This window comes from Solanum verrucosum, unplaced genomic scaffold, assembly GCF_900185275.1.
Source record: "Solanum verrucosum unplaced genomic scaffold, falcon-dt-bn FXZP01000040.1, whole genome shotgun sequence".
Taxonomy (NCBI): Eukaryota; Viridiplantae; Streptophyta; class Magnoliopsida; order Solanales; family Solanaceae; genus Solanum; species Solanum verrucosum.
This window is the reverse complement of record NW_026020323.1, coordinates 2,577,817-2,649,905: the sequence shown is the minus strand read 5'-3', so window position 1 is coordinate 2,649,905 and position 72,089 is coordinate 2,577,817. Positions and strand designations below refer to the sequence as shown.

At 34.7% G+C, this 72,089-nt stretch overlaps 2 protein-coding genes across 2 annotated transcripts; both read right to left on the bottom strand.

Annotated features, from left to right (window-relative positions):
* Positions 1–43,408: 43,408 nt before the first annotated feature.
* Positions 43,409–47,045, bottom strand: LOC125835416 (sucrose synthase-like). Its single transcript, XM_049514543.1, has 11 exons — positions 46,886–47,045; positions 46,491–46,772; positions 46,212–46,395; positions 45,803–46,138; positions 45,591–45,689; positions 45,317–45,490; positions 44,952–45,235; positions 44,632–44,856; positions 43,987–44,550; positions 43,752–43,896; positions 43,409–43,657 (listed from the first exon to the last, which is right to left on the bottom strand). The coding sequence occupies exons 1-11, from the start codon at positions 46,969–46,971 to the stop codon at positions 43,625–43,627; spliced, it is 2,412 nt and encodes an 803-aa protein (XP_049370500.1). The 5' UTR covers positions 46,972–47,045; the 3' UTR covers positions 43,409–43,624.
* A 19,276-nt stretch (positions 47,046–66,321) lies between these two features.
* On the bottom strand, positions 66,322–70,216 carry LOC125835415 (sucrose synthase). The gene is made up of 13 exons (XM_049514542.1): positions 69,988–70,216; positions 69,744–69,870; positions 69,482–69,633; positions 69,211–69,403; positions 68,762–69,097; positions 68,580–68,675; positions 68,313–68,486; positions 68,101–68,217; positions 67,828–67,994; positions 67,515–67,739; positions 66,871–67,434; positions 66,648–66,786; positions 66,322–66,567 (listed from the first exon to the last, which is right to left on the bottom strand). Exons 1-13 carry the CDS (start codon positions 70,083–70,085, stop codon positions 66,538–66,540), a joined length of 2,418 nt encoding a protein of 805 aa, XP_049370499.1. The 5' UTR covers positions 70,086–70,216; the 3' UTR covers positions 66,322–66,537.
* Positions 70,217–72,089: the final 1,873 nt, after the last annotated feature.

Genomic DNA, 72,089 nt, shown 5'->3' with positions numbered 1-72,089 from the left:
AACACTACAAATATCTTTTACAAGTTGGGATCATTCAAGTGTTTCAAACATCTTAATATCTAGACTAAATTCAAAATTAAGCTCAAAGAACTCTTAATTTATTTCAAGATACACCACCTACACAGATTTTGGTTTGAATTTTGTTTCCTTAATTGCTGAGACTAACATATTTAGAAATTACATTAAAGATTTTTGTATGATAATGAACATATTTTAGAAAAGTTCAATTACTTATAGTTAGACATTAGTTAAACTATGTATGTAGTACTAGGATCTTAGTTGAAATAAAAATTCTAATTAAGCTATTGATAAATGATTGCAAGTAACTCATTTATACTAAAAAAGTAATGAATTTGTCCAAAAGAAAAAAGTAAAGTTTATGAAATCTAAAAAATCCAACACTAAAGATTTTGTACAAAATTAATAGTCTTGCTTTTTACAAATTTTTGGACTCTTTTATTTTTATTTTTATTTTGTTTTTAGTTAGGTTAATACAAAAATAATTTACTCTTATTTGGTATTAATGTCGTTAATTATGTCTTGAATTTTCCCCTTATTTATTTTAGGAAACTCATAATTTCTATTGGTTAAGGAGACCCTTTGTCCTAATAGATTTGGAAATGGAAAATATTGTCCTTATAGGATTGGAAAAATATTTTTCTTATAGGTTTGGGACAACTTGAGATCTATATATAGGGTATGTAGTTGGGGATTCGAAAGCATTGTAAATTTTGTTCCCTTTCTTTTATAGTGAAAAACTCTCTGTTTTTAGTAGGAGGAGTAGGCCTAGTCAAACCTCATTAAATCCTTATGTTATTCTTCTTCTCTATTTTCTTTGTTTGGATTATATGACAATTAATCCATGATATTTCTGCAACAATTGGTATCAGAGCTTGGTTAGGGTTTCTAGACATAATCAAGGGTTAAGATGTCTCCATCATCCTCAACAAGTTTGAAATAGAGAAATTTGATGGGGTCTAATTCCAGTCTATGGAAGATTAGAATGAGATCATCTTTGGTGTTATAAGGGTTGTGTAAATCTATTAAGGAGGATTTTTCAAAAGAGTTGAAAGAATCAGAACAAGCAGACCTGAAGGAGAGGCCTTTGAGTGCTATATTCATGATGTTACAGATAGCTTTCTCTGGGAAATTATTGAACACAAATCTGCAACAACGGCATGGAAGAAATTAGAAGATCCATACTCTAAGAAATTGCTGACAAATCACCTCTACTTGAAAATGAGGTATACAATCTTCGTACGAATGAAGGTACACCGATCAAAACTCACCATGATGAGACTAATTCAATTATAATGGACTTGAAGAATGTAAATATCAAAATTGAAAGTGAAGATCAAGCCTTAATCATGTTATGTTCTTTATCAGCGTCTTATGATACTTTTGTTGATACATTGCCATATGGAAAAGACAATATCTCACTTGATGATGTTAGGAATGCACTAAAATCTAAAGAGTTGAAGAAGAGATTTTCGAATAGTAGAACTGAGGGTGAAGGTGTTGTGAGTAGGGGAAGAACACAACATACAAACTTTAATATTAAAAAAAGGTTTAACATCAGATCAACATCTAGAGCAAGGAAACATAATTGCTATGAGTGCGGGGAATAGGGTCATTACAAAAGAGAATGTCCTAAACAAAGGAGAAAAAGGGGAAGTAGAAAGTTGATTACTAAGAAAATATTATTGACATGGGAAATAATTCTGATAACGATTACTATGTAAGGGAAGTTTGTGCTGTGAGTTCTCATCATAGGCAAAATTCTTGGGTTCTTGATTCTGGTGTAACTTTTCACATGTGTTCACACAAGAATTGGTTTGCAACTTACAAACAGATGAAAGAGAGTGTCTACCTAGGTGATGAAAATTTATTAGAGGTAGAGAAGATTGGTAACATCAAATTAAGAATGTTCGATGACATTGTAAAAAATATTGAGTGTTGGTATGTTCCTCTAATGGAGAGAAATTTTATCTATCTATTGATTTTGGATTATCAAGGGTATAAGTTTCACTCAGAGAATGGAACACTTAAAGTATGTAAAGGCTCTATGGTACTCATGAAGGGTAAGCTTCATTCTAGATTGTATTATCTACAAGCCATTGTAGTTGAAGGGTAAGCTTCATTCTAGATTGTATTATCTACATGCCAATGTAGTTGAAGGGGAAGTAATAGTAGCATCTGGGAAAAGTGATCTGAATCAGTCTCAATTGTGACTCTTACGATTTGATCATATGAGTGACAAAGGAATGTCTTTGTTGAACAAGCAGAATTTGTTGGATGGTTACAAAAATCAAGTTTTTTATTTTTGTGATCAGTGTATTTTTGGTACGCAAATAAGGGTAAAGTTCAGCAAAAAGGCTATTCAGAAGACCAAAGAAAGTTAGATTTCAGACTTGTAGGGTCCAAACAAAACTTCCTCCAAAAGTAGTACAAGGTTCTTTATGAATTTGATTAATGATTACTCAAGAATGGCATGAGTGTATTTTTTGAAAACAAAAAAATGAGGCATTTTCAACATTTGTTAACTTAAAGACGATGATTGAAAGGTAAATAGAAAGAAAAGTTAAAAGTCTTTGAACTGACAATGGGTTGGAATTTTACAACTTGGATTTCAATAAATTATGCAACGGAGATTACATAGTAAGATACCACATTTGTATTAGAACGCCATAACAAAATGATGTTGCAGAATGTATGAAAAGAACACTTTGTGATAGGGCACGAAGTATGCTTTCACACTCATGTTTTTGCAATGTGTTTTTGGCTGAAGTAATCAATACAACTTGTTATTTGGTCATTAGATCTCTACTACAACTATTGATTTCAAAACTTCTTTTGAGGTTTGGTCCAGTTCGCCTGATGATTATTCAAATTTAAGAATATTTGATTTTCCTTCTTATGCTAATGTGAGGGATGAAAAACTTGAACGAAGGGTAAAGAAGTGCATATTTCTAGGGTATGCAACTGGAGTGAAATGTTACAGATTATGGTGCATAGACCAAAAGACTCCAAAATTAATTATTAGTAGGGATGTGACATTCAATGAATAGGTCTCACAAGACCCTCAGAAGGATTAAAGGCAATAGTAAAAATAGATCACAGTGTTAGTGACCGCATAGAGCTAGATGTTGAATTTCCACTAGCTCATCCCAATAATTTAGAAGTGGAGGAGGTGCAAGACATTAACCAAGAGGATAATGATGATTCACATATCCAACCAGAATCATATAGCATTGCAACATGTTGGAAAAAAGAGTGATCAACCAACCAAAAAGATTTGCAAACGTGGTTGATGAAAATCTGGATATGCAAATTTTATAGAATTTATCTTATCAGTTGCAAAAGCCATAGATGTGTTTGAGCCTAATAGCTATAAAATAAGTAATTTCTAGTTCAACAACAAATTAATGGGTTGGTGCTATGGGTGAAGATATTGAGTCTCTTCAAAAGAATCAAACATGGAAGCTTGGTTCATTACCAAGGGGACAAAATGTAGTCAAACATCATTTTATCCGGGATGTTGTGTCTAAAGGGGTTGTTGATGTGAAGAAAATGTCTACACATGATAATTAAGGAAATATGATGACAATATAGTCTCGACCAATAAGTTTAGGCATGTATAGACTTGATTGGTGTGAGTTGTATTCAGTAAGCCCTTTGGAGGGCTGAAGCAAGGCAGGGAGACATTATTTCAATTGATTAAAGGAATTCAAGACAAGAGGAATTTTTTTCAATTATGTCTTGAATTTTCCCCTTGTTTATATTAGGAAACTCAATTCCTATTGATTTAGGAGACCCCTTTTCCTAATAGACTCGGGAAAGGAAAATGTTGTCCTTATAATATTGGGAAAACCTTTTTCTTATTAGTTTGAGACTACTTAAGATCTATCTATAAGGTATGTAGTTTGTGATTCTAAAGAATTGTAAAACTTGTTCTCTTAGATTCATAGTGAAAAACGCTCTTTGCTTTTGCTGGGAAGAGTAGGACTAGTTGAACCTCATTAAATCCTTGTGTTATTCTTTTGCTCTATTTTCTTTATTTGTGATTATGTGTTAGTTAATCCACGATATTTCTGCAACAAATGTTAATATAAAAATACATATATTTTTATTACTAAGCTACAATAAGTAATCCAGCTAACAAATAACTAAAGTCCTAAAAGATTATCCAAAACCATAACAACCAATCACATTGTTATCACAATCTAAAAACTAAATATACTAGTCTAATTTTTTACAAGCCTTTGTGCTAAAACATCATATATTGTTGATGTTCCGAGGATTTTGACTTATTTAGAGCTTAATTTTCAAAGATTTAGTGTCCTCAATGCTCATTCTATGCTCATAACTGATGTTGAAATGTTAATTTGCAGCAATGAAGGCAAAAGAGCAAGACAAAGACATTACAAGGCAAATAAGAGCGAAAAACTGAAAAAGTTGAAGGAAAGCAAAGCTGGTACACGCCAAAGCCACTAGGCCATCCCATGGACATGTAACATTCAGAATATTCATAGACTTAACTAGAGCCTAACGTAAGGGTTCTAGAGCTGTACATGAAGGTTGGAGTTGTAGAATTTACTTTCAGTACTTATAATGAACGGTTTAGAGGTTAAACGTCAAGGTACGAATCCGAAGGACCAACCAAAGGGGTCCTTGAGGAGGACCCCAAAATAGTCCCTAAAACTGCCCAAAAAGGGCCACTTACGGATGGGACTCACGCCCCGTAGGTGGACCCACGCCCTATGGGAAGTGGTCGTGGGTCAAGGTCCCTTTTGAATAGTTCCAAGCCACCACCCACGAAGGACCAGTACGGTCCGTAGACCCACCCACGGTCCGTGGGTCGGGGTCTCGTGGGTGAGGCAGTTTGGAGGTTAATTAGTTTAAGTTGGGGGATTAGGGGGTTAGTCCATAATTATTTAGGGGTTAAGTGGTGTCGTTTATTTTGTAATTAGACCACCTATATAATCCTAATAGACCCCTAAACTAAATCAATTAAGTCATTCTTCCAAGACCCCAAATCAAACCCAATTCCCTCCAAGAAATCCTATCTCTAGAAAAGTGAAGAAGAAGAAAAGAAAAAAGCTAAGTCAAATTTCTCCATTGTTGCAAAATTAGTAGGGAATTATATCCAAGGTATTTTACCTTATTCATCCATGGATTCTTCTATCCATAGAGCCCCATAGATTCCCCCCAATTATGAAGAAACACCCCAATTCTAGCTAGGGTTTCTTCCTATGTTGTGGGTAGTGTTGAGTATGATTCCAATTGAGTGGATAGTACTTGTTTATGATTGAATTAGGATTGAATTATGTTATGAAGATATTATATGTTTTTCATGGTTAACCCTAATCTAAATTTATGAAATTGAATTATGTGGGTTTATGCCACGAAAGGTGAAATTGAAGACTTAGAGTTGATCTTCTAAAATTGATGATGTCTATAGTAATTTTTCATGAATGAAAGCTTGTGGCCATGAATTGAATTAGATTATAGCATATATGATGGATCATGACTTGTAAAGTTGAAGTTGAACCTTTATGATGAATTATGACTAGAATTACCTAGTAATGAAGAATGTGATTATATGCCTTGTAATATAGGTTCATAAGAAGCTTTTATGGTTTAGAGATATTAAGAATGAAGACTCATAGTTATGAATTTTGATCACTAGAGTTTTGAGAGTAAATCTAATATGATGAATTATGTATGTTAAGGCTCCAAGAGTGAAGCTTATACGATAATGGTAGACTATTACATATAATGGTTATGAGAAGACTTTACCATCTAATCTACCTCATGAATGTTTGGATGCACAAAGTGATAGAATCACATGGGTTAGGAGGATATCCATGTCTAGTGTTTGAACCCTAGGTGGGATGATTGAAAGTAAGGATTGAACCTCAAGGAGGTGAAGTATGAGATTAGGCTTGTAATAGTTGAACTGCTTGAATTATGAGTATATCCATGTATAATGTAGTCATTCTAGATGTGTTGATTTAATGTGAGCTTTTACCCTAGAAAGAGGAAAGATATGATAGTATGCATGATTTATGAAGTTTAGTACATGCTATAGAAACACTTTGAGAATAAAGTGAATATGCTTATGATCTAGTTGTTGTATTGTAGAAAAAGTTTTCCTAATATATACACTTAGGCATGATTATGATAAAATGTGAAAGGTTTGTCACATATAGTGATTCTAAGGTTGGAAGACTAGTCTCACCTAATGAATTTATGAGGTTTAGTATGAGTTATGTTGGATTGAGTGTCAAGACATTCTTCCATAATTATGAACAAAAGTAAAGATTTAATATGAACTCAAATGGGAATTATGATTAGAACCGAGAGAATATTGATATGAGATAGAAGCCCTCGCGTTAGTAGAGGCCGGGTTTCTAGTAGTCATCTCTTGAGATGGGAACTCTCACGTTAGTAAAGGTCGAATTCCTAGGAGGAATCTCGTGGGTTGGAAGCCGTCACGATAGTAGAGGTCGGGTTTCTAGAAGCAATCCCTTTATCCTATAAACTACGTTCCCCCGTAGGTTACTTAGCTATTGGATCCACCTAAGCTAAGAGTTTGGTTCTACCTTAGGCAAGTAGGACAACCCTTTTTAGGTGTGGGGTAGACATCAGATTCCATGTTAAGCTCACATGGTCTATATCGATTAAGGCTAATTCCCACTATAAGAATATGAATTATGAACTATGGTTACTTGAGAAGCTTTACTTAGTATGGATGAGAGTATGGGATCTTATTTATGCATTGCACAAGTATGCTTTGAAGGTATCTATGGTGTGTTCCTTTTATGTTATGATGACCTATAAAATGAATATGGTTATGGTTTATGGTTATGATGTATGTTTGATGGATTGTTTCCCTAGTTGCCTTCCATGATATAATTGTCTAAAAGTGATAGGATCCCTTGTCTATGAGAGGTAAGTTAAAGGATAAGATCAAATAAGATGAAGAGGTATGAGGGCCTAAGAGTGATATTTAGCCTAGATGGGATTATGGGGTCTCATTTATGCATTACACAAGTATAACTTGAAGGTTACTTATGAAGTTTCTTCTATGTTAAGAGGAATTGAGTATGGACTAAGTTAATAAATAGGTGGTATGTCTCATGTTGTTGGAGTATGTCGTATGTTACCTATGCTCATATTATGCCTATGTTGGAGATTATGCTTATGATTATGTTATTATCTCTTATGCTTATGACTTATGTTGACTAACCCTTATGTTATGCTAGCTCACATATTTAGTACATTTTTTACTAACGCATACTTTGCGTACATTCTTATCAAATGTAGGGTTCAAGATTTGAGTTCTATTCTTGAGGATAGGATTTTAAGGAGCAAGGAGTTGAAGACTTGGTGAGTCATCATAGCTTCGAGGACAAAGCCACTATTTTCCTTTATGTCTTTTATTTTCATGTTTTGAGACTATTGTATGGGCTTCTCCCCAAGAGTTATTCAAGTATTGTATTAGACTGTTGGAGACAAAAGTGTAGTGCGACTTCTGCTTTGCTTTTTATAAAGACTTTGATTGTATAAAAAATGTTTTAAAATTTCCACACTTTTCTAGTATCTTATGTGATGATATGCTAAGGGCTTGTATGAGACCCCTACGGGGTCAAGTACGACATGTTACGTCTAGGGTGTACCACTGGGTGTAGCAAACTTGATAATCAGAGCACAAGGTTTAGAATGCTTCTAGGATTGTCTCAAACCACGTCTAGTAGAGTCTTGTTCATAAAGGTGAAGTGCGCCACATTTATGAATAAGAGTCTATTGGATGCTTAGGAAACTTCACTTCTTCATTCTCTAAGTCGTACCATAGAGTTTAACTATATTAAGTCTTTCTCTTAATCTGTGCCCTATGGTTTTCAGGTTATGGCTTGTACAAAGGAAAATGCTAGAAAGAATGAGGGAGACAGTGTGGAGTAAGAGGTTCTTTAAGCTCCTCCTCAAGCTCAAATTGATCCTTCGGATATGGCGAATGCGAAGTTTAGGTCTGCTATCCAATTGTTGGATCAAGCCTTGAAGGCACAAGCCAATAGAAAGGTTGTAACTCCGGAAAACCCAATAATGGGGATGGCTGCTTCCAGAGTGAGGGAGGTTTTGAGGAGGTACCCTCCTGAGTTTTATGGCTCCAAGGTGGAAGAGAATCCTCAATAGTTTGTAGAAGAGGTCTCTAAGGTGTTAGACTTTATGAGAACGACTCCGGTAGAGAAGGCGAAGTTAGCTTCTTACCAACTAAAAGGGGTTGCACAAATTTGGTATGATCAATGGAAAGAGACCAGACCGGTAGGATTGGGCCCTATAGAGTGGGAATGATTCAAGAGTGCTTTTCCAGATAGGTTCTTCCCTTTAGAGATGAGAGAAGCTTTGGTGCTCGAGTTCATCAACCTTAGACAAGGTGATTTAAGTGTTAAGGAATATGCATGGAGGTTCACTCAACTGTCTAAGTATGTTCCAATTCTAGTGTCCGATCCCAAATTGGGAATGAGTAAGTTTGTGTTGGGATTGCCCGATTTAGTGATAAAAGAATGTCGTATGGCCATGTTTGAGCATGATATGAATATCTCTCATCTTATAATTTATGCCCATCAAATTGAGAAAGAAACTTGAAGAAAGGTCTAGGGAGAAAAAGAGGCTTAGGATTAATAATGATAGCTCTTCTCTTGTAAGGTTCTCCGGACAAGGTCCTTCTAGGTTTCCCCCAAGATTTAGTGAAGAGAGGGTGTATAACCCTAAGCCTCGAAGAGAGAGAGATAGTAAATCTTTGTTGCCAAAACCAACTTGTGCTAGGTGTGGAAAGACACATGAGGGTAGATGTTTAGACGGTACGGAGGCTTGTTATGGTTGTGGTGAGAGTGGCCATAAGATGAAAGATTACCCGATGCTTAAGGCTAGGGGAAGAGAGATGAAGCAAATTAGGTCATATGTCCTCCAAGCTAAATATGACCAAGTGTGACCTCTTAATGTTGCTACCGGTATGTGTTTTAAGCTTTATCTAGATTCCGGTGTTGCTTGTCTTTTATGACTTGATAGATTTGATATGATAGACTTTGATGTTGTCCTTAGTATAAATGAGCTTCATTGTTGCTTGCATGTCATAGATGATGTTTAGAAGAGTTTGTATAGGCTTACTCCCAAAGGGGAGATGGTGTGCCTAGATAGTAAGGTTATTGTGTGTTTAAATGTTACCATGATTTCCTTATATGATTCATGTTCATGAAAGCTTATGGTTCAAAAGAAATAAAATGAGTTTGCAAGATTATTTTCTCATGTTTTGGTGCATTGGGAATGAGTTGCCTATTTTGACTTCATGAGATGAATGAGCATGCATTAGTTTGGAGTTGAAAGATTCCTCCTTGAATAAATGCTTTTTGAGAGTAAATTGCATTTAGGCTCCATGAGTGTATGTTAAGCATGTTTTAGTTAGGAGATGGTAGTTCCTCCTTGCAAAATGAGAAGACATAGATTTCATGCATTTTGGGTTGATAAATGTAGTTCCTACTCCCTTGTGTTGCATTGGATATGTTTAGTCTGGAATTGAAGTTTTCCTACTTTGTTCATGTGCATTTAGTCGAGTCGTATCCATGATGGGCTGCTAGTCTAGAGTCGTTCCCTTTAAGAAGTTTTTAGAATCATCATTCGAGGACGAATGATCCCAAGGGGGAGACATTGTAACATTCCAGAAATTCATAGGCTTAACTAGGGCCTAACGTAAGGGTTTTAGAGCTTTAAGTATGTGTTGGAGTTGTAGAATTTACTTTCTGTACTTAGAATGAAGGGTTTAGAGGTTAAACGTCAAGGTACGATTCCCCAAGGAACAACCAAAGGGGTCCTTGGGGAGGAGCCCAAAATAGTCCCTAAAACTGCCCAAAAAGGGCCACTTATATATGGGACTCACACCTTGTAGGTGGACCCACGCCCCGTGGGAAGTGGTCGTGGGTCAAGGCCCTTTTTGTATAGTTGCAGGCCACCACCCACGAAGGACCAGTACGGTTTGTAGACCCACCCACGGTCCGTGGGTCGGGGTCTCGTGGGTGAGGCAGTTTGAAGGTTAATTAGTTTAAGTTGGGGGCTTAGGGGGTAAGTCCATAATTAGTTAGGGGTTAAGTGGTGTTGTTTATTTTGTAATTAGACCACCTCTATAAACCTAATAGACCCCTAAACTAAATCAATTAAATCATTCTTCCAAGACCCCAAATAAAACCTAATTCCCTCCAAGAAATCCTCTCTCTAGAAAAGTGAAGAAGAAGAAGAAGAAAGCTAGGTCAAATTCCTCCATTGTTGCAAGCTTAGTAGGGCATTATATCCAAGGTATGTTAGATTATTCATCTATGGATTCTTCCATCTAAAAAGCCCCTAAATTTCCCCCAATTGTGAAGAAACACCCTAATTCTAACTAGGGTTTCTTCCTATGTTGTGGGTAGTGTTGAGTATGATTTCAATTGAGTGGATAGTACTTGTTTATGATTGAATTAGTATTGAATTATGTTATTATGAAGATATTATATGTTTTACATGGTTAACCCTAATCTAAATTGATGAAATTAAATTATGTGGGTTTATGCCACGAAAGGTGAAATTGAAGACTTAGAGTTGATCTTCTAAAATGATGATGTCTACAGTAATTGTTCATGAATGAAAGCTTGTGGCTATGATTTGAATTAGATTATAGTATATATGATGGATCATGACCAGTAAAGTTGAAGTTGAACCTTTATGATGAATTACGACTAGAATTACCTAGTAATGAGGAATGTTATTAGAATGCCTTGTAATCTAGGTTCATAAGATGCTTTTATGGTGTAGAGCTATTAAGAATGAAGACTCATAGTTATGCATGTATGATGATCACTAGGATTTTGAGAGTAAATCCAATATGATGAATTATGTATGTTAAGGCTCCAAGAGTGAAGCTTATACGATAATGGTAGACTATTACATATAATGGTTATGAGAAGACTTTACCACCTAATCTACCTCACGAATGTTTGGATGCACAAAGTGATAGAATCACATGGGTTAGGAGGATATCTATGTCTACTGTTTGAACCCTAGGTGGGATGATTGAAAGTAAGGATTGTACCTCAAGGAGGTGAAGTATGAGATTAGGTTTGTAGTAGTTGAATTATGAGTATATCCATGTATAATGTAGTCATTCTAGACGTGTTGATTTAATGTGAGCTTTGACCCTTGAAAGGGGCAAGATATGATAGTATGCTTGATTTATGAAGTTCATTACATGCTTTAGAAACACTTTGAGAGTAAAGTGAATATGGTCATGATCTAGTATTGTAGAAAAGTTGTCCTTATATACACACTTAGGCATGATTATGATATGATGTGAAAGGTTTGTCACATATAGTAATTCTAAGGTTGGAAGACTAGTCTCACCTAATGAATCTATGAGCTTTAGTATGAGTTATGTTGTATTGAGTGTCAGGACATTCTTCCATAATTATGAACTTAAGTCAAGACTTAATATGAACTCAAATGGAAATTATGCTTAGTACCGAGAGGATATTGATATGAGATGGAAGCCCTCACGTTAGTAGAGGCTGGGTTTCTAGTAGTCATCTCTTGAGATGAGAACTCTCACGTTAGTAGGCCGGGTTCCTAGGAGCAATCTCGTGGGTTGGAAGCCCTCACGATAGTAGAGGCCAGGTTTCTAGAAGCAATCCCCATATCTCATAAACTACGTGCCTTCGTATGTTACTTAGCTATTGGATCCACCTAAGCTAAGAGTTTGGTTCTACCTTAGGCAAGTAAGACAACCCCTTTTCGGTGTGGGGTAGACACTAAATTCCATGTTAAGCTCACATGGTCTATGTCGGTTAAGGCTAATTCCTAAAATAAGAATATGAATTATGAACTATGGTTACTTAAGAAGATTTACTTAGTATGGATAAAAGTATGGGATCTTATTCATGCATTGCACAAGTATGTTTTGAAGGTATTTATGGTGTGTTCCTTTTATGTTATGATGACATGTAAAATGAATATGGTTTTGGTTTATGCTTACGATGTATGTTTGATGGATTGTTTACATAGTTGCATTCCATGATATGATTATCTAAAGGTGTTAGGATCCCTTATCTATGAGAGGTAAGTTAAAGGATAAGATCAAATAGGATGAAGAGGTATGAGGGCCTAAGAGTGATGTTTAGCCTAGATTGAATTATGGGGTCTCATGTATGCATTGCATAGGTACAACTTGAAGGTTACTTATGAAGTTTCTCCTATGTTAAGAGGAATTGAGTATGGACTAAGTTTATGAATAGGTAGTATGTCCCATGTTGTTGAAGTATGCCTTATGTTGACTTATGCCCATATTATGCATATGTTGGAGATTATGTTTATGATTATGTTATTGTCTCTTATGCTTATGACTTATGTTGACTAACCCTTGTGTTATGCTCTTATGATGTTATTCTAGCTCACATATTTAGTACATTTTTTACTAACGCATACTTTGCCTACATTCTTATCAAATGTAGGGTTCAAGATTTGAGTTTCATTCTTGAGGATAGGATTTTAAGGAGCAAGGAGTTGAAGACTTGGTGAGTCCTCATAGCTTCGAGGACAAAGACATCATTTTCCTTTATGTCTTTTATTTTCATGTTGTGAGACTATTGTATGGGCTTCTCCCCAAGAGTTATTCAATTATTGTATTAGATGGTTTGAGACAACAGTGTAGTACGACTTCCGCTTTGCTTTTATAAAGACTTTGATTGTATGAAAATTGATTTAAAATTTCTGCAATTTTCTAGTATCTTATGTGATGATATGCTAAGGGCTTGTATGAGACCCCTTCGGGGTCAAGTACGCCATATTACATCTCGGGTGTACCCTTGGGTCATAACATGACAAGACCAACTCGACGAGCAGATTAATGGTTTGGCGACGCGCCGAATGGATCGGCGATGTCAATCTCGATCGCCTAAAGTTACAGAAAATAGATGCTGAAATGCCAAGCTAAGAAGGCGATAAAAAGGAGCACTCAGCATATCACCGATCAGGTCGGAGGATTCCGACTTCCTTCGCCGAGTGACTCCAAGGCCAAAATTATGGGAACGTATAAATGTAACTTTTAAAAGAAGAAAAGGAGTTCCCACATTGTCCAGTTCTGGGTTTTTTATCTTGAACATTCTAAACATTGTTCTTATATTTTTTGAGTAAATATTTAACGTTTGTTTTATTTTTAGCTTAAATTTGAGCATTTGGCTAAAACCCCCATTTTTTTTGGGGGTGTAATTATGTAGTTGGATGCATTAATTAGCTAATGGTTGTTGTTAATTACTAATTTTATTGTTGAATTGAAGTGGGTTTAATTATTAGTTTGTGGTTTAATTGAGGAATTATAGTTGCAAATGCAGTTCTAGCCTAGTACTATATACTTGCTTGAGAAAGAAGTGTTAGAGTTAAATTATTAACTGATGACTATAGTGATTATGTTGTTACGAATCAAGTTTGAGAAAGTAGGTTTGAATGCAATCTTACAAATCTAGCTTGAAAAAGTATATTGTTTACGATTATGGGTTGTTAATATGTTTTGTGCTTGTTTAGGTTCAAAAGAACTCACTTGATTCGTGATAGTTTATTGAGAAATGGCTATTGCACCCAAGACCTAGCCTACCCACCGATATTCAACGACTTTGAGTAATTAGTAATCACCCATTACGCGAAATTAGCATTCAATTTATCACACTCCCAAGAAACCCTCTCTACTTGTTTACTTCCGGTTATTTGTAGTTGTTAATTGGTTACCCAAATCCCCCCCCCCCCCCCCTCCCCCATTTGACATTAATTGTCAAAACCTTGTTATTTACTTTATTGTTGCGAAAATGTCTACATCTACAAATGCTTAGAACACTATTTTACTTCTTAATCAAATTTTTTACTGTATCACTCTGTGTGGGTTCGACCCCAATTCTTAGTTGGATTTATACTTGTTAGCGACCACCTATACTTAGAATCGGATGAAGTGTAGTTGAGAGTTATCAATTGTATTTTAGCTTTAATGACTATTGGGGATCCCACATTACTTATGTAATCTTTTTTTATTACCATCCATTACTTATGTTTTCTACAAAAGTTCTCTAATTTCTCTCCATCCACATTATATAAGCATATTTAGTGTTATCCATATGAGCATCTGAGTATGATGTGTCTTGCCTTTTTATTTTCTAGATAATATACTCTAGATGTTGTTCCTATGTAGTAGCTCGATATGTTGTAATGTTCATTCAATTGAGTAGTCTATGGAACATGCAAGATGAAAACAAATGGTTTCTCGACTCTAACTCTCTCTGAAAGAGTTTACACCTGTGGTCAACCTCTACTATCCATATAGTTAATCTATCAATTGTCAGTAGTCTATTTTGTAGTTGCATCTAAAGTGTGAATCTATCACGATCTAAAACGACCGTAATGACACTTGTCTCATTCCACCAAGACAATTCTGCCAAATTTCAAACATAACACTTCATATAACACATGAAACGAATAATAGCACTCCAACATTACAGGTCACCAATACAAGGTATCATATTCATCAATAACAAGTTTCACAATAGACACCCACAAGTTCACAAATGATAATAATGTGCAATGCAATGAAATGAAATGTCAAATATAGTGATGTATGTCTGTTCTACGATGCACATCCATTGAATATCAAGTTGGAACCCATGGGATATGCACAAGGTCCATGCAACCCTTGTAATCATTTTCCATTGGCATCACCAAGGCCATTTCCCATCGGCAACGCCAAAACTATTTCCCATCGACATAATCATCACAATGTTTCAAAACTAATGCAAATAGGAATGTTCACACAAATAATGAGAAAATGAAAATTCCATATCAATACACAATCCATGTCCATACAACCATGATACAATACCAATAATTAGTCTATATAATCCCTCAAATCATTCAAAACACATCACACATCAATTTACTATCAAGTTTTTTTATTACTTTTTTATCAATAGAATCATTCTCTAAGACATGTAACTACAGATATCAAACCTTTCACCAAATCACAGTACTCCTCAACACACATAACAAGGAAATACAGATTCTATATACTTAACAAAGGTTAAGAAATCTATTTACCTCAAACAAACAATCAATCACTCCGGCACTTGAGCTTTCTCTTTCCATTGGGCCTCAAAGTCAACACAATCTATTTAAATAAGTAATCACAATAAGAATTCGAAACAAATAACACCTATATTAAGAATTTTAGAATACAAGGTCACATCGACCCAAAACCCATTTCCAAAAATAAAGTGTAAATCTACAGATTTGTACAAAAATATGTTTTACAAAGAACTCGAAAGTCACCCGTGAAAAGCAATTTAGAAATGGAGTTGGATTTTGAATCTTAAATCACCATTTTTCAACAAGGATTGAGTTCTTGAAAAATCCCTGAATTCGCAATTCAAAAACAAGATTTGGATGTTTAAATTCATAAACAATCATTGGGAAAAAAGGTTTATCTCAAAATTCACTTTGAAATCACCTTAACAGAGCTTCTAGGGTTCAACAATGGAGGAAATAGGAAGAAATCATGATTTTGGAAAAATAAGACACAGTGTCAGTCATTTACTCACTACAGATATGGACCTTGTCCTTAAATGCGAAGGTCGGCATTCACTAATTCTCTGTGAATGCGGCCCTTCCCTGCTAACGTAGAGGTCTTCCTTCTGACCCTCCTTAAATGTGGCCCAAACCCTACGAACACAGAGGTCACTAGACACCAGCAGCAACAAACACATCAAGACATAAAAATTCACTGAAAGGACCCACGAGATTCATTCAAAAACCCATACACACAAACCAAATATGTTACTCAACTAAATTCGATGTTTTAGACTCAATAGAACCATCAAAAGACGAATTCAGGGTCTCTTTAGCCTGAAACTCTTAAAAGTCCCAACAAACTAACGTAACACTCAAAATACCAAATTGCCCTAAGAACCTTTGAAAAATCAACCAAGACCTTACAAAGGCCCAAAAATCATCCCCTGAATCCAATGGAACCATTGGAAATCAACTCTAAATATTTGAACACTGAAAGTTGACCTCAGTCATCTCTTGACCTAAATTCACATGATCTTCCAACTCAAGGACTCAAATCTACAAAACAACTCCAAATTAGAAAATACAGCATTGTGAGACCAAATTCAGTATTTCGGAGCTGATGTAACTAATGAAATTCCATTCCAAGACTCAAAACTCTGATTGTTAAAAAAACCAATCTTAACAACTTTAAACCTTTTAAAACTCAAAACTTCCAAAAATAAAAACTTTTCAATCAAATTATAAAACAACTTCACAAACGGATCAAAGATGACTCAAGACAACTATCAGAAGGGATAAAATAGTAATTTTATGAAAAAGATTCTAAAAAAGACATTTCGTGTCATTACATTATACACCACTAAAAATCATGTTCATCCTAGAACATAAAGTAAAAGAAAGTACTTGAAACTTCAAAAAATTGAGGATATCTAGCACACAGGTCAAACTCCGTCTACCAAGTCACCTCACAAACTGAACGGTGCTTCCATTGCACCTTCACTAAATAAATCTGGAATGGCAAGTCTGGACCCATCATGCACATACTTCTGAAGCAAACAGACATGGAAAATAGGATGCACAATTGAAAAGCTAGGTGACAATGCTAACTTTGTCACAACCCAAAGTACACCTTAGGCGTGACATGGTGTATAAGACCCCTAGAGGCCCTACACAAGCCACTTATCATACATCATACAAGATATTAGAAACAAAGGATTTTAAAAGTAGCATTTTCATATAAAAGAGTTTCATGACACGTAGCGGAAGTCTAATAATTGTGTCAGCCATCTTATACATCATAAGAAAAGTGATTAGGACGTAACCCATACATCACATAAAAAGTCTAAAAAATGAAAATGACATGAAGTTATAAAAGTGACATCGTCTTCAAATGTATGAGGACATGCCAAGTCTTTAAATCTCTAATACAATCAACTAGCCACGATCAGTAGGAGAAGAGTTCCCAAGGCCTACATTAGTGAAACAATGTAGGCACAAGTATGCATTAGTATATGAAATGTACTAAGTATAAGGGGAATGCAATAAAACACGAAAAGTGATCATAAGGGGACATAATCCAAAACATGAAATGCATGACCAAGTTAAAACATAGTAAGATCATTTAAGAAGATTCATAAATCATGAACATGGTCAATACATCTTTAAATCATAAAGGAAGCTTCATAAAACATTATTAATTAATTTAGTTCATTTTGTGGGAAGTTTACCATTAACCAACATATAGACCATGCGAGAATATAACATGGAATCCAGTGTATACCCCACACCGTAAAGGGGTGTCCTCACTTGACAAGGTAAGGATCTGATGCTAAAGTAGAGCCACTAGCTATTGTCTATCTAAGACAACCATCCTATACTGACACATAATTATGGGACATAGGTATTCGCCGCTAGTCCACTCGGTGCTAAGCATAAATTCCACGGAATAGTCATTAATCTTATTCATTTTACAATCTATGGTAAAGTACAATTAAGCTACTAATACAAGCTAGAAATATCATATGATATCTCCTTAGACCATGCGTGAGAAAATTTTTCACCAGCTGTGATCTTTTCATAATAGCTTTTTAAGGCTCATAGTCATTAACTTCATGCTAGAAATGTCCTACTACTAATGGAAATAGTTTTGAAAGCGTGATCTATAGTCATTGATGGCATATCCGGATACCATAATAATCAAGACCTAATTTAGAAAAAAATAACCCGAAAAGCATTGAGGGCAAATCTAGATGTCATTCATGTCATGTGGCCAAGCTTCATAGAACATATAGATACCTTCATCTACAAGGCTACATACGTAATACACATTGATTTCATGAAAATATGCATGATTTCATAAAAATATATTCATAGATTCTAGATTTGGCCAATAATCAACGAACCCAATATATTTCTACGGACTGTACATGATAACCGTAGAAACCAACTTTAAGATTAAAATTTCACTAAGTTTGGGGGTCACCTACGAGACCTACCTACGACTCGTCAAAGGAACGACAGACCGTCCTGTTGAACCATCAAAAGGGTACTAAGACTTGTTTTTGAAAAATTGATTTCCCCTACCTACGATTTCCACCTTCGGCCCGTAGAAGCTTTTACAGTTTGTAGATGGGATCCGTAGATACAAATTTCAGCCTAAAAGTTTACTTTCTTCCTTTCCAAATCTGAGGTGTTACAATATCTCCCCCTTGGGAACATTAATCTTCGAATAGGACTCAAACTAGCATGGATAGAGTGGGAGAGAAACGGACAACCCAAGATGAATGTAAGTTCATCAAAATGCACAAATCGAAGGAAGAATATCAACTTCAAGCTAAAATATACTTCTAAAACATATTTTATCAAACATATTTGCAAATCATATACAAATGAACATCATCATGAAGCAAGCAGTCAAAGCTAAATCATATCTTTGAAAAATCAAGTTTTTCATGAGCATGCATGCATGAGGAAACATAAGAATGACTAAAACACAAGAACCCTAAAAAGGGAACCATGAGGGGCTAATCCCTCAAGCTAGACCAGAAGATACAAGGAAAAAGATAAGGATACTAAGACGTCATATTGGCTCCAGCCTTTCACATACCAAACCATAGGAAAGAACCTTTCCAACAACTTAAATAGTTCTACACACACCCAACATGAAGCACACTATCTCCTCGTTAGGAACAAACCTCTCTAGTCTTTTCGAATCCATCTCCCTCAACCCAAGCATAGCGCCGAAGTCTTAACAACTACGGAACCATTGTTACATATAAGTAAATGCTTAAGGAATTTCCACCAACATTTCAAGGTCAACTTCAAACACAATTTCCACACATGGAGTCTTACCATAGTCAATAAAACATCCAATATCAAGCAATACATAACCACAAGCTAAAAGACCATAACTTATAAATTACCACATCCGGGAACCCTCGTGATGTTGTCGAGTTTGAAGAGCATAAACCTATTCTATTTCTGACCACCACTAGGACCTAAAGAAGGGTAGGGTTAAGCCATCGATGATTATCTCCCTTATTTTTAGCAACTGTAGGACAATCCCTTATCTCATGATCCATTTTCGATAACCAAAACATGCATTAGAATTGGCTAGACACTCACACCTATGTATTTTTCCTCACTCTTGACACTCGGATCCCATTTTCTCACTAAATCCATTACCGTAAGAACAATTAACTCCATCAGACCTTGAATGTGAGAAATCACTATTATCCCTTCTTTGCCTTCTTTGAATATATATTGTTATCCTTAAGCTTCTCATCTTATATTTGTTGTGCATGAACTATCAAACAGGAGACATCCATCTCCTTGACAAGCATAGCGGTTAGGCATTCTTTGACCACCAAGTCGGAAGCACTCGACACTAACTTACTCATCCTTGCCCTTGGATTAGCATCTTTAGTTGGAGCGTATTTGGATAATTGCGTGAATTTCAAAGCATACTCTTTCACACTCTTATTCCCTTGATGGAGGTTAATGAACTCAACTAACTTTGTCTCCCTCATCTCAAAGGGAAAGAACATATCAAGAAAAGCAACCTTAAATTTCTCCCAATCAAAAGAACCCGCATCTATTGCCCTTTATTCCTTTCATTAGTTAAACCAAACTTGAGCAACACCCTTGAGTTGATAAGCGGTCAATTTTTCCTTTTCTACCGAATCGACACCCATGATTCCCACTATCTTATAAACCTCATCAATGAACTCTTAAGGATTTTCCTCAAGTTTAGCATTGAAATTTTGGATGATTTAATCTAGTAAAGTCCCTTACCTTGTTGGCGTCGTACCCACCCTTGTGTTCACAGGAGCCACAACCTCTCTATTTGCTTGAGTCGACAGAGCTTCGGCCAATGTATGAAATGTGGCTCGAAATTCATCGTTACTCACTTTCTCGGTCAAAGGGTCAACCGAAACTTGGGGAACCTCAGGCTCCACATTTTTACGAACATTCCTTCTCATGAGATTCCTTCGCGGAGGCATATTCTGAAATGCATAAGCAGGGGTTAGGAGAGGAGGACATTTATAGAGGTCAACTCTATGGCACAACTTTATAGTAATGAAAGAAGTGAAGTTTCTTATCTTATAGCTTCTTATTCATAAATATGGAGCGCTTCACACTCATTAACAATACTCTACTCGACGTGGCTTATGAGATATCCTAGGACCTTTCTAAACCTTGTACTCTGAATATTAAGTTTGTCACGACCCAAAGTACATCCTAGACATGACATGGCGTATAAGACCCCGAGAGGCCCTACACAAGCCCTACATCATACAAAATAATATAAACAAAAGAATTTAAAAGTAGCATTTCATGTAAAAGAGTTTGACGAAAAGTAGTGGAAGTCTAACAATTGTCTCAACAAGCCATCTAATAGATCACAAGGAAAGTGATTGGGATGTAACCCATACATCACATACAAAGTCTAAAAAATAGAAACAACATAAAGCTATAAAAGTGACATTTTCCTCGAATGTATGAGGACTCACCAAGTCTTTAAATCTCTAATGCAATTAACTAGCCACGGACAGAAAGAGAAGAGTCGACAAGCCCTACATCAGTGAAACAATGTAGGCACAAGTATGCATTCGTATATGGAATGTACTAAGTATGAGGGGAATGCAATAAAATATGAGGCATTATCATAATGGGATATAATTCAAAACATGAAATGCATGACCAAGTTAAAATATAGTAAAATCATTTAAGAAGATTCATAAATCATGAACATGGTCAAAGTATGTTTAAATCATAAAGGGAGATTCATAAAACATTAGTAATTAATTTAGGTTGTTTTGTAGGAAGTTTACCATTAACCGACATATTGACCATGCAAGCTATAATATGGAATCCAGTGTCAGCCCGAAATATGCTAAGGAACAGTAATAATCCCAATAAGCACCAAAGTCAATCACTCATATTCAAAGCAAGTCTTCTAGCACTTAAATCGTCCACTCAGAGGGCAAAAAGTTGTACTCATTTTCAGCCAAGTACCCAAACCATGTTGTAAGGACAGTGAGAAGTGAACAATGAACCTCGATCAGAGACAATAGAAATAGACACTCCATGTAGCCAAACTATCTAACTAATGTAGAGTCGAGCTAACTTCTCTGTCGTTTACTAAACTGGAATAAAATGGGCAGACTTGGACAACCTATCAAAAACCACCCAAATAGAATCATAAACACCAACGTTGGTAGGCAATCCCACAACATCATGGTGATACGTTCCCACTTCCAAGTAGGAATAGGTAATCCTTTGAGAGACACCTCTAGGCCGTTGATGCTCTCAATTGACTTGTTGGCAAGTCAAACACCTAGACACAAACTCATAAATGTCCTTCTTCATAATGCATCGCCAGTAATGCTGACTCATTGTTTTCATCTAGGCATCTCCCAGATGAATAGAATAACTAGAATAGTATGTCTCATTCAAGATCAATATGACCAACTCACCCACTCAATACTCTATCCGAATCAAGTATTTCCTCATTTGCTTCACCTTCAACACCTTGTCTCGAATAATACATAGCTTCTAATTATCAAACAGTCGCTTTCAAATCTTCTCAACCAAAAAAGAATAAGCTCAAGGAAGTCAATAACAGTACTCCCCTCTAAAATTTACAACTGTCTAGTATCTGAACATGTTTATCCAATAGTCTATCCTCAACACAAATCGTGGCAAGATTCCCATGCTAGAAGTCTTCTTACTCAAAGCATCGACAACCATATTGGCTTCTTTGGATGATATAGAATAGTTATGTCATAGTCCTTCAGAAACTCGATTCATATACATTGCCTCAAGTTCAGATCCCTCTGACTGAAGCTATAGTGAAAACTCTGATAATCGATGCAGATCTCATAATGCACCCCATACAAACAGTGATATTATAAATTAAGTGCAAAAACCACACATCTGCCAACTCCAAATCATTAATAAAGTAGTTTTTTCTCAAGGGTATTCAAATTTCTATAAGCATAAGTGATCATGTTATCCTTCTACATCAGATTGCCACCCAAACCGACCCCTGAAACATCGTAATATACACAAAAATCCACACCCTTCTCGAATAGAGTCAACACAGGCACCAAAGTCAACAAGTCTTGAGCTTTTAGAAGCTCTCCTCACACTCATTAGACCACTAAAACCCTCACTCTACTAAGTCAATCTAGTCAATGAGGCCACAATGGTAGAGAAACTCTACACAAACCGTCTATAATAACTTGTCAATCCTAAAAGAATCTAAATCTCGATAGGAGAACTAGGTCTCGTCCGGCCTCTAACTGTCTTAACCTTGGACAGATCCATCCTAATACCCTCCTGGGACACCATATGTTCCAAGAATGCCACGAAATCAAGCCAGAACTGACACTTTGAGAGTTTTACGTTTAATTTTTCCTGTTTCTACCTCTGAAAAACTATCCTCAAGTGTCGAACATGACCTCATCGGCCTTGTAGTATACCAAAACGTCATCAATGAAGACAATCACAAAATAATTCAACTATTGCCGAAACACCCCATTCATCAACTCAATAAATGTTACAGGGGTATTAGTCAACCCAAAGGACATCACCGAGAACTCATAATGGATATATCGAGTCCAAAAAACTGTTTAAAGATATCTGATACCCTAATCCACAACTAATGATAACCGGACCTCAAATCTATCTTAGAGAACAACGATGCCCTCGAAGATGATCAAACAAATCATTAATACGTAGGAAAGGATATTTTTCTTTATCATCATCTTTTTCAACTATCTATAGTCAATATACACCCGCATAGTCACATCATTCTTCTTAATAAATAAGAAGGGTGCACCCCAAGTGACACATTAGGGCAAATAAACACCTTACTCAACAAATTCTACTACTGATCATAAACTCATTTAACTCTAATGGGCCATATGATAGCGAGAAGTAGAAATGGGCTTCATACCTGACTCATATTTAATAGAAAAATCAATACTCCTATCGGGAAGAACACCAGAAAAATCAGTAGGGAGTACATCTGGAAAATCATGAGCCACACGAATGGTCTCAATAGGAGGTGACTCAACACAAGTGTCCCGAATGAAGGTTAGGTAAGAGAAAAACCCTCTACCTACCAATCTCTGAGCCATAGGAACAAAATGACCTTATTAGGGTAAGAACCACTAGCACCCTTCCACTCAACCTTTAGAACACAAATCATCGCTAAGGTCACAATCTTAGAATTACAGTCAATAATAGCCTGATAAGAAGAGAGTCAATCCATACCCAATATAACATTGAAGTCTATCATACCTAGAATAATCAGGTCTACGCAAGTGTCATACCTCTCCAAAGAAATAAGACAAGAACGATACACTTGATCCACCATTAAGGGATCATACATAGATGTAGTAACACAAATAGGTAAAACACATGCACACATTAAATCAGACCATATAGAAAAGTAGGTAAACATATCAAATGCATATTGATGATAAATTAGGATGATACTTGTGTTAACTGCATCAAAAGCCTTAAGCTCGGGTCTCCCAAGAAATGCATAACAATGACCCTCTCTGCCACCTCCAACCTAGGCGGTACCTCTACCCCCACTCTATTATGATATAATACCACTACTAGAAGTCCGACAATCTTTGCCTGACTGAATTCTGCCCCGACCCCTAGTCGGAGGTGTTGGTCCTCAAGCGAGAGTAGAATAAGTAGATTAGGACCTATTTAAGTCTACACAAGGCCTGCCATAACAAATTATCAGAGTCCCCACAACCATAACAGGATCTCGGAATGGAGGACTACTGTGAGGGACCAAGTGAACAACTATAACTGCCTCATCTCGCAAATCTCTGACATGAACTATATAAACTCTGAATTGCACTATAAGACCCATGAGGTGTCTGACCACTCTTGAAGGTAGCATAGCAGCATGAATTGGTCCTCAATGTTGAAAAGAACCACTTCCTCTATATGACCCCCATACTTTCCTATGAGGCACCAGAAAATTGATTGGATGTATAGGCCCTCTTAGAGTCACGAAACACATACACTTTCTCTCTTTATAAACTCCACATCCTTAGCAACACTCATACTAGATTGAAGGAAGCCCCCTCATGGGCTGATCTAAACACGTCTAGGAGGATGGAATAAGTTAACCCTCTCACTAATCAGTGGATCCTCTCAACCTCATTAGGAATAATGGCTAGAACATGTCTAGAAAACTAACAGAGTCGAGTCTCATACTCGGTAACCATAAGGCTATCCGGCCTCAGACTCTTAAATCTCAATCGACCCTCATTTCATATGCTCTAAAGTACAAATCGATCATAAAAGGCACTGACAAATATCTCCAAGGTCCAACTGGCAAAGACCCCGAATATACCCTATATCACTGTCTTATTGGCCCACGTAACTGGAGTGTAGCATACCAGACTCCATGCGACTCATCTAACCCCATAGTCTTTAAAATTTATCTGCAAGTGGTCAAAAGCTCATGAGTGTCCTCGCTCTTACCACCCTGAAACTGGGGTGGATCTATCTTCTTTAACCTCTAGTTACTATATTGCTCATCTTTTATCAAAACCACTAAGGGAGCACCGTGGACCCCAAATACTGATAAAGGAACAACCTACACAACAGGACCTATTCTTGGCCGCTTCACCGAATCCCAAACCACTAGAATTTGCACTACTCTTGGGTCTTAGTTTGTACTCTAGTATGTGAGTCTTGTGGTGTGCTTGTCGCACCACCACTTTGAATAAAACTCTCAAGTACACCCAATATTCTCAATAGCATCTTTTCGCACCAGCACTTTAAGTAAAACTCTCAAGTACACCCAATATTCTCAATAGCATCTTTTCGCACCAACACTTTAAGTAAAACTCTCAAGTACACCCAATATTCACAATAATGTATCATGAATCAATGGTGCACCTGTATACTCTAGAATAACTTGGTCATGTCCCACATCAATCTCTAGCTCGGGAGAGACATCCCTACCACGGTCTCTTACCGGTGCCACTCCACGGGCATGACCTTTAGCTGGTGCTACTCCACATGCACGAAACTTGAGCTCTACCCCTACCCCTACTCCTAGCTAAGATCTCAACTCATGGATTCCCTCCAATCCACTACTACTAATAGAAGACCTAGTTCTCACCATCTTCCAAAAGAACACGCTACAACTCACTACAAGAAAAAGGAAGTTTCCAAACAACCTTCATAGCTTCTTGAATATAAGTACAGACGTATTTGTACCGATCATTGAGACTCTACTAAAATTGTCTTGTAAACACATGAGACCTACAAACCTAGGGCTTTGATACCATTTGTCACGACCCAAAAATGGCCCTAATGACACTTGTCTCATCCCACCAAGATAGGTTAGTGTAAACCCAAACTTAACAAATCAATGCAGAAGTAAAATAAAAAGAAAGTCTAATAATAATGCGGATAACATAATCAAACTTAATTAAACCCCCACAAGCCTCTAATATATAACAACATATTTGGAAGAAAATACAAGTCTCAATGTCATTGTTTCTAGAATAGAACAACATCATAATAAAGGAGTAAGAGGTGTTCGCCAAATAGATGTGTAGCTACCTCACTAAACCTCCACAATAAGCCTTTAATGTAGAAGAGAAGAAGGAAAATCACAATAATCTAGGCTCGTAAGCTACACAAGTGTAGAAGAAAAGGAATTAGTACCAAGAAGCGCGGTACTTAGCAAGCAAGCCACTAACTCAAGGTAAAATAATATAGAATACATGAACCACTCCAATCAAACCTCCAACACTACAAACTTCACATAATCAACTCAACCTAACAGTTGACACTTCATATAGCACAAAGCACGAATAACAAACACTCCAACATTACAAGTCATCAATACAAGGTATCATATTAACTAATCACAAGTTTCACAACATGAACCCATAAGTCACAAATGTTAATAATGTGTAATGCAATAAAATGAAATGTCAAATATATTGATGCATGTTGTCCTACGAAACACATCCACAGAATATCACGATGGAATCCATGGGGGACGTACAAGGTCCATGTACTTATTGAAACCATTTCTCATCGACAAAATCATCAATCATCGGAACCATTTTCCATCGACACACTGGAACTATTTCTCATCGACATAATCATCAATCATCGGAACCATTTTCCATCGGCATCACTGGAACCATTTCTCATCGGTTTAATCATCACAATAAATCTTCTCACAATATTTTAGAACCAATACAAATAGGTATTTTCACACAAATAATGATAAAATGGTAATTCCATATCAATACACAGTCCATGTCAATACATCAATGATACAACACCAATAATAAGTCAATATTATCCCTAAAATCATCCACAACACATTCATTACGATAAAAAGAGCTTGTAGCGGCAATAAATATATACATTAACAAAGAGTGATAAAACATTTACTAACATTAGTTAATTGACATAGGATTTAGTGTCGTTATAGGCTTTAGGGACACTTACAAAGAGTGTTAAATGCCACTAAAAGTATATATTTTTAGCTACAATTAAGCTAATGCCATTAATTAATTGTTGATAAAGATCATTTTTGATGTAGTTATCACACATCAATATACTATCAAGTTGCTTTTTTATTACCCTTTTTTTATCATTAGAATCATTCCCTAAGTCATGTAACCACAAATATCAAACCTTCTATCGAATCTCATTACTCCCCAACATACACAAGAAGAAAATACGAGATTTTATAAACTTAACAAAGTTTAAGAAATCCACTTGCCTCACACAAACAATCAATCATTTATTGCCTGTCAACATGGACCTTATGCGCAAACGCAGAAGTCGACATTCATTAACTCTTCACAAATGCGGCCCTTCCCTATAAATGTAGAGGTCTACCTCCTGACCCTCCATGAACGCGGCCCAAACCCCATGAACACAAAGGTCACCAAACACCAGGAACAACACAAACACATCAAGGCACAAAAATTCACTGAATGGACCCGAATGAATCCCGTACACATAAACCAAATACGTTACCCAACTAAATTTTATATACCAGGCTCAATGGATCAAAGAAACATGAATCCAAGGTCTCCTTGATCCAAAATTCGTTAAAATTAAAATAAATTAACTTAATGCTTAAAAATACCAAACTACCCTTGGAACCTTTTGAGAAATTAACTTAGACCTCACCTAGGTTTAAAATCCTCCCCCAAATTCAATGAAACTGTCATAATTCTAATCCGAGCATCTGAACTCTAAATATTGACCAAATTCAATTATTGGCCTTAATTCACATAATCTTCCAACTCAAGGGCTCAAATCCACGAAACAACTTAAAATCATAAAATAATAACACTCCTAGACCAAATTCCACATTCTTGAATTGATGAAACTCACGGGATTCAATTATTAAACTCTAAACTCCGATTGTTAACAAAACCCACTTTTCAAAAATTTAAATCTATTAAAACTCAAAACTTCCAAAAATAAAACTTTTCAATCAGATTATAAATCCAACTTCACAAACTAATCAAAAATGTTTCGAGGAAATTATCAAGAGGGTTAAATGGTAATTTTATAAAAAAAATCCAAAAACTTCGAAACATTACAAAGTCTAGATTTACATATTGCTACAGTTGGAAACGGCATACCTTTCCAAGGAACTCTATCTCTATCCCCAATAAAGTGTAAGTAAATTATCTTGATGGCAAGTTTACTTTGTCCAATAAGTTGAGTTTTTTCTAGTAAGCTTCTGGCTGATATAATCTTCTTAACTATCTAAGATGTTTGTTGTGGTAGTCTAGATGATATGATTTGATGGTTCTTGATGTATATGTGAATCCATCATATCCAATACTTATCATCTTTATGAGTTGAGTCCCAACAAGTCTTTGTCATTGTTCCTTGTTTAGATTAGTTCTTGACCAAATATAGCTTTTGCAATAAGTTTACCGACCTAATCTGTCGTTATTCAAAAGGCACCTCGTGAAGAGTCTAAGAATTGTTTAGAATACATTGCCAATTTAAATTCGGGGTGACATATCAAAATTTTGAAATTTAAAATTTTACCCGAGTTGATGCCATCCCACCATAGAGGGAATATTCCTGCTATGGCGGCATGTCAGATGCTATAACACGGTAAAAGCTCAAAAAATTAAATTATTTTTTTCCTCCTCCTCTTCAGGATTAAAACAAACTAGGGTTACTCCTAAAAACCTCCAAAACTTTCTCCGAGTTTGGGGACAATGGAGAGGAGGGATCCCAACGCAAGGTAGGTCAAACCCGTGAATTTCTTATCTACGTCCATAAAGATTCACCCCCATAGAGCTAGAAGCTCGTGTTCAGAGTTAATCAATAATTGTTTGGCATCCAAGTAGGCTAGGGTTTAAAGAAGAGCAATTAGATATATATATTATTTACATCAAATCTTGTAGATTATTGAAGATTGCATGTATAGGCCTACGGCACAGAGTTTGGATGGTTGCATAAGGGGTTAGTTTGGCATAGGCTAATAATGAGCGAGACTAGCTAATATTTAACTTGTGAATGATTGTTGGGTGCTATCCTTAAGGAAAGTGAATTATGGGTAATCGGGTTCCAAGCTGGATATTCTCCAAAAAGAGTTGCCTAGGAGTTGGTGATGGTTGTTGTTTTCCAAGTTTATGTATGTATGCATGTTTAGGGGTGTGATAAAACTAAACTGACCAATAAATTGAACCAAAAAAATATTATTATGTTAATGGATTTTTAATGGTTTTATAAAAATAAACTTATTGGGTTATCAATTTTTAGTATTGGGTTATTGGGTAAATCGATAATCCATTAAGATGATAGTAATTTACTAATATACCCTTCATAAATATTAAATATTAATAATTTAATAGAACTAGACGATATATCAATACTCTACACTACAGTCTACACACTTCACAAGTCACAATACTTCTACTTCACATATGAAATTCCATATTTTGGTTGTAACATGTAATTGTAGCCTTCGTACTACACCTACTCTTATTGATGCAATTTCTTAGTATATTTCTTGTTTCACTATATCAAACCATTTATAGCTGATTTGCTTATCTCACTGTATTGCGCCAAATTGTTGGAGAAGTGAGAAATCATATATTTATTTTATGAGCATTTTCTTATTGGGTAAACCGAAAACCGAATCGTTAATAACTGAAAATCAAACTGTTAATAACCAAAACACTGAAAACTGATAAAGAATATCTTGTTAGTTTGTTATTGGTTTAGCATATTCAAAACCTAAAACCGACAAACCTAATCGATAATACATAAAACAAAACCGAACCGACCGATGCACACCCCTATGTATGTTAATTCTCTCTACAGTGAAACCTATACAATGCATGTTGGGAAAAACAAAAGGGTTGAATGTGCAATGATAAACTATTGGCAATCTCATGCAATGAAGGTGTTTGTTTATTTGTATTTATAAGTGTGTTTGTATTTCATTGTGATTTTGATTATACTTATGTGACTAACAATGGCTCAGGTACCATGTCTGGTATGGGATATCTTTTAGTTGGTGTGGGTACCACGTCTGGTATATACTATTGGTTGAATCGGATAATACACATGGTACAAGATATCATATGGTTGTCTTGGGTACCACACGAATACAAATTACCACGCCTGGTCTGCTAAATTGATTATTTATGTGTGGGTTCCATGAATGAACCAGACATACTTCTGTGCAATATGATTCTAACATGTTGGTCCATGAGTGGTTGGAATTTGTGTTTAAATGCTGAAATGGTTCTTATGTAGACCGGGATTGCATGTTAAATATTCTAGATGATGTCTTAGGTATCCTTCGTGGTCTGAGTTACTTGAAAGGTGTAATTAATCAGGTATGGCTTGTTGTAATGTCGTTAATAACATATTTGTGAATGTCAAGTTTGAATGTTGATTGGGAGTTTCACTTATTCACTAGCTTACACTATATTGTCAGTCTGGATGGTATGGGACATATCTTATCAGGGGATTTGAGTCAAAATGATTTTGTAAGAGTCTTGCAGGTGGTTTACTAAATTGGTCAATGGTCAGGGTGTTGGCAAGAGAGCTTGAGGAAGAGTAGTAGACTAGTTAATAGAGTTAGTAGTGGTCTTGTATTCGAGAAATCTATATGTGGTAATGGACTAGATGGCGGAGTTGCAGTAGAAGGAGGTGAGGTGACTTGAGATAGAGTGTATGATTTCCAAGGTAATACTGCTTGTAGTAAGAGTGGTGACTGAGTGGATCGGGGTCCTAATATAATCTATGAGTTCATGTTTCTTTGATTATTTACATGATATTATGTGGTGGATTCGAGTCAACTGATAATGCCTACCGGTACGTGTTCTTTGTACTAATACTACTATTGTTATGCCACTTGGCATAGTCTGGTTGTAGGATCTGTGATGTTTCTTAGGTAAAGATGAAGATGATCTCCGACACTTTCTACCTTTCTTTCTTTATGGTGGGAGTTGTGTCTTATTATTTGAATATTGTAATTTCTTAGAAGTTCTCGTACCTTCTTAGACTAGTTTCTAGTGAAGGGTTCTACGTAATTCTTTACAATAGTACTTTATTTTAACCAAGTTGGATATGTCTATATTAAATAAGGTGTTAACTTATATTTTATTCACTTCTGCATTTAATATCATGGGTTGAGAGTAAGGATTCTTTTATCTAAATATTATAGTATGTGCTCGCACGGAATGGTGGGTTGGGTTATGAAAATAAGCCTCAATAAGTTTGAGGATCATAGACGGAAACAAAAATAGTTGAGCCCAATAAGCTTGAATTCCAAACATGATAGATTGAACTGGTTATGCTTTACCTTGTCACGACCCGAGACTACTCCTTAGTCGCAATATGGTGCTTAGAGTCATAAGTAATCCCAAGTTAACTCATGATTTGACATGAAACTACAATTAACATAATTAACATTTGAAGATAACTGAATGCAGCAGCTAAAACTTAAACAATTGAGTAGTCTAAAATATAAAGCTAAATACTCAAAGAGAGTTCATATGAAAACAACACAAAGTTGATATGTTTATCTAACTATCTATCTGAAAGCCTCTACTACGATAAGTTGCTAAGACAAGGCCCCAACTAATTCTAACTGTTTGAAACTAAATAGTAAAGAATTGAAATAAATATAAAAGTTGTCCTAGAAATATGAGGACTCACCAAATGTGTTGCTGAACTGATCAACAGTTGTACTAACCACAGACTAAATGTTGAATGTTGAATGACCGAACTTATATTATTAAAAAATATAGCGTGAAGAGTATGTTGCCAGTACTTTGAATGTACTAAGTATGTGAAACATGCATCACAAGTGTACTAAACTGAACCTAATAAATTTGAAACACTGGAATGACGTACATGAATTGATGTGATGACAAAGTAATACAACATTTAACTAATAATTACTAAACAGAAATAACAGAATAAGTGGTCATGCAATATCTGTGAACGAGACTAAATTGTAGGATATACTAAAATCAACATATAATCATGTGAGCTAGACATGGAGTTTGATGAATAATTCTGATTAGAAAGGGTCTAATATGCCTTGTTCGAGTATAAAGGCTGATCTCATCTAGTGTGGTTCCATTAAACTGATAATAGTGCCTACAAGGGCTACAGATACCTATGGTCGCACGTAGATTTAGGACTTAAGAAATGCTACTAAAGGTCTCAGGCGAACGCTGACCGTGAGCCTTCATCACTAAAATACACTTGATGTTAAGTAACTCTTCCAACTGAATGTATGCTAAAACGATCTGATAATACGAATAATAATGAAAATACTGAATAGCTCATGAATATTGAATGCACGATACTAAAATAGTAAACATTTTATCTAAAAGTATCTTATACATATAATACTGAAAATATTAAATATGGACTAATCATGAAAACTCTTACATGCTAACTGAAACATGAAAATTCAAGACACGTTGTAATCTGAGGATTCGCAAAAATATAATTTAGCAAAACATACTGAGATTCATGGAATAATCACATAATATTGATAGGCTTGTAACGAGTAGAAACTGAATTACTTGGAAAGAAAAATCATGAAAACATAAGACCCTAGATTCCACAAAATCAGTTATTTGGGATATAAAGCTTTTCTTAGGATTCAATGGATAAAAGGATACCCATTGATGAAATCTCATATACCTTAAATGAAAGGCCTAACTTGATTTCTTGAACTGAAACTTGAAGATAAAGAACCCTAGTTCTTGCTTGAGATGAGTTAAGACGTATTGATTTTAATTTCTGGGTGTTAGGCGTGAATGGGGAGGTTTTATCCAACTAAATTCCCATTAATCCCACTTAGTATAGTCCAAATTTGCATAGTATAGAAATTAAAAGAATGGAAAAATACCAAAACAACCTTGAATAAAAAAAGTTGTCAGAGGGTCATCTATTGTTCATGGATTGATCTACGAACATAGATCGGCCCTTCCGTAGAAAGGTTCTAAATTCTTCTGAATTTCTTAAGTTTTAACTAGGAGATTCATTTACGGTCAATAGTTTCATCTATTATCCGTAAATGTAAGTAGTAAGAATCAGGCTTAAGTTTGAGTTTCATGACTTTGATCCACAACACCATCCACGAGTCATAAAAGCTTTTTCGGTTGCAAACCTTACTCGTCAAACTCAGGATAATTTCCCTGCTTCTGAAGTTGATCTTTGAGCCTCCTCTACGACATGTGGTTGTATCTATTGTTTGTAGATGCTACTCGTAAATCAAAAAAAAATCATGTGGTTGTATCTATTGTTTGTAGACACTACAACATGTGGTTTGGTTTTTTAAATTGGCCTCTAACATCTTTGCTTTCCAGCTTTGGCTGTGCACATCTAGACACTTAAACTTATATAAAGTTGAAGTAGACGCATATCTTCTATATATACATGGAATAATATGACTCTTGTATGACATAATACAAATCAGTTCGAGTGTATCTCACGTGAATTTTCATGTAAGTTGCAAGTGATATTAAAACAATTAAGTCAAAAGAAACATTAAATTTTGAAAATGAAAATAAAAATAGGGATTTGATCGAATGCGTGCGTCCACTCTCAATCAATGGACCAGGTCCCTTGATTCAACAAGAACAATACCGAAGAGTAAATAGTAACAGGAACACAACATAAGAAGTTTACGTGGAAACCTCCTTGCTCAAAGGAGTAAAACCACGACCTGTCACACAGGATTTTCAACTGTTTCCACTAATCTTCCTTAAGCAAAAGTGAAACCCAGTAACAACCAAAGTGAGAAAAAGCTATTAATCTCACAACCAAGTAATAACTCTATTACTTGAAAAGCCTAAGCAAATGCCACACTACCCACTAAGCTATCACCACTAGACAACTTAGGATTCAACTAAGCAACACACAGGTTGCCCACTAAACCATCCACTCTAGATGACTTAGACTTTGACTAAGCAACAAAATGATGTTCCCCACTAAATTAGTTACCCTTAACCGATTTAGACTTTTCAACCAACACACAATATCTGAATCCTTTATAGATTTAGGAACAGATTTACAATGTACGCACAGAAGAAATAATCCTAAGACAACTAAACTTACAGCTCTATTAGGTCCTTGTTGTTCTTGAGGATGATTCTTCACTTTTTTAGGCCTTTGCAAGAGTTTTTTAGAGTTTTCAAGTTGCAAAAACTGAAGTTATGACTATTGGACATAATCTTTATGAAGAATAGTCACAACATTCAAGCCCATGCCATTGGCTGAGGTTTCTACCACTTCTGCCACAGTTGGAGACTATGCACCAACCAATTGTACTTTTTCCAGCCTGGCAGTTGTGTGTATATTTGTGCCTGGGATCAGGTCCCTTTACAAGGTCCCTAGGTTTGTCAAATCATCAAAACTACAAATAACATTTTCCCCCTTTTTGATGATGACAAACCGTACACCAGTGTCTACAATTTCTTCCCCCTGTCGATCAAAATAGACACACACAATTTTCACAATTTTTATTTCAAGTTCCTTCCCCTTGTCGATCAAGACACCTGCTCAAAGCAACCCACCTGCACACCAGCCTAAGCCACCCAATGATTCCCCCTTTTGGCATCATAAAAAAGAAGTGCAGTAAACCAACAGAACAGGTAAGATTGTTAAGAGAGATCACAGCCAAGGGCAACACCAACATGGTTATAAAAACAGGAAACAATAGAAATCAGTCACAACAAAATAGGAATCAACTTCATAGCACAAAAGTCAGCATTCAATACATTTAAGTTAAACTGAAATTGAGAACCCTGAACAATGTCCACACAAAAACAATGACACAGCAAGGACTATGAGGAGGGAGGCTGATGGGAAAGGAAGTTGATAACAAGAGTGTGTCTGGAGTTTGTTGCATCGTTATCTTTGATCATTTTCTCTTGGAGAGCAGCAATCTTGGAAAGGAGTACCTCATTTTGTTTCCTCAGCTCTTTAACTTCTGTAGTACCATGTCCCTATGTCTGTTCCTTGAGCAATGCAGCTTTTAGCATAGCAATTTCTGCATCGCTAGTGCTCACACGCACAGTCATTTCTTCCAACTCATGTTTCAGTTGATCCTGTTCCATTACCAGCTGAGATACCTTGCTCAGTGGATTTTCCTTTCCTTCTATACACTCACATTCCACCAGCGTACTGAGGGTGAAAGATTGTTTAGCAGTTCTAATTTTACCTACTCTGGTATGCTCAGATGATGAAACACCTTGGTCAAAAAGTAGTCATATCCTATTCCATGTTTGTCCTTGTGTTCAACCACAGTCTTATACATGTGCTCTAGTATGAGGGCTGGAAGATCTATGGGATCAAACTTGCAAAGTGATTCCATGATGAACAGATCAGATGCAGAAGCGACAATTCATCTTTCTGTTCGAGGAAGAAGTACCTTGTTGACAAATTCAAACAGGAGCTGGTACTCTCCTTTCATGAGTTTCTTTTGAATCCCAGCACGTCGTGTGTTAGGGATTTTAGAGCATTCTTTGACAAACTCCACAGTGCAAGTTATTCCAACGACGTACCTGGTCCCTTCTCTCGGTACCTCCAGTATTTGCCCCAGCAGTTCCTCAGTCAGATGCAACCTTTTGTCCCCTACCCTGGTGTTTATGCTACCATCCTCTTCAAACTCAATGTTATAGTAAAACTCGTGTACCTCTTCATCATGTAAAACAGGTGATTTGGTCTGGAACAAGTGAGTCCACGACTCGATTTCCACAAGATCATGCAGAGAATTCATCCCATGCTTGGTGATGATGTCCGGGTCAAACACTCGACCTCCTAGAACCTTCTAGAGATGTAGATTGTTGACAATTGACTGTTTCCTTTCTCCGTGGTCATCCTCATTTCCCATGGGACCAAGTCCCGTTCCAAAGACTGGTTTGATGACAAGAGAGGTTTCCCTCTTCCTCTTGTTCTTCCCCTTTTTAGACACAACCCTTTCTGCCACAGATGTTTTAGACTTTCCATTTCCCTGACTCTTTCTCTTACTAGGCTTCTTTACTTGTTTTTCCCTTTTTTCATCAAAACTTTTTTCCACACCTTCACGTTCAAAATCTTCAATCGAGACATCCACCACATCAGCATCAGGTATCTCAGAGAGTACATTACCCATTTTCCCTTTCTTCCGCCTTTCTGCAGTCGTGGTTGCACTAGATTTCATAGCATCACCCATCAGTTTCTTTGAATCAGATCTAGTAAAAGGCCTTCTTTTAGGTGTCTCCTCTGTGACGTTCTTATTTCCTTTTGTGGAGATAGGGACCATTTTCTTTTGAACAATCCATCAAAGGGGACGACTATCTTTGTCAGTGTTAGTAGAATCAGACGAAGGGTAGACACCAAACTCAGGAGTTTGGTCAAACACTGGTTGAGAACCCTCTAGAAAATCATCCACAAACTATTCTCCTTCTTCACTTAGTATCTCTCCCCTCATTTTGGTTAGACTCTCGACGACTAGGCTCTCACTGGCTACAAGAATATTGGACTTAGATAATTTATTATCAGGAAAGTCACCCTCAAATAAGTGGTCGGACAGCACGGCAGAACAGGGACCAGGTTCGAGTGCTGGGTTATTGAGGTCTAAGGGAGACAGGGGATTAAGAAGACTGGTTTCACCAATGTTGATCGGAGAGATGGTCAACATTTTGTAAGGAGACGGAGCATCAGAAAATGTGTAAAAAGCCACTAGGTCTATTTCTAGCATTTTCTTTGAAGAAGATGGAGATTGAGATATTTTGTTTGTGAGAAGGAGATGAAGAGTGATAGAGAGAAAGTGAGAGAAAATGAGGAATAAGGGTTTTGGCGAAAGGCATTGGAGAGAAAGAAATTTGAAATGTAGAGAGATGGAGTGAAGAAAAGTCTTATAAAAAGAACATGAAACGATGTGTAGACACGTCGCTTCGACTTAAAGTAATAGGACAACGGTCAGAAGGGTCGATGGCAGACACGTGGAGATCTCAACGGTTCTCGTTCAAACAATTTAAAAGAAATGTAGATAGTGCAAACCTTGAGAGGGACCAGGTCCTCAACTGCACATGAGATTTGATTCCTGAATGGTTCTGACAATTCTTCACTCCAGTGATTTTCATGAGTATATACCTGCAGTAGGTACATGGTTGATCTCACTTAAACAATACATTAGAGTAATGACGATACCTGCCCTCCAGATCATAGCTAAAACAAAGATTAGATGTCTTTGGATGGGATTAGGTCAGTGCATATTCATCATTCCCAGCTTCAATCTGTTACTCTCAAATTGATCCTTGCTGAGAGCCTTGGTGAAGATATCTACAATATGATCTTCCGTCCTGCAATACTGCATGATGATGTTCCCCGTTACAACATTATCTCTCAAGAAGTGATGTCTGACATCAATGTGTTTTGTTCGTTTGTGGTAAACTGGATTATTTCCCATGTTGACTGCACTGGTATTGTCACACATGAGAGGAATGGTGTGAATATGAACTCCAAAATCCTCTAGTTGTTGCTTGATCCATAGGAGTTGAGCACAGCAAGATGCATTCGCCACATATTCAGCCTCTGTAGTCGAGAGAGCTACTGAATTTTGTTTCTTAGTTCCCCAAGAGATGAGTGAGGATCCAAGAAAATGAGCCATCGCAGACGTGCTCTTCCTGTCAACATGATATCCTTCAAAATCAACATATGCATACCCTACTAGTTCAAAGGAGTCACCTGCCGGATAGAACAGGACCAGGTTCCCTGTCTTCTTTAGATACCTCAAAATCCGCTTAGCGGCCTTCAAACGTGATTCCCTGGGACATGCTTGGAATCGTGCACACATTCTTACACTGAAGACAATGCCAGGTCTACTAGTTGTTAGATACAATAGAGAACCAATAATCCTTCTGTACATGGTTTGATTCACTAGTGAATCAGCCTCATCTGTTCCCATTTTAGAGTTTATACCCATGGGGGTATCAATAGGCTTCGAGTCCACCATGTGAAACTTCATCAACAGCTCATGTGTGTAATTCTCTTGACAAATTGAAGTCCCACTTGAGGTTTGCTTGATTTGTAGACCTAACAAAAAATTCAGCTCCCCCATCATACTCATCTTAAATTCATTCCCCATTAGGGTCGCAAATTCTTCACACAGACATTCAGAGGTGGCTCCGAAAATGATGTCATCCACATACACTTGAATGATGAGCAATTATTGTTCCCTTTTCATTAAAAAGAAGGTATTGTCTATATTTCCCCTCTTGAAACCATTCTTCAGTAGGAATTTGGACAGCCTTTCATACCAGGCTCTGGGTTCCTGCTTCAGTTCGTACAGGGCCTTGTTGAGTTTGAACAGATGATTTGGGAAGTCAGTATCCTCAAATCCAGGTGGTTGTTTTACATATACTTCTTCCTTCAGATCTCCATTCAAGAAAGCACTTTTGACATCCATCTGGAAGAGCTTTAAACCCATGAAAGCTGCAAATGCTATGGGGATTCTGATAGCTTCCATTCGAGCAATAGGGGCAAATGTCTCTTCATAGTCTATGCCCTTCTCCTGATTATAACCTTGAACAACCAGTCTAGACTTGTTCCTAGTGATAAGCTCATGTTCATCAAGCTTATTTCTGAATACCCATCTGGTCCCTATGATAGTTCTATCAGCAGATCTTGGGACCAGGTACCATACATTGCTCCGCTCAAACTGATGAAGTTCATCTTGCATTGAATTGACCTAGTCAACATCTTTCAAGGCTTCTTTCACATTTTTAGGCTCAATGGTAGATATGAAGGCTGAAAATGCAACCAGATTTCTTGTTTTTGACCTGGTTTGTATTCCAGAATTCAGAGGGGACATGAGATTCTCAAGGGGATGAGATAAGTTGTGCTTCCACCCTAGTTTAAACGCCAAGGGTTGGGGTTGAATCGTCTGTTTTTCTTCATCTTCAGAATCGTCATTCTCAAGAAAGTAAGTTTCCTCTTGACTTGCATCATGAGACGGACCAAGTCCTATAGTACCCCGGTCATCCTTCTTCATCTTCTCAGCTAGACCAGGATCAGCCCCATCAGACTCTAGATTCCCTTTAGCTTCAATATTCTAGACTTCGAGAAGCTCAATAAGATCATCGTCGTCCTTCATATCTAGGTTTTTCAGATCACCATTTTCATCAAAAATCACATGAACATTTTCCTCAATACATAGTGTTCTTTTGTTGAAGACTCTATAAGCTTTTCTTGAAGATGAGTATCCCACAAAGACACTTTCATCACTTCTGGGATCAAACTTTCCCAGATCATCCTTGCTGTTGTTTAACACAAAGCACTTGCACCCAAAGGCCTTTAGATAAATAAGCTTGGGTTTCCTGTTATTGAGCAGGTCATACGGTGTTTTGTTCAAGAGAGACCTGATCAGGCATCTGTTAGTCACATAACACGCAGTGTTGACAGCTTCAGCCCAAAAAATTTTAGGCAGATTAGACTCGATGAGCATTGTTCTAGCAATTTTTACCAGAGTTATGTTCTTCCTTTCCACCACACCGTTTTGTTGAGGTGTTCTGGGAGCTGAGAAGTTATGATTAATACCACTCTCTGCACAAAAAGTATCAAGCTTCACATTTTCAAACTCGGTTCCATGGTCGGACCTGATCCCTACAATCAAGCAGTTGAGCTTGGTTTGGATCATCTTGAAAAATATCATTAGCACATCAGTTGTCTCATATTTGGACTTGAGAAATATAGTCCACGTGAATCTTGAGTAGTCATCCACAATCACCAGGATATACTTCTTTCCGTTTCGACTTTGGATTTTCACAGGCCCGCACAGATCCATGTGTAGAAACTCAAGAACCCTTGAAGAGCTTACTTGCTTCTTTGGTTTGAATGAGGATCTGGTTTGTTTCCCTTTGGCACATTCATCACACACTTTGACGTCACTGAACTTCAATTTTGGCAAACCACGTACGAGGTCCCTAGATACAAGCTTGTTCAATAGAGACGAGCTCACATGGCCTAGCCTCCTATGCCATAGAACGGCATTTTCACTTTGAGCATTGAGGCATGTCAGATCGTCTCCATGAGTTGTTTCCAGATCTGCCACATACATGTTTTTCCGTCTGCTGGCCATCAGGATCACCTTCTTGTTAGTCAGGCAAGTGACAATGCATTTGTCTGAAGAAAACTTGACTTTGTTTACCTTGTCACAAATTTGGGAGACGCTGAGAAGACTGTATTTTAACCCACTCACATAGTAAACATTTTCAATGGAATCTTCAAGTGACTTTCCAACTCTGCCAACTCCTAGGATATACCCCTTCTTTCCATCGCCAAATGAGACACCTCCACCTTGAAGTGTCTTGAGTGAAATGAAGTTTTTGGCGCTCCCAGTCATGTGCTTCGAGCATCCATTGTCCATGAACTAGCACTAATTGCTACTTCTTTAACCCCCTGCAGCACAGATCACTTATTAGATTTAGGAACCCACTTCAATCTGAGTTCCCAGTAAGCTTATAAGGGAGTAATTAGAGTATTTGCCATTGAGGCAGGTTTTCCCTTTTCTTGTTCAAGGATTTAAGAATAGGACCAGGTCCTTTTCTTGGAGTTGTCTTCTGTCTAGAATAGACTTAAAACTTTTCTTGAGAGTCCTTCCAGGTAGGACATTCCCCTTTCAAATGGTCATTTCGACCACAATGAAGACATAGTAAATTATCTGACACAGAGACATATTTACTGTGGGGATTGTAAGGAAGGGTGATGTTCAGGCTACCTAACCCCTTTTTGTTATAGTTGCTTTGACTGGTGATTTTGGAAAGTAGATTGGTGGAACTGGTCCATTTTACCCTTTCCATCTGATCATTTCTTTCCAAGCTAGAGCAAGTCTGGTTTCATTCGTATTAAGACTAGCTTCTAGCTTTGCTTGCAAGTTAGTAGCCTCCCCTTTTATTTTTCCAGATTTCTCAATCATTAGACTCAATTGTTCCTTGAGTTCTAAGTTTTCAGATTCTAGAACCATTACTTGTTCCTCAATAACTGACGTGTGCACAATCAACATTGTTATTTCTTCACTCAGACTATCCAAACTGTTGTTCATAAAGTCTTTTTCAGTGGTTAACTCTATGACAGAGTCAATCAAAACACAATCTAGGTTTCTCAGCTTTCTAATAGAGTAAGTATTCAAGTTTTGTTTAAGATCAAGGAGAGTTACCTTTTCTTCATCGTCTTCATCATCTGATTTGGCCATGAGAGCAAACATGCCATCAAATATATTGGCATCATCTTGAACAACCAGCATAGATGCATCATCAGGATATTCTGATTCTTCTGACTCAGTTGAAGAATCTCCCCAAACAGCAAGAGCCTTCTTCATAACGTAGTCAGCTGTAGCTTTTCTTACATTTTTCTCAGGTACCAGGTCCCTTTTCTTGTCTTTTTCACCTCTAGGTCTTTGATACTCTTTGTCTTCAACTTTGAGTATCGGGAAATCTCGTATGAAGTTCCCCACATTTCCGCACTTGTGACAAAGATCACTGGTAGTTGCAGCACGAGGGAGATTCCCTCCTCTTCTCTTGAACCCTCCATGTTTCCTCACAATTTTTTGAAATCTTTTAGTGAGATAAGCCATGCCATCCTCTTCATTAGAGTCATCTCCAGACTTGATTTTGAGAACTAGAGACTTGTCTTTCTTAGCTTCCTTCTTTGAGGTGTCTTGATTTCTATTCATTTCATGAGTTTTGAGACTTCCAATGAGAGCATCCATCATTAGAACCTTCAAGTCCTTTGATTCAGTTATGGCATCTACTTTGCTTACCCATGACTTGGGAAGAATTCGAAGAATCTTCCTGACTTGCTTACTAGAGCTAATAGGTTCTCCCAAGCTTCGCAGCTCGTTGGTTATGGATGAAAACCTTGTATACATGTCATGAATGTTTTCACCCTCTTTCATTGTGAAGCTCTCGTATTGGGTGGTCAGCATATCTACCTTAGACTCCTTCACTTGCTCTGTCCCTTCGTGAGTTGTTATTAGACTGTCCCAGATTTCCTTTGTCGATTCACAAACAGAGATGTGGTTGTACTCTTCAATACCTATGCCACACACAAAAAGCTTCTTAGCTCGGTAGCTTTTCTCGATCTTCTTTATGTCCGCCTCGTTGTACTGTTGGCGAGTCTTTGGAACAACTTTCGTGATTTCATCATCTTTCACTTCCACTATTGGAATGAAAGGTCCATCTAGCACTATGTCCCATAACTCGATGTCCTCAACCATAAGATAGTCGTGCATCCTTTTTTTCCACCAACTGTAAAACTGACCATTAGAACAAGGAGGTCGTGTTGAAGATTTTCCTTCTTCGAGGTTCAGTAGAGCAGCCATTCTTCTGCAGAAATATCTCTCTTGGTGTTAACCAGCTAGAGAGTACCTGCTCTGATACCAATTGATAGAATGTGTGCGTCCACTCTCAGCCAATGGACCAGGTCCCTTGACTCAACAAGAACAATAACGAAGAGTAAATAATAACAAGAACACAACACAAGTAGTTTACGTGAAAACCTCCTTGCTTAAGCAAAACCACGACCTTTCACACAGAATTTTCAATTGTTTCCACTAATCTTCCTTAAGAAAAAGTGAAACCCAGTTACAACCAAAGTGAGAAAAAACTATTAATCTCACAACCAAGTAATAACTCTATTACTTGAAGAGCCTAAGCAAATGCCACACTGCCCAATAAGCTATCACCACTAGACAACTTAGGATTCAACTAAGCAACACACAGGTTGCCCACTAAACCACCCACTCTAGATGACTTAGACTTTGACTAAGCAACAAAACGATGTTGCCCACTAAATCAGTTACCCTTAATCGATTTAGACTTTTCAACAAACACACAATATCTGAATCCTTTATAGATTTAGGAACAGCTTTACAATGTACGCACAGAAGAAATAATCCTAAGACAACTAAGCTTACAGCTCTATCAGGTCCCTGTTGTTCTTGAGGATGATTCTTCACTTTTGTTCGCCTTTGCAAGAGTTCTTGAGAGTTTTCAAGTTGCAAAAACTGAAGTTATGACTATTGGACATAATCTTTATGAAGAATAGTCACAACATTCGAGCCCATGCCATTGACTGAAGTTTCTGCCACTTCTACCACAGTTGGAGACTATGCACCAACCAATTGTACTTTTTCCAGCCTGGCAGTTGTGTGTATATTTGTGCCTGGGATCAGGTCCCTTTACAAGGTCCCTGGGTTTGTCAAATCATCAAAACTACAAATAACAGGATTAAATGAGGAGGGGCAAAACAGGGCTAAGGATTTCATTTGTATTTCTCTTTGAATAAAAACTTTCAGACCTCACTTTTGATATTACACTAAATTTGTTGTCGTTGGATCGCTATCCTACTTCTATGTTTGCAAATCTAGGTTTCATTTACATTAAATTTGTTCATTATGATTATTTTATCTTCAACTCGAAATAAAGTATTTGAAGTTGAATAACTTATTTGAAGAGTATTTCTAAGTCATTAAAAATGTATTTTTCTTCTTGCTCAAGTACAAGTGTAGTAGAGCCCCCCACCCCCAACAAACCATCACTATAAGTTGCATGTAAAAGCTGATCAGTGCAAGAATATACAGTTTTTTTCTAATGTCATATATATGCCAACACAATGCAACTCTTGATGTATAGTCTGTTTAGCCAAGTTTCTTTTTACTTCTTTTCATGATGTAGAAGAATGCAAGAGAGATTAATAGTGCATGTGATAAGTAGAAAATGGTGATTTCATTAATCAAAACAAACACAACTTGCAATATTGTTTTCCCAAAGATTCAAACAGAACAGTGAAAGATAAAAACCTTCCATTCAAAGGGCATTAGAGGAAGGAATTGCATTCAGAAAGAAAAACGAAAAAATTCAAAAACAGCAGACTCTCCTTCATTGTGTGTTCCATCTTCTTGGTGATCCCTTTGCCTTTTCAACTATTCATCAATGGCCAGTGGAACTTTCTCAGCCTGAAATACACAATCAACAAATATTCAGAGATTAGCAGCAGAGTGACAAACTTTATAAACAAGCTCAATTATTATATACAGAAGTGACACTTACAGATTTCTTAAACATGAGTTCATAGAACATTTCGAGATAACGCTTCTTTGCACTAGCAACTTTGTCATTTTTGGTTGCAAACTTCCAGAATCCGTAAATTCCTGATAGTGTCATCACTTTCTGTGAATAAATTTGCCATGTATACCTAACAAAAGTAGAAAGTTAAAAAGTGTTAGTTTTAATTTGTTCAAAAGTTAAAAACTCAGGTTGTGATGATTAAATGAAAAATCATTACTTCTCGATGATACGTTGTAGGCCTCCCTTGGATATGTTGTCCCAATAACTTGGATCTTCTTTGGATTTCTCAAAGAACTTGACCAAAAGATCAGTAGCCTTGTCGCCCTGATTAGGGTCAATGTGGAATCCAGATTTTCCGTGTACTATAATCTCAAATGGTCCACCATTGCAAGTAGCAAATGTGGGCAAGCCACAAGTCATGGACTCAACAACTGTCAAACCGAAAGCCTCATAGAAGGCTGGCTGAACGAAAGCACCCCTCGTGTCTGCAATGTAACGGTAAAGCTCTCCGTTCCTCACACGATTCATCTGGGAAGAAATCCACCTGAATTGGCCATTCAGGTTGTAGGTTTCTATAAGGTCATACATTTTCTTCATCTCTGCTTGCTCTTCCAAATCCTTGGATTCTTTCCTTCTGTCTCCACCAACAACCACAAGGTTAACAAGCTCCCTCAGCCTTGCATTCTTGGCATACCATTCCACGAGCCCTGTCAGATTCTTCACTCGGTCTAGCCTTGCCATGGTGAAGAGGATTGGCTTGTTACGGTCCTTCAACACACATCTGTTTATGTTGATATGAAAAAGGATTAATTAATCTAGTCGGAAAAGAAATTGAAATGAAAAGCAAATGAAGGAGACTAACAGGTGCTCCTTATTCTCAACAGGACTGTAGAGAAGTTCTTCAATTTCAGGGTGGAACTTGGTTAGCCTTTTCTCCTTTTCAGTGTAAGGGAAGTAGATTGACATATCAGCACCAGGGGAGACAATGTTGAACTTTGGATCAAATGAATCGATTCCATGGACTACTCGGTACAATCCAGGCATGGTAAAAGCAGTGTGGCTCTCATACTGCCCTACAGTATTCTTACTGCAAATCAAGAATTTTGAATATTAACAGGATAGTAAAATAATGAAACAGGACATGAGATCAGCAATTTCAAGTCCATTTGTTTTTTTTTTTACCTTCCAGCAATTTCTTGGAAAGTGCTGGTGATGATGAAATCAGTGTGATTCATGGCATAAAGATCAGCAGTGAACTGACTTGAGAAATGATACTTGTCATCGAATTTCTTCCAATATAGGTCAGAGTTTGGATACTTGGTTTTCTCCAAGGCATGAGCAATAGTGCATTGAGTTGCCCCAAATTTCTTTGCCAACAAGGAGGCAGCAAGGTTACCCTCACTGTAGTTTCCAATGATCAAGTCTGGTTTAGCTTGCAATTCCTTGACAAGTTCCTCCGCGACATCCTGATGAGTAATTTAAAATATATCTTAGTCAGCAAACACTTTCTAATCTTAAATGAGAAGTTTCATTGTTTTATGCTCAACCTCAGTGAAAGTTTCCATGTATGGCCAGACTTCGAATCTTGAGATCCATTTGCGCAACATTCCCTTCTCAGTTCTAAATGGAACACGAATTATATGAGAATGCTCTGCCCCATATACTTTCTCCATACGCTCACCACAAGTGGTTCCTACTGCATCAGGCAGCAGCCTGGTTACCTGACATGAAAACAACAAAAATGATCAATTCAAGAAAGTAAGAAATTGGAAAATCACTTTCATTTTGAAGTAAATCAAATGCAGAACAAAGGATACATACAACAAGGATGCGAGGGATGATATCATCAAGTCCTTGAAGCTTCAAACGGAGAAGCATCTCAGTCTCCATGGCTGGAACTTGATCAAGAATGTAAACAACCTATTCAAGAATGTTGATTCAGATGGTATGAAGAACTTGATCAAGAAAGAAAACTTCTTGATTTTGCAGTATAAAACACTGAAAAAGTTAGATAATTTTCATTGGACACAAACCTGTCCACCAGTGTCAGGATAACCAAGAACGTTTTCTTGGGCGAAATAACCATGTGGGGTGAGAATGACAACATTGAAAACTAGTGGGATTCTTCCAAGGAAGTTTTCCAAAGAAGATGCATTAGGAGCCTCAAGGAGGTGCAACAGATGACTGATGGTTTCTTGCACACGTTCAGCAGTGTTTCCCCATCCTCTTTCCAACCCAATCTCTTCAAACTTGGATTCAAAATCGGAGTATGGGGTTTCTGAACTCAGGGTGCAAAGATATTCCTCTGCTTTTTTCAGGACAAATTGGAAACTTTCCAGGCTTTGGATGCTTTCTTTCACCATAAGTGACTGTTCAAATTGACATAGTTAGAAAAATACACAAAAACAATAGCCTACATTGTTTATTAGTTAACTTTACTACCTTTCCTTTGTAGTTATGTTGTCTGAGAAAGTCAAGGAGGCACTTAGCAATCTCCTTGTCATGGAACATTGTCGAAGCAATGTGGCGATTAAGAAACTCCAGACCATTACCAATGGAATCCGAAAGTGTCTTTGTAGGAGTTACAGTAGTAAATGGCTCAAAATCCATTTCCAAGATGTTTCCACTGGTAACATAAATGAGACACAAAACAGTAAGACTCAAACAAGAAAAGAAAAAACAAAACTCTCAATTTTTCTTCAAATTCATGACTAAAATTACCTTTCATCGACAACGTCCTCTTTCAATTGAAGGTACTCAGGGATGGTCAATTCAGCCACTTTCTGTTGCTTAAGATTCAGTGACAAGTACTCCCAAACACCGGGCCTTGGACGTACAGCTAATGCAAGTTGTGGTGGTACAATAATAGCTTCCTGGCTGCAACTGAGTACTTCCACAAGTGCACTGTTACCAACATTTACTCCATTCTTCTTACTATTCACAGAAATCAAATGGTTCAAGAGATCAAGTGGTTTCATGACCCCTTTCCCTTCACTTTCAATCCTGTGACAAAATAACATAATTAGCGACAAACAAATTCTATAGCTAAACAACGGATTAAGCTATTCAATGACAAAGTTCGTAGCTAACTCCAGTTTTTTAGTGGTGTAATGTACCTTGACTTGAGTGCCGAAATTTCATCTGGACGGGCCAAAATGGCTTCCTCCAAACGTTCCTTAATACTAAGACCACTAGCAGCCATTTTTTTCCTTTGAAACTTAACTTTGTTCTGTTCAAGTAAACAAAGAAAGAACGGATTAAACGTTTGATGTGAATTACCAAATGAATTAGGCCAAATTTATAAGGATTATGTAACTAATATGTTTTAACTGTAGATGCACCAAAAGTAAAAAAAAAAGGAGAAAGGTGAGATTATTTGAATGATGAGAGATCTCAACTTGCACTAATTAAAATAATTTTCTAAGCAAGCTAGCTATTGTTATTGATTGGTGGAGCACCAAAAAGATGTAACACAACCACCAAACTTTAGGTGTAAGATTAATGATGAAATTAGACACTAATTATAAATCTACATCAACTAAAGAAAAAAATAAATTACTATATATTAGAAGAGTCTAGGATTTACTACCATTGTTCCAATTAAATCATTACAAATGTCCAATACTTACTATATAAAATATATGTGTGGGCCCCACCTCCTTCCACTTAAATAATTTTTTTCAACCTTATCATGGTAAAAGTTGATTTATTATCCTTTTCATTTAATTTTATATGATATTATTTTTTCTATAAAATCACTATATATGTTTTAATAATTTAAATTTCAAAAACATTATAATTTAACTTTAAAGATTTTATTTTATCAAAATCTTGTACATTGAAATATATAGTTATGAATTTAAATTATTTTTAAAATCATATAAAAATTTCAATAACTTCTTCCATAATATAACACTTAAATACTACATATTATATATTAATTACTATACTATAAATGACTTAAATACTCCATATTATCTATTACAATAATTAACAATTATTTGACACTTTAAATTCTATCAATGCCATATAAATTAGGATAAAAAACCTAACATATAATATTTAAATATATTTAAAAATAATATAAGTAATACTATACATTACAATAATTAACAGCTTAATTATTTAAAACTTATATAAAAAATTTAATTGAGTCTCTAAATTCTATTGGTACCACATAAAATAGATTATATAATAAACATATATTGTTCTCCATATTATCTATTACAATAATTAACAATTATTTGACACTTTAAATTCTATCAATGCCATATTAATTAGGATAAAAAACCTAACATATAATATTTAAATATATTTAAACATAATATAAGTAATACTATACATTACAATAATTAACAGCTTAATTATTTAAAACTTATATAAAAAATTTAATTGAGTCTCTAAATTCTATTGGTACCACATAAAATAGACTATATAATAAACATATATTGTTTGAAATTGACGAAAAAGAAACAATAAATTACAATAATTAATAAAAAAAATAGTCCACTCCAAAAAATCTATCAATTAACAACATATATTGTTTGAAATTGACGAAAAAGAAACTATAAATTACAATAATTAACAAAATAAATCTCTCGACTCCAACAAATCTATCAATTAATGCCACATAAATTGGGACATGGCAAATAACATATAGTATTAAAAAATTAGGTTCAAAATGTACTAAAAAATACAATAATTAACAACTTAATATATTAAAGAGACATAAAAAAGGGTTAATATTTAAAATTTTGCATGTGCCACATAAATTAGAACAAATAGAGTAATAAATATTACTTTCAAAATTATGTTAAAAAAAGTACTACAAATCACAATAGCTAACAATTTAAAATATTTTTAAAATCATATAAAATTTTCAATAACTTCTCAAATTCCATAATATGACATAAATTTTAAAAAAAAGTGTTATAAATCATAATAAATAGTACAATATTTAAACTACTTTAAAAGCATTATAAATTGTAATAAATAATACAACAATTTAAATTACTTAAAATTTAACGACTTAAAAATATTTTTTAAAATGTATTAAAATTTTGGTTAATTGTCAAAACTTTACATGTGCCACATAAATTGGGACATGGACAGTCACACATATTTTTTTTTTAAAATTACATTAAAAGTATTCTATCAACTAACAACATATATTGTTTGAAATTGACGAAAAAGAAACTATAAATTACAATAATTAACAAAATAAATCTCTCGACTCCAACAAATCTATCAATTAATGCCACATAAATTGGGACATGGCAAATAACAGATATTATTAAAAAATTAGGTTCAAAATGTACTATAAAATACAATAATTAACAACTTAATATATTAAAGAGACATATAAAAAATGGTTAATATTTGAAATTCTGCATGTGCCACATAAATTAGAACAAATAGAGTAATAAATATTATTTTCAAAATTATGTAAAAAAAAAGTACTACAAATCACAATAGCTAACAATTTAAAATATTTTTAAAATCATATAAAAATTTCAATAACTTCTCAAATTCCATAATATAACACTTAAATACTACATATTATATATTAATTATACTATACTATAAATGACTTAAATACTCCATATTATCTATTACAATAATTAACAATTATTTGACACTTTAAATTCTATCAATGCCATATAAATTAGGATAAAAAACCTAACATATAATATTTAAATATATTTAAAAATACTATAAGTAATACTATACATTACAATAATTAACAGCTTAATTATTTAAAACGTATATACAAAATTTAATTGAGTCTCTAAATTCTATTGGTACCACATAAAATGGATTATATGATAAACATATATTGTTTGAAATTGACGAAAAAGAAACAATAAATTACAATAATTAATAAAAAAAATAGTCGACGAAATTGACGAAAAACAAATTATAAATTACAATAATTAACAAAATAAATCCCTCGACTCCAACAAATCTATCAATTAAGGCCACATAAATTGGGACATGGCAAATAACATATATTATTAAAAAATTAGGTTCAAAATGTACTATAAAATACAATAATTAACAACTTAATATATTAAAGAGACATATAAAAAAGGGTTAATATTTGAAATTCTGCATCTGCCACATAAATTAGAACAAATAGATTAATAAAAAAAATTTCAAAATTATGTTAAAAAAAGTACTACAAATCACAATAGCTAACAATTTAAAATATTTTTAAAATCATATAAAAATTTCAATAACTTCTCAAATTCCATAATATGACATAAATTTTAAAAAAAGTGTTATAAATCATAATAAATTGTACAATATTTTAACTACTTTAAAAGTATTATAAATTGTAATAAATAATACAACAATTTAAATTACTTATTACTTAAAATTTAACGACTTAAAAATATTTTTTTAAATGTATTAAAATTTTGGTTAATTGTCAAAACTTTACATGTGCCACATAAATTGGGACATGGAGAGTCACACATATTTTTTTTTTAAAATTATATTAAAAGTATTCTATCAATTAACAACATATATTGTTTGAAATTGACGGAAAAAAAATATAAATTACAATAATTAAAAAAATAAATCTCTCGACTCCAACAAATCTATCAATTAATGTCACATAAATTGGGACATGTGAAATAACATATATTATTAAAAAATTAGGTTCAAAATGTACAATAAAATACAATAATTAACAACTTAATATATTAAAGAGACATATAAAAAATGCTTAATATTTAAAATTCTGCGTGTGCCACATAAATTAGAACAAACAGAGTAATAAATATTTTTTTCAAAATTATGTTAAAAAAAAGTACTACAAATCACAATAGCTAAAAATTTAAAATATTTTTAAAATCATATAAAAATTTCAATAACTTCTCAAATTCCATAATATGACATAAATTAAAATTAAAAAATATATATATTTGGGCCCCGTGCTGGCACGGGGTCCTATATCTAGTAAATGAATAAGTTGCATGAAAAAGGTTATAAAGCTGGTGAAATTTGACCTTAGTCACACAAATATTGAGAAAATGACTAAATGAATGCAACATTATAATGATAATGAAAAAAAAAAATAGAGGACCTATTTAATTTGTAGAAGGAATTAAAATTTGATAGTAAAGAGCAAATGTAGTGGTGGGGATGGGTGAAATTTATAGAGAAGCACGGGAATAAAAAAAATTAGGGATAATATTTATTGTCGTAAAAAATATTCAACAGTAATGGAGTTAGACGTTATATTTAGAGTCGTTAAAGCGTATATATATAGTGATGATTAAAAATATTCATATTTATTATTATTGTTAAATATAATATAGCAACAATTATATTATTATCGTTAAATAATTTATGATTCTAAAACTATTGATGGTAAGTGTAATAAATATATTGTTTGACTACTACAACCAAAAAGGAATTGTCCCTTTTTCATTTCAAGATATTATATTTTCCAAATGAACTAATTCTTATCCACCAAGAAAGCATCTTGTAACTATTTATGATTTTTAATTTGCTAAATCTTCTATTTTAAGAGCTAATAATATCGTTTGCTTTCAATTATTATGAATGCAAAAGGCGGTGGCCCTTTTACTTTTTGTGTCTTTTACCTCTAACTATAGCCATAAGGGAAAAATGGACTAGTAAAACAGAGAATAATAGTAAATTAAAGAGAGAAAAAGAATTAATGTATGGCTAAAAAATAGGAGGACGTAATTTTGATCATCCATGCAAACATGCACATCAATATATTCCTATTGGTTAGTGACAATTTATTCTGCCACGGATTCCCTTTTTATATGCAATAGAAGAGAAAAAAAAAAGGAAATGAAAAAAGAAAGAGAAAATAAATACAAAAAAACAATGTAAAAAAAATTCTTAGAGAAGGAAGAAAAGATGAAGTATGTGAGAAGCTACGTTCTAGAAAGAAAATTTGCAAGAAAATAGTTTGTCATTCAATTGCATCAATTTCTTGTCAAATCTAAAGGGTACAACAACTTCATTTCAAAAAAAATTCTCTAACAAGGGAGACTTCAGGTCCCAAACGGTGACAAGAGGGGTTGGTCAGATGATAAATATGATTTATTTTCAATCTTAAGATTGTGAATTCAAGTCATGACCAAAGGAATAAAAAGTTGAAATCTCCTAATTAAGAGGGGTAAAGAAAGGGGAAAAAAAAGGCTCAAATGTTCAAACACTAGCTAAGAAATTGATACATCCAATTTCGTGAAATTGCGACTTAAATTGTGATATGCGGTTGAAGGGGCATATGAATGGAGTGAACCCAATATTCTTTTTTTCTACTAGGCCATTTTGTTATGGTGTGTATGTTCAAGATGTTTGATGATGTACACCTCATTATCGATGGTATTCATCAATGGTGTATTTCATAAATTTCATGGCATTTTTGGATCGCCAAAAACGGATTTATCGTTGATATAAGTTTGTACCATGTTATAAAAAAAACAAAATGGAATGGGATATAAACATCCTATTCTTTTGAAGTAATTATGATATTCATGTCAACCTTGTACATTTATTTATGAAAGTACGTAATAAAATAACGAGCTTGAGAGAGATATTCAACTTTCATAAGACCCCAAATATCAAAATGTATAACGATAAATCATTTATTCATACTCAATAAATACAAAACACGATGATTTTTTGCTAATAGACAAATGTCACAATAAAAAACTAAGATATCTAAACATAAGAACAAATTTGATTTGAGATTCTGAAGATAAACAAATGAGATATGTCCGAATTTTATATGTCATAACCATACATGGTCCCGCACATTCTCAACACCATATGTGAGGAATGCATGATTAAATTTTTCTTTCTCCACCTTTAGTCAATATAATTCTAGAAAGTAGAGATTTTGTCGCAAAATATCATAACCAAGAGTCAGAATTACGTGAAATACAAAAACAAAAATCAAAAGGTCACCGTGCAATTGAGAGAGGAGGTAACTTGACTAACATATGAAAGATTATGATCAAGGATAGGTACAACTAAAACGGTGTACCTTCAAAGTATTTGTTAAAATAATTGATCCGTCTCCTATAATCGGAGAACTACATGACCTATATATGAACTTGTTCTATGATAACAAATCTACAATTCAAATAGCACAGAACCTTGTTCAACATGATCATACTAAGCATATTATAATTTATCGATGTTTCATTAAGGAGAAAATAGATCAAAAGATTATACATTTTTCTTTTCTCAAGTTTGAAATATCAGCTAGCAAATATATTCACCAAGGATGTATCAAGGAAGATCTTCCACTCGATAATTAGCAAGATGGGTATGATAAACATCTACGTACCATCTTGAGGGAATGTGTTGACATTAGGGTTATTATGTAAATATGTACTTCTTGTAGTAGAGGTAAAGTATTTGTCCTTATTTCTAATCTAAAAAGAATCTACTTCTGGATATAAGTAGTTATATTCATATATACCTCTGTTAGAAGATAAACAAACAAAATATTCTTTATACCCATAATTCTACATCACCCTCATCATTTTCTTGTCAAGGATCGAGCAACCAAGAGTTAGGTTTTTTCATGAGTGAGTAACAATGACCTCTACAACCGTCTAGAGGTTTCAGCTTAAGTAGGAATAAAATAGAGTATCTAGAGTATAAATTCAATGATGTAATACATAAGAAGGAGGTGAAAGTGAAGATCGTTAAACAAATCATATTCAAGAGAGGAAGCTCCAAGTATCTTAGGTTCATAATCTAAGGAAATGAGGAAACGAATGAGCATGTCGCACATTATATTGGAGCGGGTGGTTGACATGGAGGCTCGCATCTGAAATAATGTGTGATGATTAAGAATGTGTTGCCTCATTCATTCATGGAATAATAAATAACTATAAATGACGGAGACAAAAGATTTAAATAAAAGAAAATAGTGAACTCAATTCATCAGGAACTACAGGGGCAATCTCTCTATAAAAAAATGAGAAATAAAATACTAAAGAATCATGTTTTTATTTTAACAAGACTTAAATGTAAGGGCTATAAAGTGATAGTTGGACTAATATAATTGTATAAAGCAAAGTAGGTCAGTTAAGAATTCCTATTACAAAATATAAATGTAGCGAGATGGCTCTATGCATGTAAAAATACGCGCCTTTAGCCTCCAAATTTGAGGGGCCTCATTTTTTAGCAATAATCTATAATATAGTACATAGTATAATCCTATTGTTGTTTTCCAATCACTCACCCCGCATAACATGGTAGTACTATTTTTCCAAGATATGTAGACCCTAGTTGCTTGATTTAATCGGCTACAGTACTTAATGGGTCGTGGTCATCAAATAGAAATTATTATGGGCCATATGTGAAGAATCATGCTTATGCCCACTGTAAATAAAATACTTTATCTTCTCTTTTTCGAGAAAATGTCATAAATGGTCTCTTAATTATAAGAGTAGTTTTAAAATAGTCTCTTAATTACACTTTTATTAGATTTAGTCTATCAATTATTCAAAAAAAACTTATTAGATTTGGTCTCTTAATTATATATTTGTCGGTGTATAGGTTTTAGTCTTTTAAATATTTAAAAACTTATCAAGTTTGGTTTCTGTCCATTTTTTATAAACAAATAACGTAGGCTTATATTAACGGAATTCATGTATCGAGAAATTAAATTCTTTAGTCATTTTTTCAATTGTTTCTCTCTCCCCGCTACTTTTACTTCAAATTACCCTTATGCAAAGAACCTTAACCTCAACGGTTCAAAATAAAATTCACGAGAAAAGAAAATATAAGTCATAATTTTACTAAACGACCGATAAAATGAAGCATATTATTGCTACTAATGACTTGAATATGCTAAACTTTATTATAAAAAGAACAAAAATTAGTATCCATTGAATTCAAAATTTGTACTCCAACGACTTTATTGAAGGAAATTCATTTAATTTTTCAGAAGTTGAAATTTATAAAATGGTAGATTTGCAATATGTTTTTTAATTTTCTTTAAAAATAAAGATTGATTTTATTATCCTATTCATTTTATTTTACGTAGAGAAATTTGAGTAATAAGATCAAATCTCTTATTTTTCTTTTGTATGAAAAAAAAAGTTAAAAAAAATTGTGTTGACTATGAACCGTTAACCGCCAAAGAAGGGAACACGGCATATTCAAGTCATTAGCAACAATTATATGCTTCACTTTATTCTCCATTGAATAAAATTAGCACTTATATCTTCTATCCTCTTTTATTTTTATTTTGAATCATTGAGATTATAAATCTTTTCATAATAGTAATTTGAAAAAAAATAATGGGCATAAAGAAACAACTTTAAAAATGGATTAAAGATTTAATTTCACGAAGAGTTTCGTTAATATAAATCTAAGCTAATTGTATAAAAAAAAATAGACAAAGATCAAATCTGATAAGTTTTTGAATACTTAAAGGACTAAAACTGATAAATTGTATAGTTAAGGAATCAAAGATGATAAATTTTTAAATAGTTAAAAGAATAAATTCAATAAAAATGTAATTAAAAGACCATTTTAAGCCTACTCATAATTAGGGGACTATTTATGACATTTTCTCTCTCATTTTCCAAGAAAATTATTTAACTTTTTAAGTGGTTAGTTTCTTCTAAATAATTTATTCAACTTATAAAGAAAGCATTGCAGCATCAGAATGCAATACAGCTATCTAAGTGGAGTAATATATATGTTAATATAATACTTATTACTACTATCTAACACAGACCTTACACATAATTTTATGATTTAATAGAAGGGAAAAAGGTAAAAGAAAATTAAAAAAAAATACTCATCTACTTATATCCAAAACATGTAATTTTATTTTCCAGTATGCTTTTGAATTATTCATACAAATATCGTTAGAAAATCATCTTATGTTGTCTTTTGAGTTTTGACCCAATGAAGTAAGTTATAATAAAAGATAGGATAATTTTAATCTATAATAAAAGATAGAATGGTAATTTAAAAAAATTTCACTCAATCCATTTTAGAATTATCAAGGATAAATACAAGCTAGTTTTTTTTTTTTTTTAATGAAAAGGATATAAATAAATCTAAAATATAACAATACAACTTATTGAGTTCAGGATATTTAAAAAAAAAAAAAAAGACAAAGAATTTTAAGAAACTTCATCCCAAATTGTAAAATGAAAATATTTATTATATTAGATGGGTAATGTTTAGACATTTTTCCTTAAAAAAATAATTTGGTATTATCTTAAGACGAACAATATCACTCTCATAGTACATTGTGGTTTACACATATTCACTATATTAGCACAGGGTCGTCTTAACCCCTAGGCCACTAAAGCCATCGCTTAGAGCCTCATATATTTTGGGGTCCCCATTTTAAAAAAATAATTACTTATAGATGTTTTTTTTTAAAATAAAAATTATATGTACTATGAGTGTTATGATTTCTACCAAGGAAATTGCATATGAGATGAAAATAAACATGCATTTCTTAAGAAATAATTTAATGAAAATATGGATAGCGAAATCATAGTCCCTTGAAGAATCTTTTAGAGTTGATTGCTTTATATATGTAGAGTAGATAAACCTATTTTTTCACTTCAAAATAGATTTGAATCAATTGAAGCATATGAAAATATTTTTGATTCTTATTTAGTGGTAAAGTATTGAGATCACTAGATGATGAGAGTTTTAAAAAATATTGTCTTAACCTTGAACATTCTTTAACACGTAATAGTTATTTTGATATTGATGGTTTAGATTTATTTTTTGAATTAAAAGTGTTAAGAGAAATAATACATGTAGAAGATAATGATCTAATGAAAATATTCAATCAAATAAAAAAACTTGATTCTTTTCCAAATACACATATTGCTTATAGAATAATGTTAGCAGTTCATGTAATCATTACCTAAGCCGAAAGATGTTTTTTCAAAATTAAAATTGATTAAATATTCTTTAAAATCAACAATGTTCCAAGAGAGATTGAATGAATTAGCTATATTATCATTTGTAAAGGAATTATTAAAACAGATTGATTATAAAACAGTACATAATAACTTCGCATCCAAAATAGCTAGAAAAGTAGATTTTTTTTAAAAAGTATATATGATGAAAAAAAATATATTAGGGCCCCTCTCTTAAGTATTGCTTTAGGCCCCCAATGTTGTTGAGTCGGCCATGTAATAGCAGTATGTACAACATCATCAAGTTTCAATTCCACAGTGTACCTAGGAATCGAGTGCAACAAAGAACAAAAGACTTTCTGCTAGTTGGTGAAGTTTTTGTCGGAGACGACGCTTTCATGATGGCGAGGAAACGTACAACGGAGGTGGCAATGTGAGAGTTAATGTATCTAGTTCAGAGTTAATGTATCTGTGAGAAAAAATTGAGATACTAAAAAAAATGGAAGAATTTTCAATTTTTTTACTTTTTGTTTATTAATAATACAACAGATACTCTACGATCGTGATTTGTTCCTAAATTCATGTGTTTCAATTACATTCCATATTTAGATACACCATAATTAGATGTATATGCTTACGATGTATCTGAGATACATGTTTTTGGATATAAAGTATGAAACTGATACTTTATACATATTATACATATAAAAGATATATGAAATAATATTAGATCATATAAATAGATACATGAAATTAATACTAGATATTATACATATAAAGACACATGAAATAATACTCATGTATCTAAGTGTTTAGTTTGTTGGATACATCATATATTGATAATAGATACATCAAATTAATGAATTTATTGTTTTAAGAGTAATAGAAAGAAATTAATCAAATTACATGACCAAGATATACATGTTTTTGTCTTTTATTAATAATATTAATGAATTTATTATTTCAAAGAATAATAAAATTAAACTAATTAAACATAGATGCACTCCTTGATTTCTCCCTTATATTAAGAGATTTAATTAATTTAAATTTCCAGAATTAATTGTCCACATATTCTGAAAATCCTCAATCACTCCTCTAATTAAGGAAATTAGTTACAACCAATTAATTTAAACAAATAAAATATGTATCTCGATTTTAAAATTTGGTAGATACATGTATCTCACATATTCGGACTCATGTATCCTAAGAACGAAATATGGTAGAAGAAGTAATATTTAAAACTATCGGGAATCTTCGTAATTAGGACTTAAATTAGTGGGATTTATGTAGTTAAATTTAATCTCAAAGTAATCAAATATTTTAGGAAAAACTACCTTATTAAATAGTATATTTTACACAAATCTTATAGTGTTAAGAGTTAATTATATCATATCTTTATTCTTCTTCAAATTACCAAAATCTCTTAAAATTTAAGGATTTCGAATACATCATTCATTGTCTCAATACATAGCGCTCTGATACATTACCTTATACATTACCTTACTGACGGTTGCGCTAAAAAGGGGAGAATGACTGAAAATCAAATTAAAATCTCATAAAGCATGTAATTACATTTTTATCACTGCTAATCAATCCCTCACAACGCGTAACAGCTTCAAAAAAATTCAAAATTGTTCAAGCAGATTGTATAACTTTTCAATTTTGATTCAAATTTTCACAAATTTGGAGAAGATACATCATGAATATATCGATTTTGCTGAGACATTTAGGAATCTGAGAATCTGGAAATCTGAAGTAAAGTATGAACGATATTGAAGCGATGGAATCGTTGTTGGAAACAATATTTCGTTTGTAAATCTGAAATCAGAAATTGCAGTTGAATTAGAGATTGATGAATTGATAAAAAAAAATAGCCATTAGATACATCGTAAAAGTAATTACGATACATGACTAAACACACTTAAACACATCTAGTACAAAGTTGATATATGAATTCTGATACATAACCATATGTCGGCTTTGTATTAGGTGTGTTTAGTTATATAACTGGTACATAACTGTGGATATTATATGTATCAGGTACTAAAATATAATGAAAGTTGGCATAATTATGTATGAGATACATAACTATAAACATGATTCTTACTGATTTAGGTTTAACATAATTGGGTTATGTGTCAACAATAACATTTGTACCAGATACATTATACACAAACAAAGTTGTGATGTGTCTGATAGTTGAAAAATAAACATGATATATAAGTAAACACACAAAATCACATGTATTGTGCCAGATACATCGTAGAAGTAATATTGATACATAACTAAACACACCTAATACAAAGTTGATACCTGAATTCTTATAGAGAAAATGGCCAAATTCCCCCTTAATCTATAACCAAATTTTCAACTACACACTTATATTTCATTAGAGTCCTATTACCCCCTTGGATTATTTTAAAGCAAAATATATAACACCCTAAAACTAAAGAACCATTTTTCATGTATGGTGTGCACACGCGCTACAACTGTCTAATATCATACTGTATAATTTTTTTTAAAAGAATTAATGTTGTTCTTCTTCATTGCCAAAATCATCTTTACCCTTCTCTTCTCTATAGTGTTGAGACATTTTTTTAATTCTTTTCACTGTAAACTCCCCTAAATCGTTCTCCCTCCACCCCACTTTTCCCTAGTCACCCCAACCCCACCCCTACCCCCCCTCGTCTTCCATAACCCACAAATTAGATCTCAATCCAAGATTCATATCAACACTTATCATCTCTATTTCTGGTAGAAGAAATCAACAATACTTATCAACATCATCACCATCACAACAACAATTTTATCAAGTCATTTAGACCAACCCTTTCACCTCTCCCACCAAAATTCTGCAATCTTGGCACCAATTTCAAGTTTGAATTTCTTGCTAATCGTGTTGGACTTGAGTACGACTATGCCCTTTTAATTCCTTCTTTAAATAGTGAAGGATTTATGCCTTTTAAACTTGAGAAAATAATTTGGATTATCAGGGTTGAGCATAATCGATTGGTGGTTGTTGCTCAAGTTCCTAAAATCGTTATTGGGTGTAATTTGAATTCTTCATTGAACAATAATAGAGATTAGAGATAAGATCTGAAGGTTGGTGAATTTTATTAGAGTAAAGAAATTAAAGATGATTTAATTTTATTCATTACATGAGTAATAACTTTAATGCTTATTTTGTGATTTACAATGTTAAGAATTGTGAGTAAATAGTGAGACAAATAATGAGAAAGTATTAAAAGATGGGTAAAGAGATGGGTTGCTATGGCAGTGGTGGTTCAACAATGGTGATGAAGAACATGTACAGGTGGGGTGATTTTTTTTAGTGATGAGAGAGAGGAGGAGGGGGGCGGGGGGGGAGGAAGGAAAAAAAAAGTAGAGAAAATTAAATAAAGACAAAAGTAAAAAAAAAATATTTAAAATAAAGTCCAAAATATTTTTAAAAAATATTTTTTTATCAGTTTTCTTCACTTTCACATGCCTTCAAGAGAGTGAGCACACTTCTGTGCCATGTCAACACTTAAGGGTGCATTTATACCACTTTAAAATAGTTTAAGGGGGTAATAGGACCCCTATAAAATATAAGTGTGTAGTTGAGAATTCGGTTATAGATTGAGGGTGTATTTGACCATTTTCTCATTTCTTATACATAGCCATATGTATTGTGTTAGCTTTGTATTATGTGTGTTTAGTTATGTAACTGATACATAACATTGGGTATTATATGTATCAAGTACTGAAATATAATGAAAGTTGGCATAGTTACGTGTCAGATACATAACTATAAACAGAATTCAAACTAATTTAGATTTGAAATAATTAGGGTCATGTATCAACAATAACATTTGTGTCAGACACATTATACACAACTAAAACTATAGTATATCTGATAGTTGAAACATAAACATGATACATAAGTAAAAACAAAAAAAAAATCAACTATATACATTAGAAAATTCAACTTTGGATAGAAAATTGTATGATAACACCCTCGATTGCTCCGTACAAGTGATTTTATTCATTTCATTATGAGAGGTTTGGAATTTAATTTATAAATCAAGAACACGTATCTGGCTCTAGTTGTGTGACTCTAATTCCATGAGATTTTATTGTGAAATAGAAAATTTAGCACGATGAAGCTTGTAAAACCTGTAGAGTAAGATTTAGTTTCAAAATGCTTCCTTGCAGAAAAGAATGATTGCCCTGTGAGGCATACAAGACATTGAATTACATTTAGGATAAAGCCTTTTGCTTTTTTCTGGTTTTCTCAATGAAAGAGAGAATTCCTACAGTGTTCTTGTAGTACATGGAACTATATTGAAATTTGAAATCGATGAAGTTAAGGCATAGCGAAAATTTAGGCGTGAATTTGGGGGAGTTAAGCGTGAATTGGAAAGAAGAACAGTGATGTATCTGATAATAGGAGAAAGGGTGAGTAAAATAGGGATTATTTGTCACAACCCGATTTCTCGAGTCATGATGGCACCTACTATAACCCACCAGTAGGTAAGCCAACCCGTAACCCAAAACAACAAGTAATGGGTATGAGGGCAGAAACTAAACAAGAGTAGGCAAAATTTAAGATAACAATATAAATAGGCGGAAGCAAACCAAAACATATATATACAAATAAAGATCCATCCCAGAACCTAGAAGTCACTAGTACAGAGCTACTAATAAAACGAGTACAAGTCACAAAAGTGGACTATAGAAAAGTGGACTGTCTCGAAAGGTACAAGACAAGTCTATATATACAAATGGAGACTGAAATAGTACAAAACGCCGTGTGCTCACCCCCGTCTCCGGATCAGACTACTCCAAGAATGATGTCAACGCTGGCCACTGGTGCTCGAACCTGCATCACGAAAACAGATGTAGAGCGTAGCATGAGTACCAAAACAACAGGTACCCAGTAGGCATCATAGGCCGACTGAGCTTGAAGAGTAAAGGCAATATGAAAAGAAGGAATAGCACAAACAGAGGTCAAGAGCGGAAGTCTAAGTAAACAATGGAATGCACACGAGTGTAGAAAGAACTAACTAAAGTAATCAATAAGCTAACTACAGCTAATTGGACCCCCATAAGCTCAAAAGATATACTCGTGCGCAAGTTTAAATAAAAACCCGAACGGACCCCCATAAGCCTGATGAGTACACGGAATAACTATAACTAAAGAGAACAAAACCCAAGACCGGAGAACATCGAACCAAAACATCAAACCAAATTAGTAGAATATGATAGTACGGAGGCCAGACCTCGAACCGGATGCTCACCAGAATTACCCAAGTAATCAATCACAAGTATCAAGTAAATGAGATCTGACCTCTAACCAGATGCTTTATAGAAGTATCGGGGTGATCAAGGCCGGACCTTGAACCGGATGTACTTCAAAAATATCATTGAAGTCGAGGTCGGAACTCGAATCCGGATGCCCGACAAAGGTGCCAAAGTAGCTGCTGAAAGTGTTCCAATCAATCCATAATCATAAATGTCTGTGGAACGCCGTCCACACTTAGCCAATCAATGTAAGTCCTTGGAACCGAATCGAAAACCAACTTCAAATCACGAAGAAGAACTCAGTGTCGCCGACGTAACTCGTGAAGCCGTAGCATCAGAGCAATAAGGATAACTATCGTCGCAGCAAGCTTATCGCCTAGCTAAGGCCCAAACTATCAGACTCAACTCTGCTACACCAGTCTACATGAATCTAAGCGGGCCCAGCGACATCGGGGAAAAACTAAGGTCTATCAATTCTGAATCACGCATTTCTAAGGCAAACCCTAGTCAAACCTAAACTAAGGCCCAACATGCTTCAATAAATAGTAATTAAGCGTACAAGTACTCCACATAGCAAAGAGGGTCAATTAATAACACATAGCATGCTCACAGTTACTCGATAATTCCTGAAATTGGTCGAAAACATGATTTCAAAACACCTATGCATGATTCAATAACTACCCAACCCAAATCCCAACTAATCAACATGCATTCATATGCTCGAGCTCAATCTAAGGGAGGGAAGTCGTAGCCTACCTGTATGCCGATCACGCGCGCTTCAAATCACTTCTCCGGAGCTTTCCCTTTTCGAACGACCTCGAAATGCTGCCACGCTATAAAAAATAGAGTCACAACGTTATTACGGTCGTTTAGACACTAAAATCACAAGAAACGAAGACAGATCAATTTCGGGGTTAAAACGGGGAAAGTGGGACCCGCGCTGGAAATTCTGAAATTAACCCCAAAAATAGGTCATAATCAGTTCTCCAAGCTCATGTCCTGAAATGGGACACAATTCGGGGATCGAAATGAGTCTGAAGGCCTCGGGAGTCGAACAAAAGGTCGTTCTTGACCAAACTCGACATTCTGGGGCTAACCGCGCTGACGGAATTTTCATCCAAGCGCATTTTTCAAGAATGTTGACCAAACTCAACCTCAGGCCAAATTTCAAAAGTTAAAACGCCTAATGATCCAAACTCGCACCGAAGGCCTTAGTACTCGTGCCAGCCATGCTACTAGCCTAATTTAGCCATTTCGGAGTTGATGAAACCGTCAGAATTCCATTTTGAGGTCGTTTACATGACGTTTTGACTAAAGTCAACTATTCAAGCTTTAAGGTCTCTAAAACACGGAAAGCTGCACAAAATCCAAACGAACGATCAGGCGACCGAACAGTTAGTGCCAGCAAGTCATAAATGATTTGGGGTCGCTATAGGAACGCTCTAAACAACGAAAAGAAGGCGAGTACACAGAAATGACCTGGAGGATCATTACATTATTGTAATTTTTTCAAATGGTAGAAAATTTTAGAAATTATGGTTAAAAAAGATTATGTAGTTAGGTATTTTTTCCTATTAAATGTACATCACTACCATGTATACTAATCCTAACTGTACTTTCAAACAATATCACTAGTTAAGAATTTTATACCATAGAATGAGAAAATACATTCAGATACATATATTCCTAAAAAGAAATACTCTAGATCGGTTATCTGCATAATTAAACCATCCTCAATTCATATTTTACTGTCACCGTCCCCAATTCATGCTTTAATAACAATCAAACTCTATGTGTCTCGTCAGCCTCCCACTTCACATCCCCTACCACACTTATCTCTTCCTTCATTCTCCTCGCCACAATTTTCACCATTAAAATTTTAAAATTGAAATTTCGAACAAAAGCACACTAATTTGAGGTTTGTATCTACTTAAAAATTGTTCTAATTTATGTATATGTGACAAATTTTTATTTGTCATGTCTTCTAATTTTCAAAAGTTAAGGTAAAAATCTATTGATTTAAGATTTTCTTAATTTAATTTTCTCCAATGAAAAATCATCAGCGCCAACTCATCCTTTTCTTCGACTATGAGATGTTGATGGTAAGTCATAGCCACGGAGCACTGCTTTTCACAGCAACAAAGCAAAAGGTGAAGCAAACACTATCGTGGTTAGATGTCGAATCAGCCAAACAATTTCAATAAGCAGAGACTTACGCATATATCTAGCACATTATTGATATATCTAACACATTAATGAGTAAAGATTATATGTTTCTAGTTTTTATCAGTGTATCTGATTAAATGTATATGTATTTGACAAAATATACGCATGTATTGGAGATTTACGCATATATTTGGCACACTATATATTAATGTATCTCGCACATTATTGATGTATCTAACACATTATTGAATTAAGATAAACTTTCATGAGGACCTATTACCTCCCTAGACTATATAATAGTGTATTTTAAACATATATATTTGCCCACGTGGACATAAAAAATAATGCAAAATTATAAATAGTAATGTGTCCACGTGGGCACATATATACCTTTAAAATACACTATTAAATAGTTCAGGGGGTAAAAAATACGGTATTAAATAGTCTAGGGAGGTTATAGGTCCTTATGAAAGTTTATTATCGCAACAGCAAATCCGACCAAAGTTGGGGTATTTTTAAGACCCTTATCCCAAGATTATATGTATCTAATTTTTATCATTTTATTTAATTAAGTGTAAATGTATCTAATAAAATATACATATGTATCTGAATACGAGTTCAAGAATCTGTGTTAAGAAGTGTAAATTTTACTGAATCGCCAAAAAATAGGATTTTAATTGTTTTGATGTTTTTTAGGAATTGTGATATGTCATATCCTCTAAAGTTATTAAAAGAGTGATTTTCTCCTTCATTAATGACTTTCAATTATATCCCTTAATTAGACATACTCCTTCATTAATGATTTTCAATTATAAATCTTAATTAGACACACTAATTGATATGTATTTGTCTTACATGTATCTCGGATACATGTATCTAGAAGAGGCAGATACATGTATCCGAGGCCAAAAATGTGGCAATGAACGTAATATTGCAATTTGCAAACTAGCGGGAATCTAAGTAATTAATTTCTAAAGAAGTGGAATTTGTGTAAATATCCAATGTTTTATAGAGTTTTTGGAACAAGATAAAGATTACGTCAATAGTTGAGATCATTCCTCCATCCGAGTATTGAATGCATTATTGTTATGAGGTAATACCCATGTAGTAATGTAAGAAACCAAGTTTTATTATTGGTCCGTCCAATTTGTATATGTCTCATTTAGGGATGTAGAAGCAAAGAAAAAGCAAATAATTCATATGAGTATGAAATACATTATTATTAGGAGGTACCACACGTGTAATGTAAGTCAAGTTCTATTATTGTTCCGTCCATAAGGATTCAAACCTCTAATTAACTGTAGAATATCCCAACAATCTCTCTTAAGTCATGAGAATCTAAATTGCTCAATTGATTGACTATGTGAACTTTATCTTATTGATAGAAATTCGAATTCTCATAATTCTTTTCCTATTTCTCCATTTCCTAGCCTCAATTGTTTTTTAAAAAATCCATCCATCCCATAATTGGTGCATAATTACCATTTCTTTATGCTCACAATTCATGTTAATGGAACACAAGAAATAGACCCGAGAATGACTCCTAGAAGTCTAATGATATAAACTTCTTTTTGCCCACATTTTTATTTCATAGTTATCTCTTTCAATTTCAAGGACAATTATTTTTCTTCTTGAGAATATCCCAAATGGAATAGGGTCTCACATCAAGGCTATCAATGTAAAAAGGTTTAGCTTTTATTCTTCTTTTGACCTTTTGTCAAATATAGGATAAGAATTTCATCACTATCCAATATAGTTGTCTCCAAGGTGGTTGGCAAAATTGGCCTTGACGATAACTTGGAATGACAAAAAAGACTTTTTCTATTGATTTTGCACCTTTCTTAAAAAAATATAAATAAAGGGTTTATTTTACTACATCACTCCTTGAATATAATAAATATAATGTCTTGAAAAATGTAATAGAGAAATGACTATAATTAATTATAATAGTACATTAGAAACTAAGTGTTGAATTATCCATTAATTTCATAAAGTGGACAAATATTGCTTGACACCCAAAATAGTATAGTAGACAACCATTGTTGAACGGAAGAAGTATATTTTAAAAATAGACAACAAACTCAATGTAATCCCACAAACAAGATCTAGAGAAGTTGACATGTACACAGACTTTATCACTCACTCGTGAAAGCAGAGAGAATGTGTTTAATTCCAATAAGAGAATGGTTAAAAAGATGGATAGAGCAGATTGAAATTTGATATTTTATTCACAGTAACACTACATAATGTCAAATTTGCAATCCTCTTCATGACTACAGAAGGGAAAAAATGCAAATAAAAAAGACAATTCAGTTCTCAATCATCAAATGTGGGGGAAAAGCAAACTAGGACAAACATTTTCTAAAGGACAATATGGATAACAATTAGACAGAGGCCTTCTCTTCTTTGTCAATTTACTCAACAGCCAATGGAACAAGTTGAGCCTGAATCAAAACAAAATAGAGAAGTTCCATTAGTAGTTGCTTTAGACAATTGGAAAAGTGCAGAAAGCAGAGAGATTTACCAGCTTGCGGAATTTGAGAGCATAAAACATCTCAAGATAACGACGAATTTCAAGACGATCGAGCTTGGAAACGTGCTTCCAGAACCCGTAAACAGCAGCTAGTGTCAACAGCCGATCGGAATAGATTTGCCATGTGTACCTATAGCAACAGGAGATTAGAATCACTTTGAATTAATGCACTCAATAATGATCATGCGGTAGGAGGAAAAGAGCAGCAACTTACTTCTCTTGTATACGCTTAAGGCCACCCTCAGAAATGGCTTCCCAATGTGAAGGGTCTACCTTACATTTCTCAAAGAAATCAGCGAGAAGATCAGCAGCCTGCTCGCCATGGTATGGATCAATTTGGAAACCAGACTTTCCGTGAACGATGATCTCAGCTGGACCACCTTGATTTGTTGCAAATGTAGGCAAACCGCAGCTCATGGCCTCAACAACAGTCAGACCGAAAGCCTCGTAGAATGCAGGCTGCACGAAAGCTCCCCTGGTGTCAGCAATGTACCTGTAGAGTTCCCCATTCCTCACACGGTTCATCTGGGAAGAAATCCATCGGAACTGGCCATTCAAATTGTGAGTCTTTATAAGTTCATACATCTTCTTCATCTCTGCCTGCTCTTCCAAGTCTTTGGATTCCTTTCTTCGGTCTCCACCAACCACAACAAGGTTAACCAACTCCCTTAGTCGTGGATTCTTAGCATACCACTCGACGAGTCCAGTTAAGTTCTTCACTCGGTCCAATCTTGCCATGGTGAATATGATGGGCTTATTCCTGTCCTTCAACACACACCTGATATAGGAACATAAATCAATTCAGTACAAACTTGTTTATATCAGTAAACACAATTTCGCACTATTTTAGAAACATACAGGTGTTCTTCATTCTCGACATCGCTAAACAGCAAGTTTTCGATTTCAGGGTGAAAAGTTGTCAATCTCTTTTCCTTTTCGGAGTATGGGAAATAGAGATTCACATCAGCTCCTGGTGACACAATGTTGAATTTGGGATCGAACACATCAATGCCATGAACAACTCTATACAATCCAGGCATTGTGAAGGCCATGTGGCTCTCATACTGTCCAACGGTGTCCTTGCTAAAAAAATTGAAAAAATGTATTAGGATCAAACACAATGAAACAGGGAGAAAAACAATTTAATTAGAGCATGAAATTGATGTCATACCTTCCTGCTATCTCCTGGAAGGTGCTGGTGATGATGAAATCAGTGTGATTCATTGCTATAAGATCAGCAGTAAACTGAGCTGAGAAGTGGTATTTCTCGTCAAATTTGTTCAAGTAAATGTCAGAATCAGGATATTTGGTTTTCTCCAATGCATGAGCAATGGTGCACTGCAGAAGGCGAAGTAAACAAAACAGAAGAGAATTCTTAAATCTTCAAGTTCCAAATGAAAGGAAATGCGAAGTAAATCTTATACATGTGACCAATTTTACAAACCTGTGTTACGCCTAACTTGTGAGCCAACAAGGAGGCTGCAAGGTTTCCCTCACTATAGTTTCCGATAATAAGATCAGGCTTAGCTTGCAGTTCTGCGGTTATCTCTTTCCCCACATCCTAATGTATTAAAAGTCACAATTTTAGTGTAAGTAGGAAATTGCTGCAAAAATCAACTAGAAGATTGAAAAATGAATACAGAAAGGTTGCTTCACCTCAATGAAAGTCTCCATGTATGGCCAGACTTCAAAACGAGAGATCCATTTGCGAACAATGCCCTTCTCAGTCCTAAAGGGGACCCTAAGAATATGTGAATGCTCAGTTCCAAATACCTTCTCGAGTCGCTGACCACAAGTGGTACCAACTGCATCAGGGAGCAGCCGAGTAACCTGAGAATTTAAACAAAGATCAGATGCTGCATTAGAACAAATCAAAATCCTGCATAATCATAATCTATAAGCACAATTTCTGAGAATACTAACAATAAGAATACGTGGTTTGATATCAAGTCCTTGCTCCTTTATGCGCTTGAGCATCTCACGCTCCAAGGCAGGAACTTGATCCAAAATATAGACAACCTGCAAATTAAAGGAATGGGAACTCAGCACTTGCAGCAATAGGTTTCGAAGGAATACGTCAATGAGATCACAAATAAGCAATGCACCTGGCCACCAGTGTCGGGGTAACCCAAGACATTTTCCTGGGCGAAATATCCATGAGGTGAAAGTATAACTACATTGAAAACCATAGGAATTCTACTAAGGAACTTCTCAAGAGTACATGAGTCAGGAGCCTCGAGGAGATCCAGGAGCATGCAGATCATCTCTAGAACTCGCTCTGCGGTGTCACCCCAACCCCTCTCCAAGCCAATTTCTTGGAACTTGTGCTCAAATGCCGAGTATGACGTTTCTGGGGAAAGGGTGGTGAGGTATTCCTCAGCCTTCCTCAGGACTTTTTGGAGAGTATACAAATTCTGAATTCTATCATTTAGCATCATTGTCTGCACAGAAAATGATAGTTGGAACAATTTAATCATTTATTGGATGCAAAAATCAGTTACTACATACTGGAAATTTAACGGAGAAAAGCCACTATCAGAAACACTAAATTTACCTTTCCCTTGTAGTGGTGAACTCGAAGAAACTCGAGAAGAGGGGTCATGCTTTCCTTGTCATGGAACATTTTAGCAGAGAGGTGCCTGTTGAGGAATTCAACTCCATTTCCAATTGATTTGGTGAGGGTTGGTTTGGGAAATGATGCAGTGAAGGGCTCAAAATCCAATTCAAGAACAAAGTTATCGTTGGAACTGCATCAGGGAAAATCACAACATTAATCAAAAAAATTAATTAGATAACTAATCATCAAATTCAAACGTAAAACTTACGTTCCATTAACAAGTTCTTCCTTGAATTGCAAAAACTCAGGCACAGTCAGCTCCTCAACAATAAGAGCATTAACATTCACACGGACATATTCCCACACACCGGGTCTCAAACGAATAGCAAGTGCAACCCATGGGGGTAAAACAATTGCTTCCTAGTATGACAAATAACACATAAATATTTCAAATGCAAGCACAAACTGATACATATGTTAGCTTAGTAAGAAAATTCAATACAATCAACCTAACAATAAAACCAAGTTACCTGAGTGGACTTCAGGACTTCTTCAAAGGCATGATCATTCAGTTTGTCTTTGTCTTCTTTGTGAATTGATTCAAACTCAGCCAGCAGCTGGTGAGGTTTCAAGATCCCTTTTCCGTGGCTTTCGATCCTAATACACCAAGAATAACTCATGATGTACTTGTACAACATACCAAGCGAAACGAATCGAAACGGGCAAACAACAGCAACTAAATCAAAAGGCAAGAAGATTGCTCTAAAACCATACCTTGAAAGAAAGAGCAAAATTTCATTGCGATGAGCAGCCAAAGTAGCATCAAGACGTTCACGAAGGCTGTGAACACGAGTCAGAACACGTTCAGCCATTGCACCTGCAAATCCTCAAGATGACTTTCAACTGTAAAACACACAAACAAAATACTGTTAAAACTCAAAAATCATAAAAATATTTAACATATTACTACTATTATTATTATTATTAAAAGAGATGAGATTGTGGGAAAAATAAGTCACCTAATTAATCACCTAATTTTCCAATGATCTACAATATAGGAGTACAAATTTTCAACCCCACCTAGCACTACTACTATAATATTTTCCAAAAAAAAAAAATTCTAGAAAGTTTTTCAATTCAAATACCCTACCTAAATAATTTAAAATTATAAAATTTTCGTTTTATTTCATGAATTTCATATCCAATCAAACTAACGTATTTCAATTGAGACGGACGGAATAATAAAAACTAGCAGACCTACCAATATAATGACATGAGAGTTATCAAATAAATGCAGAATACAATACGTGACAACCAAGATAAATGTGGCCCAATAAAAAACACAACAGAGAGAACTTGCACTGATCTTCCTATTATTAAAAAAAATATATGTTACTAGTAGTCGTATTTCACTGTTTTAGTTGAACCACACAATAATTAAACAATTAAATAAAAAACACATATACTATATATATTTGATCAATAGGTACCCTTCATATATTTTTATTTTAAAAGGAATAAAGTGAGAATATGCCATCTAGCATCTAGTCTAGTAAACAACAACAAAATTTCCCCTTCAACATCTAACTCAAAAACAAAAAACTAGGAAGAAATTGTGAAGAAATCAATTACTAAAACATTATCATGAAGATAAAATACGTCTTGAATTAGAACTACTTTTTTTTTTTAATCATTCAATATCTGAAACTCAAGTCTGACTAAACAAACTAAAGACAAAAAAGAATCTTAACCATTCCACCAAGCTCGAAAACTACTTGTTAAGACGCAAGGAAACAAAACAAAATAGCTAGAATAAGGAAACAACAGTTTGAGTAATGAAGAAAAAAACAGAGAGAAGAAAAACAGAGCAGTACTAACAGGAGAAAAAGAAGAAAAGAGATGTGAGGATTTTTGTATCTTATTTTTTATTTGTCTTCTCGACAAATTATGTTTTATGTTTCAATGGATAACGCATTGTTTTCTAGCAGTGACGGTTACGAATAGACTTTTCTGTCAATAATTTTTGTCAAAGATTTGAAAAAAAAACAGAGGAAGTAAAATTAGAATTTGCAGAGTATAACTCTAGAACCTGACTAATTGAGGAAACAGACTTTTCTATCAACAAACGAAAAAAAAAATCCCACAACCTGATCTTTTTATCAGTGAACAAATTGCAAAATGGTCATGTAACAAAGCAGAATATGACAAAAAGAGGTGGTAACAAAAAAGGATACTCTGAAAACGAAAGGTAGATGAAGAAGAGTAGTAGTGCAAGCAAATGCAACTGAAAATTATTCCTTCTTTTTTTTAACATCTACGGATGAGAAAAAGATGAAACAAAATTCTTACGCACCGACATAACATAAAGAAATGTGAGTTGCAGGTTTTACCTTTTTTTTGAAGAAAAAGGAAAGAGAGGAAGGAATATTGAAAGGAATAATAATAGTAATAAATAGAGGGAAGTAATGAAATGGATGGAGGAAACACAAAGATGGAAATCAAAAGAAGCAAATGAAAGAGTGTTGCTTATGAATGATGATGAGGAATGGAATGGTAGAGGTCCCTTTTTATACAAAACAAAATGTGTACGTGTCTTCTCAAGTGGATCACTTTATTTATTATACAAACAAAATGCTACGAATATCAATCAATTCTTGCTAAGTGCCTAGTAAGCTCTTTTTAAGAAACACCATCACATCGCAGTCTATACTTAATTAGAGGTTTCAGATTTAAATTCTAAATATATAAAAAAAAAAAAATTATAATCAAGGAGGGTTTTCCTTGACTATGCCCTACATGATATGAATTCAGATTAGTTAGACTCTAGTACAAATATCGAACACTGAATAAGGAAAGAAAAGCTTTCTTAAAAACAC

Coding starts and splice junctions, on each gene's coding strand:
- LOC125835416 (XM_049514543.1), bottom strand. CDS start 46,971: ATGGCTGCTAGTGGTCTTAGTATTAAGGAACGTTTGGAGGAAGCCATT. Junction 45,690..45,802: donor ATCCTGACACTGGTGGACAG/GTTTGTGTCCAA, acceptor ATTCTTGAATAG/GTTGTTTACATTCTTGATCA. Junction 44,857..44,951: donor TTCCAAGAAATTGCTGGAAG/GTAAAAAAAAAA, acceptor CTTGATTTGCAG/TAAGAATACTGTAGGGCAGT.
- LOC125835415 (XM_049514542.1), bottom strand. CDS start 70,085: ATGGCTGAACGTGTTCTGACTCGTGTTCACAGCCTTCGTGAACGTCTT. Junction 68,487..68,579: donor TCAAACCACGTATTCTTATT/GTTAGTATTCTC, acceptor TTAAATTCTCAG/GTTACTCGGCTGCTCCCTGA. Junction 68,218..68,312: donor ACATGGAGACTTTCATTGAG/GTGAAGCAACCT, acceptor TTAATACATTAG/GATGTGGGGAAAGAGATAAC.